General features: G+C 33.1%; 2 protein-coding genes across 4 annotated transcripts; both read left to right on the top strand.

The window, feature by feature from the left end:
• Positions 1-24,493: 24,493 nt before the first annotated feature.
• Positions 24,494-28,543, top strand: LOC108464431 (serine/arginine-rich splicing factor SC35). Of its 2 annotated transcripts, XR_001868290.2 has the most exons (9): positions 24,507-24,773; positions 24,888-24,966; positions 25,348-25,427; positions 25,572-25,638; positions 26,028-26,099; positions 26,607-26,810; positions 26,894-27,077; positions 27,203-27,312; positions 27,600-28,543. XR_001868290.2 is itself a non-coding variant. In XM_017764730.2 (8 exons), the coding sequence occupies exons 1-8, from the start codon at positions 24,698-24,700 to the stop codon at positions 27,206-27,208; spliced, it is 768 nt and encodes a 255-aa protein (XP_017620219.1). In that variant the 5' UTR covers positions 24,494-24,697; the 3' UTR covers positions 27,209-28,543. The 2 variants fall into 2 exon arrangements, 1 of the variants encoding a protein (XP_017620219.1); XM_017764730.2 differs by having other exon boundaries at positions 24,494-24,773; positions 27,203-28,543.
• A 2,715-nt stretch (positions 28,544-31,258) lies between these two features.
• On the top strand, positions 31,259-36,453 carry LOC108464477 (SUPPRESSOR OF ABI3-5-like). Of its 2 annotated transcripts, XR_001868309.2 has the most exons (12): positions 31,274-31,449; positions 31,556-31,634; positions 32,370-32,586; positions 33,098-33,223; positions 33,319-33,480; positions 34,164-34,293; positions 34,751-34,792; positions 34,949-35,260; positions 35,374-35,416; positions 35,532-35,609; positions 35,857-35,969; positions 36,274-36,453. XR_001868309.2 is itself a non-coding variant. In XM_017764796.2 (11 exons), the coding sequence occupies exons 1-11, from the start codon at positions 31,365-31,367 to the stop codon at positions 35,912-35,914; spliced, it is 1,332 nt and encodes a 443-aa protein (XP_017620285.1). In that variant the 5' UTR covers positions 31,259-31,364; the 3' UTR covers positions 35,915-36,453. The 2 variants fall into 2 exon arrangements, 1 of the variants encoding a protein (XP_017620285.1); XM_017764796.2 differs by having other exon boundaries at positions 31,259-31,449; positions 35,857-36,453.
• Positions 36,454-60,948: the final 24,495 nt, after the last annotated feature.

Here is a 60,948-nt window from a genome sequence, read left to right as displayed (position 1 = left end):
TAATCTTTTTTTTTTAAATGGATGACTTTTGACTTTGTAATATTGGCATATGAAGCTATCTCCCCCTCTTAATGTAGTAGTTGATGTCCACAAAGATGAGTCATTGTCAGCTTGAAACTTTTGACGAGCTCGGGCCCATAACATACATGTCCCATAAGTCTTAACTCCTTTAAATTTGGCATTCATTGTACAACTGATGCGATCCCTTTCCATGGTGGACTAATAATGCCCCAAAACTTCATGTTTATCCTGGCAATTGCAAATCGTCCTGCATGCGTCTTTGGACCACATTTTTGAATTCCCATAATAGTCTCAACAAGGTCTTGTTTTGTCTCCTCAGCTAATTCTAATTTCGCAATCTTTCCTTCCTCTAAGGCTATATTTCCTACCACCACTTCATGGGGTAAAAACCATTTTCAACAAATTCATAAATAAGTCACAATTTCTGTCACCTTCAAAGTACTGAGATTCCTCTAAACACATATCGCACTCAAAAGGAACTCTGAATCTATAGTATCGTTGCCTGTGTCATTGATATCTAGGGATCTATGATAGGCACACAAAAGAATATACAAGGAATAAATGAATTCAAGAATGACTCTATACATGAAATGAAAATTTATAAAGAATGTCAAAGGTCAAAAGAATCAGAATGAAAGAATATTTACTCAGATAAATAATAAAAGTATGTTTTATTGAAAATAAAAATGTCTGAACATGAGCCCACTTCTCAAAAGAAATCTCATTACACCTAGGCTTTAAAGCAACAAGAGTGTTCTGAATATTACTCCGTAAAATTCCTAAAGATTACAGGAAGTTCTTCTGCAGTCTAATTATTTAAAGAACTTCCTGATTCGTAAGGGCGAATGCCCTTAAGGTTTCTTTGTTCAGTCCCTTCCTCATGTATGACATTGATGGGATGATTTTCATTTCCAAACACCCCCTTCTCTAGGTAAGCTATCCCTCCTAACACAAAAGTCGGGGATATGTAAGGGAACGTCGTTAAATCCCATTCAACTTCTTTTTCACTCAGTCATGACCCTCTTCTCTCTCTCTCTTTTTCTTTCTCTTTTTAATAACTTTAACTGATTAGGGTCTTTTTATAATTTTGAATGCAAATGATGCAATAAAATGCTATAAGATGCAAATGAATGCAAAAGGTATCGATCTCGATTCAATCTCATTTAGAAAACTTTATTTAGAAAAAGAATATCTTTACATATAAATGGATTACAAATACACTTTCGCCCTAATGCCTAAAGTTTTAACAACAAAACAAACTCTTGGCCACGATCAGATTGTAGCACATATTGGTGCTCAATATGTCAGCCTGTGCCGCCAATGTCTGTAAATAATCAGCTGCCTCCTGAGTTTGAGCTACGACCTCACCTGTGGGGTAATCCGTGCAGCTAAAGGCACCTCCTCCAATACCTATGAAGTTGTTCTGATTATTTTAAGATAGATTAGTGAGCAGGTAGGTATCCCGTTCTGCAGTGTGCTACCTTAAAATAATATCCTATATCCTTAATGTTTCTTGAGAGCTTTCAGATTTCTACCCACGCAGAGCATCCTGCCTCGGTACCTTCGCAGCATAGCTAATCTCTAAAGGTCTTTGTATGGTATGGTCTTTTTTAATCGCTTTCTTTCACGCTTACTTGAGCTATCCAGGCCATCAGGGCTTGCATTTCCATTGTTTTTGATAAGTACAACAGTAAACTCAAGCTTGTTGTTTGGTAGCGGTCCTATAGTAAACGAGCTTTTTACCATCATAGGTAAATTTCTTTCCATCCAACTCATTTTTGTAGGTCTCATGCACTCTATCAATCACTTTCCTTCCAATACCCTTACCATCCACATGGCAATCGTCTTCATATGAAAGAGAAATGCTATAATGGTAGAAGTGTCCATCAATACTCCCACACTCACTTTGAATTGCTCATCTATCCTCCTGTCAAGCAAATACTGCAAGTCCCCTTAGTTATTGTAGAACAACTGCTTGGCTTCATTACTCTATTGATCCCATATTTCCTTTAACTCCTGGAGATTATTTTGCGCCACGCTGATGCGAGTGTAACCCCATAATTCTGATGTGTATCCTTCAGCATTTCCTTTGACCATTTATGGACATTAACGTTGCCCTCTATTCTATCAAGAAGTCCGTTCTCCATAATAAAACTTTTCTAACTTAGAAACTGATCATGAATCGATACCTTTTAAATGCAAAATGACATGCACAAAAGAAAGAAAATAGTCAGTATCATATGATATTAACAAACACAAAGATAACCTAAGTATAATTCTATCTATATTGAGTTCTTACAGTTTTTCTATATGTGGTTTGTTTCTAAAGTTTGAGGCACCCGAACCAACAGATTCCTCGATCCTCACCCATTGTAGGCTCATTTGAATCGAGTTTAGTTCAGGGGAATACAATTCCCTATGGCTACACGGAGATGAAAATCTCACAAAACCATAAGTACGGATGTATCCCGAAAGTGATCCACTATCCTGCACGGAGGCGAAAACCTCACGAAGGCGTAGCTTCTCACTCTCACTTAAGGGTGTGACCACAACGGTCATGCAAATGCAATGCGTATCAGAATATAGCAACACATACAATAATACAAACACATGTAATGCAAAGAGGATTAAATTTTAAAATTTTTAATTTCCGACATTAAGACAAGAGATAATCAATTATACCACTTGACTCTCTTATTAGTCCCCAGCGGAGTCGCCAAGCTGTCGAAACCATTTTTAAATCGAGTTTTGGAAAATGAGAATCGACTTTAAGAAAAATGAAAACGGGAGTCGCCACCAATCTTTTTAGGTGTGATTGGATCACCTTATAAAATGTTTTGTTTTAAAACATTAATTTTGGTCTACGAAAGTCGAGAAAACGGATTCGGGAGTCGGTTACATACGATGAAAGGTTAACGCCCTCGTAACGCCCAAAAATTAGTACCTAATTGATTATCAAGTGTCTTTAATGTCGGAAATTTGAAAGTTTTAAGATGCAAACCTCTTTTAATTAGAATGTCTCACTTTTGAAAATTAAGGCTCGCCTATTTTAAACGAGTCAAAACGTCACATCCAGTAAGTTAGGACGCAACATTTTAAAACCTTCAAAACTAAGCTCGTCTTTCGAAAATTTTTATCTCGAAACAACAAAACGCCATATCCAGTAAGTTAGGACACTATGTTTTGAAATCTCGAAATAATTGTTTAAGTTTTGAAAACTCAAAATCACTTAGAAGGGTGCTTGACTATTCGAATTCAACGAGAAAATTCGCAACCCAATAAGTTAGGGTACTACCTTTCTCGAAGTTTCCAAACATCAAGCATTGCCTTTTATTTTTTTTAAAAAAACCTTGGAATATTATTTTAAATGACGTTTTAGGATGACATATTAATGCATCATGAAGTATAGATGTACAAAATATTCTAACAGTTCCATACAAACATAAATAATATCATTAAGACAAAACTAAATAACATGAACATACGTTTAATGAAAAAAATCATACTAGGGTAAATATAAGATAATAAACAAATAAAAATATGAGTAAACTAAAAGAAAAACATAATACATGCAAAAATTATACAACAATATATATCATAAAATAGCACATAAAAGAAATAATTAAACATAGCATATAAAAAATGAAACTATGCACAAATAAGATAAATGACATACACTAAAAAATGAATAAATAGAACATTTACAAATTATAAAAATATAATGCAATAGCTCAAAATACATGAAATGATAATATAATATATATACATGCATAGAAAATATATATTTGAAAATAAACTATATAAAAGGTTAAATATTATAATATATAAAATACATAATCAAATGTATAAAAGATAGGAATAAATATACATATTTGAAAAATGAAGAAATTAAAATAAAAAGAAGAGGTTGAAAAACTAAGATAGACGAAGAATAAAATAAGAACAAACCACAGAGAGTAAGAACGCAAGAGGGAGAGAAATTTGAGTGAATGCTCTCAAGAATTCTTATTGCTTCCCAAAACTCAAGTGATTTACAATGAAGGAGAGGCCTCTATTTATAGTTGAGCCTCCCCAAATCCAACAATCTGAGATCAATTACATCAACGGTTAAGATTAAAGGATATCTACAAATTAAATCTCCAAGATTACAAGATCATATCTTCAAGATTGCATATCATATCTAAGATTGCATATCATATCTAAGATTGTATCATATCTAAGATTGCATATCCTTAAAGATTATATTTCCATATGAGTCAAGCTTATAGATGGACCTTAAATCTTTTCAAGTAATGGGCCATTCCAATTGGGCCAAATTATATATTTGTAATTTTGTACTGGACTTAGACTTTGTTTTATTTTTATTTTTTGAGGGTTTATTATTTTAAATACTGGAGTGGGCCGAGCAAAAATGGGCTATTACAGCTGCCCCTCTTTGCTCATTTTCGTGTAACGAGAATAGAACAAAAACTATAAAAGGACCCATTTTGCCCGGTCTCATCAGCTTCAGACTTCATGGTCCTCAATCTGCTCCTTGCAAACTCAGGATTGTCATGTTGATATCTTCGATCTGCTCTCCATCGAACACAGAGACGCCAAATCTGCTTCTTCGATTTGTTTTTTGACAATACAGAGATACCAAATCATCTTAGATCTGCTTCAGCGTAAACACGTGAAAGCCAAATCTGCTGTGTCTTCAATTTGCTCCTTGTGAACATAAGGATGCCAAATCATCTTGGATCTGCTTCAGTAAAATCATCTGAAGGTTAGATCTGCTATGTATCTACTCTCCGTCAAAATGGAGATGCCAGATCTGTTATTTTGGATCTGCTTTAGTGTGAGAACATCCAAAAGTCAAATCTGCTATGTCTTCGATTTATTCCTTGTACACACAAGAATGCCAAATCATCTTGGATCTGATTCAGTATAAACATCTGAAGGTTAGATCTGCTATGTGTCTGCTCTTCGTCGAATATAGAGACGCTAGATCTGTTATCTTGGATCTGCTTTGATGTGAAAATATTTGAAAGTCAAATCTGCTATGTCTTCGATTTGCTCCTTGTAAACACAAGAATGCCAAATCATCTTGGATCTGCTTCAGTAAAAACATCTGAAAGTTAGATCTGCTATGTCTTCGATCTACTCTTCGTCGAATATGGAGATGCCAAATCTGTTTCTTTGATTTGTTCTCTGACAATATAGAGACACCAAACCTACTATCTTCGATCTGCTCCCCGTCTAATACAGAGACGCCAAATCTACTATCTTTGACTTATTCCCTATCATTGCAGAGATACCAAATCATCTTGGACCCTACTGCTTAGGGGGTTAAGGTGCATCGTCTTCGATCTGCTCCGCTACCGCTTAAGGATAAAATCTTCAAATTTAACCTGTAACCCTAGTGCTTAGGGGATTAAGGCGGGTCTTCAATCTGCTCCACTACTGCTTAGGGAGATAAGATCTGCAAATTTAACCTGTTACCCTACTGCTTAGGGGATTAAGGCGAGTTGTTGACGATTTGCTCCGCTACTACTTAGGGAGATAAGATTTGCGAACCTGTTACCCTACTGCTTAGGGGATTAAGGCGAGTCTTCGATCTGCTCTACTACTGCTTAGGGAGATAAGATCTGCAAATTTAACCTGTTACCCTACCGCTTAGGGGATTAAGGCGAGTCTTCTATCTTCTCTACTACTGCTTAGGGAGATAAGATCTGCAAATTTAACATGTTACCCTACTGCTTAGGGGATTAAGACGGGCCTTCAATCTGCTCCACTACTGCTTAGGGAGATAAGATCTGCAAATTTAACCTGTTACCCTACTGCTTAGGGGATTAAGGCAAGTCATCATCGATCTGCTCCGCTACAGCTTAGAGAGATAAGATCTGCGAACCTGTTACCCTACTGCTTAGGGGATTAAGGCGAGTCTTCAATCTGCTCCACTACTGCTTAGGGAGATAAGATCTTCAAATTTAACCTGTTACCCTACTGCTTAGGGGATTAAGGCGAGTTGTTGACGATTTGCTCCGCTACTGCTTAGGGAGATAAGATTTGCGAACCTGTTACCCTACTGCTTAGGGGATTAAGGCGAGTCTTTGATCTGCTCTACTACTGCTTAGGGAGATAAGATCTGCAAATTTAACCTGTTACTCTACCGCTTAGGGGATTAAGGCGAGTCTTCTATCTTCTCTACTACTGCTTAGGGAGATAAGATCTGCAAATTTAACCTGTTACCCTACTGCTTAGGGGATTAAGACGGGTCTTCAATCTGCTCCACTACTGCTTAGGGAGATAAGATCTGCAAATTTAACTTGTTACCCTACTGCTTAGGGGATTAAGGCAAGTCATCATCGATCTGCTCCGCTACTGCTTAGAGAGATAAGATCTGCGAACCTATTACCCTACTGCGTAGGGGATTAAGGCGAGTCTTCGATCTGCTCCACTACTGCTTAGGGAGATAAGATCTTCAAATTTAACCTGTTACCCTACTGCTTAGGGGATTAAGGCGAGTCTTCGATCTGCTCTACTACTGCTTAGGGAGATAAGATCTACAAATTTAACCTGTTACCCTACCGCTTAGGGGATTAAGGCGAGTCTTCAATCTGCTCCACTACTGCTTAGGGAGATAAGATCTGCAAATTTAACCTGTTACCCTACTGCTTAGGGGATTAAGGCGGGTCTTCAATCTGCTCCACTACTGCTTAGGGAGATAAGATCTACAAATTTAACTTGTTACCCTACTGCTTAGGGGATTAAAGCGAGTTGTCGTCGATTTGCTCCGCTACTGCTTAGGGAGATAATATCTGGGAACCTGTTACCCTACTGCTTAGGGAATTAATGGGAGTCTTCGATCTGCTCTACTACTGCTTAGGGAGATAATATCTGCAAATTTAACCTGTTACCCTACTGCTTAGGGGATTAAGGCGAGTCGTCGTCGATCTGCTCCGCTAATTCTTAGGGAGATAAGATCTACGAACCTGTTACACTACTGCTTAGGGGATTAAGGCGAGTCTTCGATCTGTTCCACTACTGCTTAGGGAGATAAGATCTTCAAATTTAACCTGTTACCCTACTGCTTAGGGTATTAAGGTGAGTCTTTGATCTGCTCTACTACTGCTTAGGGAGATAAGATCTGTAAATTTAACCTGCTACCCTACTGCTTAGGGGATTAAGGCGAGTCTTCGATCTGCTCCACTACTGCTTAGGGAGATAAGATCTGCAAATTTAACCTGTTACCCTACTGCTTAGGGGATTAAGGTGAGTCTTCGATCTGCTCTACTACTGCTTAGGGAGATAATATCTGCAAATTTAACCTGCTACCCTACTGCTTAGGGGATTAAGGCGAGTCTTCGATCTGCTCCACTACTGCTTAGGGAGATAAGATCTGCAAATTTAACCCGTTACCCTACTGCTTAGGGGATTAAGACGAGTCTTCGATCTGCTCTACTACTACTTAGGGAGATAAGATCTGCAAATTTAACCTATTACCCTACTGCTATGTAACACTCCCTACCCGTATCTATTGACGGAATAGGTACGAGGCATTACCAGAGTTTACTGAACATTTTCAGATAATTCTGAGTCATTTATTATTCATATTTTGAAAATAATCATAACGTTTCTTTATTGGGCTCTCGAAGCCCCAAACATACATTAAAAACCAACCGGAATTAAATCGGGACCATAAAAAAATTTACAAAATTTTATATTTTATTTTCATCTAAATACTTACTATCTCAATGCTTCTTATAATTAAACATGTTACCATTCAATTAATAGCTTGACACTTGTCTAAGCGTCAAGCCACATCATTTTTAGTATTCTTGCACATATTTCATATAAATTCAACATTGATATACTTATTTTCTCGACTAGTCACATTTGAGTTTAATAATTGTCTTTACTTACATAATTTCCTTGTATCAACATATCAAAGATAATCATATATGTACATGTCATGAAACATATCATTCTCTTACCGTTTCTTCATAAGTATATATCAATCATTTCATATATCAATCATTTCATTATATCAATATTTCATGCTCCATCATTTCCATATATTTTATGTATATTTATTCCTAGTAAAGTTTATATCAAACTTAACATAAATTATATTCCATGTACTTATTCTTATTTTGTTTATCTATCTTTATAATTATTTCATACAACTATTTTGTACATATATTTCCATATGACCCGTTCTTGTAAACATTTCACACAACCATTTTATATAACCATTCGTCATCTAATGCATATTACCTGAATATCAATTGTTCAATAGATGTTATCGCGTCTCCCATCCACGGTCTTATTTATCTTTGACATGATGCCATAGTGTCTTTCAACTATGGTCTTACTCATTTTCTGTCATGTTGCCATGGTATCTTTCAACCATGGTCTTATTCATTTCATATCACGTTGCCATGGTATCTTTCAACCATGGTTTTATTCATTTCCCGTCATGTTGCCATGGTATTTTTCAACCATGGTCTTATTCGTTTCATATCACGTTGCGATGGTATCTTTCAACCATGGTCTTACACATTTCATATCAGGTTGCCATGGTATCTTTCAACCATGGTCTTATACATTTCATATCAGGTTGCCATGGTATCTTTCAACCATGGTCTTACACATTTCATATCAGGTTGCCATGGTATCTTTCAACCATGGTCTTACACATTTCATATCAGATTGCCATGGTATCTTTCAACCATGGTCTTACACATTTCATATCAGAGAGCACACTCCCGCGAACCTCATCCTTGTAGCGGGATTACCAGTCCAGGCTAAATCCCCTGCAACGACAAGTAATGGGCCATTCCGATTGGGCCAAATTATATGTTTGTAATTTTGTACTGGACTGGGTTTATTATTTTAAATACTGAATGGGCCGGGAAAAAATGGGCTATTACAAGGTTGAGTCGGATATAGTTGGCATGCCACAAGATTGGAAGAGTTCAAGGAAACTTCAACCACGAGTCGATGAGACACTGGGTGTCAAACTATTACTTTGGATAAATTCGATGAGGAACTTGGTACCAACTTACTTCGGCTTGGCCGTTGAGACACTAGGTGTTAATCTATTACTTCGAATATCCAATGAGGCACTGGGTGGCAAAATTGGTGTGTTTTGATTGGATCCGTGTATCCGTCCAAGTCCAAGTCTTGTTAATAGGGGTAAATGAATAATAAAGTCTTAAAATTGATATTGAAATGAAATGACATGAGAAATGGAAGTGATATAGTGAATTGAAAATAGAATGTGAAATATGTTGACAATACATGGAATATATGAGTTATATACTCATGAATTGAGTACTGCATGACTGATGCCATTGTACGAATAAATATGGTTGATATGTGAATAATCATTTATATAGCAATCGTGTGAATTAGGATATTGTTTAATAAATGAAAAATGATAGTTATGATATGATACTAGACATTAATATGTCTTTATAAATTTAATTGTGCCTATTATTATATTATATTATTTTTTAAAATATTCGGATTATAGAAATACCATTAAGTTTTTACTTAGCGTACGGTTTGTTTTCCGTGCATAGATTAGGTACAATGATTTTGAAGAGTTGTAATCGAGGTTATGAGCATTCAGCTCATCACATCTCTAAGTGTCAAGAGGGTATGTTTCAATATTTTGAATAGAATGGCATGTACTTAGGAAGATCAAGTATGTTCCAAGTAGTAGGGACTAAAATATAAATTATAATTTTTTTTAATGTTCAAATATATTAGTGATTAGCCAAAATCACTTTGGCACCAAATGTAATATTCCTATATCAGGTTCCTTGGGTTGAATTGGGTATAGAGGTATTACACATCCAATCCATTCATATTCATTTCTACCATTTTTCAAACACCTCCGTGAGACTTATACCAAATGGCCAAAACAAATTTACAATAACATATACATACCAAAGACAAAGGAACATACACAAGTAAGTTCAAACAACTTTACACCAAGCTAAGATGTAACATATGAAATAAGTATTTAAACATATACAAACACACCTATTACATATACAAGACATATACAAGATACTCCAATTACATGCCACATATCCCAAAAATAAATGTTTTCAAAATCCACATAAAAAAGTCTGGATAGTGTGATATTTGCGTTGATCTAGTCGCCCAATTCTACAAAATGTTATCTACAATGAAATAGGAAAACAACACGAGTAAACTTCAATAGAGCTTAGTAAGTTCAGAAATTCAAACATTATAACTTACCGATAATCACAGTTTTATAATTAACAAAATCAATGTCTAGCATTAACCTTGTCAATCACAACCATTCAATAAGTGAGTTTCGTAAATATGAGTCATTTATTCACCTTATTTATATAGTATAAACTATTATCAAGTCACGAAATAATATCGGAAACCATGAACACATGTACAAGTCTTTCATAAGAAATTATAATCAAATATAAGTTACATGTCATCATTAAGTCATTTTACTACTAAAATTTCAGCCCGATGAATGGTGTAAATAGATACGAAAACGCAGTTATCCACCTGAAACACGCCAGAAAGGTATCCTAATTGTTTACAACATTCAAACATGCATTTTAACTGAACTCATCACATTAACAAATCAAAGGCACTTCTACAATATCCGTACACATATTATATATCCATTACATCCATTACGAGATTATATAATTCATATTTTACAATCCATTTCTCAACTTCTAAATAAATACACTTTCACTTTATAATTATTTATAAACAATTAATAATTAAGATTGCATTGTCAAATATTCAACCATATTTCAATTTTAATTAAATAAAATTAATGTAATATATATAATCACATATATTTATTTAATAATGCTATGAACTTACCAGGGCTAAACAACAAATATGACAATATCAAGGATTAGTCAGCAATTTTCTCTTTTCTGCAATTATCTACCGATTCTTGATTTATACAGTAATTTTAATTTCAATTATCAGTCCCAATTATATTATAAAAATACATTTAATGCATATGACTACTTAATTAACATTTTTCACAATTTCTCTAAAATTTTACACTTTGTTCAATTTAGTCTTTAATCTCGAAACTTCCACATTTATCACAATTAAATCAAATTCAAGCTAGCCGAATTCTCTCTTATAAACAAACAGCCAATAATTACTGAAATTTCTTAAAAATTTCATGCTAATTTTTCTATTTTATCAATTTAGTCCTTAAAATTTAAAACCTACTAACCATTTTACAAAATAGTCCTATTTAACTATTAAACTTATAAATCGATCATCAAACTTAAAAAACATATAAGATTCATCAATGGCAAGTTCTAAAATCTTTAATAGTTCTAAAATCGAAGATACGTGTTAGCTGGACCTAATTATAATGTTCTCAAAAACATAAAATTTATAAAAAACGGTTCGAAAATCACTTACATGCATGACTGAAAAAACTTGGAAGGTTTAGCCATGGCTTCCTTTTATTCTTTCTTTCTTCAAACGATGGAAATAACAAAAATGGTGAAGATGACAACCATTTTTTTAATGTTTTAACATGATATAATATAAAATTTTAATTTATTTAAACACATGTTAATTAAAACATGCATCCAACCATCCACTATAATTAAATATGGTATAATTGTCATATAAATGCTTTCAATTTTACCATTTGTCTCATTTAATTAATAAAATTCAATATCAATTAATTTTACAGTTTTTATGATTTAGTCCTTTTGTTGGAAAAAAACGGGTTTGGAAAATGCAACAGAAAATAAATTTAGAGAAAAATCAAAGTTTTAAAATTTTTCCAAAATAAAATCTTGGTTGTGATATCTAAAGTAATAAACATTTAATCAAAATTATACAGTTTCTTTTCATCTAGAATGAGCACTTCAACCGATTAGTTTTCTCCACTATCTTCAAACTCACATCTGTCGAATGTGGGCTCGCTTCGAATTAGATAATTTTTCACAAAAATTATCAATGGGGTAATTTTTCTAAACTTTTGGGTCAAGTTGTAAATAAAAAAATATTTTCAAAAATTTTCTGGAATAATCTCTTTAGAGAATTTTCTCTCCTACAACTTTCTCTTGAATTCAAGTGTGTGTAAATAATGACCCATGGCTCTCTTTATATAGAGAGAAATTAAAGAGTTCAATTATGATTAAACTTAATCACTTTAATATTAATATTAAGATAATCACTTTAATATTAAATTAATAAAATACTATTAAGATAAGTACTAAATTAAGTTTAATATTAAATTGTTAAAATAATATTATTTTTTGGAATAATTAATATGAAATAAAATTCTCTAGTAGAGTTCTAGTAGGAGTGTAACTCTTCTATTGCTAAATTACTGACAACCAATCGTTGCAGCCATCGGGGCGCTTGTCAAATCGCATTGCAAACACCGTGTGTCCGGTGATGCAGATACGACACCCTTACGGTACCCTGAGCCAGTTCAGTCGCTGCCAGTTTGATCTGGATTAGTGACGATCCGATCGGTCCAGTCTAGCCACCGGTTGGATCGTCGGTCCAATTTCACATACTGGGCACAATTCAACTAGTTTTTGGGTCTTGGTCTGGGTTTTGGGCTCCGGGCTCAATTTACGATATCAGGTCCAATTTTCAAGTTGAATTACCCATTAAGCCAATTGTCTGACTTGAAAATTAACTTCCAAAAATATCATATTAATTTTAATTGATTTGATTACTTTAATTTTACTCGATCAAAATTAATTTTTCCAAAAATCACTTAGATTTCCTAAATTAAATTTTCAAGAAAATTCTTTAATCAAATTATCTAGTTAAACAATTCTCACGTCCACCTAATTTAATTCCACATCGAATAAATTGACTCAATTAAATTTTTCCCAAAGTCGTAGAAATTTTTTTTTTTGATTCAAATGCAATCTGATCGAGCTTTTGTTGAGCTAGCGAAGGGACCAATCGGACATATACAATTAGGCTTTAATGGTTGCAATTATGTCTAGAAGCATTGTTCCTATAATTCGCAATTACTTAAGCATGGAGTCAGTCCACAAGAAGTACCATAATTGAAAACTCCTTACTGTATACTCTTTACGAAAGCAATTCATCCAACTGCTTTGTCCAATGGCATCGTCATGAATGTGTTACCCTCATATGATATCCTTGATTCCTTTTAGTTAAATTCGTTCACTCAATACAATCATATTTTATCTCATTGTCACAATTGTGTCTTCTTAATGATTAATATAATCACTGTCAACAAATGAATGTGATAAATTGCTTGTTCAAGAACGAGTAACTCGTGACCACGTTCCATATTTATCAATCCACACAATGCTAATGAGAGGATATCATTAACTCTTTAATTGAGCTATGAATTCTACTGTTTCTAGTAAAGCCATACCATACACAACTCATGTACCCAACATACTAGTTATGGGCTCGATCATCTTTAGAGCATGAGCCTCCACTTATATCAAAGCACATGAGTTGCATATGCATGGAGAGCGACTAACTCAGGATTTAGGTAAATCACACCATGAATGTCACCAGTAATTTAATTTACAAACGGATTCAAAATTAATTTATCTTAGGTCCAATCCAATGTATCATTCTACCAATGAATACATATATGTCTCTACTCATGGAGTCAACTGCTCCGATAGCCAAGACTAGTCATCTCCCTAATTGGAATTGTAGACAACATAATAATCTTTCTCAATATTTGAATCAAATGCTCACTTTAATTCTTTTACGGGATTACAGGCTCATTTAGATTATCGACTGAACTAAGTCATCTTTCTTGCATTGTAAACGTTCTTTACAATGCCACTTATATTAAGTTTGAACTTTAGACAATTAATGAGCTAATATTTGTTTGCCACAATTTCGCTATGCATGTAAAATATAAAAGACATAAATACATGATACATAATAGTAAAATTTGAAATTAACTTATCTATTTATTTATTGTTCAAATAAATAGAAAACGGTTACATGTTTATTACAATATGGGCACATTTCTCAACATATTTTTCCTTAATTAATTATCAAATCACTAAAATTTCTAGACTGAACTTCAATGCACCTATTTAGTAACTCCGTAAATAATTAACAAAAACAATTACGATATTAGTTTACATAAACGAGGTCTTGATACCTCATTTTCCAAAGTAACTTGACTTTATGACCAAACCATTTTTACTTAACTAATTATCCATTGAACAAAAATATCAAATTAAAAGTAAATAAAACACTAAAATAAACTTTTAAATATTATTAAATAATATTTATGGACTCATTCATTAAAATTATGGCTCCAAAACAACTATACCTGACACCACTGGAAAAACGGGCTGTTACATTTGGGTTTTAGATTAAATTCTTTACATTTTCTCTAATGAAATTGATTATATAAGAGTTGTATAATTAGAACAAGTATTTACAACAATAGACAAAAAGAAGGCTAAATAGATCAAGTGTTTACATAAAACAAATAAATTGTTTAAACCCCAAGCATACAACAATATGACATCCACAAGAAAATAGGGTAAAAGAGACAAAACAGATGAAAGAAAAGCATAATACATTGGTAGAAATTATACTTCATTCATTAATTAAGACAAAACTATTACACAAAAAGGGCAAACTATTGCCAAATTTGCCTACAATTCAGTACATTTGAACTCATTTGAATTGTAGGTAAATTTACAAAAAAAAATTAGTAACTATTTGCCCATGTTTAGATATCAATAGCAATAATAAACAAATTTACAAAAAATTTTTTTTTTCTAAGTTAAGAAATCAGTAGCAGTAACAGACAAATTTAAACAATAAGCTCAAAAAGTTAACAAAATAAACTTTCAATTCACAATGTCATCAATGGTTTGAGACAAATGACTCTTTAGTATAAGGCATCCATCTAACAGCGATTGGCTTCCTCTTGAATGGAAGCTTTTCTCTTGGGGCAACTTCTTGGTGAGTTGAGGCAGCTTGTTAATAAGTTGGGACAACTTCTTAGTGAGTTGAAGTAGCTTCTTGAAGAGTTGGGGCAACCATTTGGTTATGAACGCCAACTTTGTGTCTTGTGACCTACACGAACAAGTGAAATCCATCAAGCACATTGAATATATAAGTAAACTAATGAAGCCAAAGCAAATGACTTACTAGAATGTTTTGGCCGACTTCCCCTTTGCAACTCCTCTTATTGTGGCCTAATTTCTTACATTTAGTACACTTCATTTCCACCCCTTTCTTAGTCCTTTCCTTCTCACCTTAGTAGGTCTGCTAGGTGCCCTTAATGTAAGAGGCAGTATTGACAGCATGTCTGGCAGAGACTCTCATTGCTTAGGACCCTTATTAGCTTGATAAAGTTGGAGTAAATAGCAAGATGGGTTTGCTTGGTGTATCAGGTTTGTACATAAGTTTTAGGGTATTTATTTTTTAGATAAATGACAGCCATCGTATGCATGCAAGAGATGCCAGTGAGATCCCAAGTCTTACAAGAGCAGGAATTCTCAACTAGGTCTACCACATGCTGACTATTTGGACCTTATTCAACCTAGTATCTGTCCCCACCAGCATGTGATGGAACACAACTAGAAAACAATGACTAAAACATATCATATTCAAGTAAAGGCAGCATATGATGAGCCCCACCAGCATGTGATGGTAGAATAAAGGCATACATATATTAAAATATGATTTATTTACCTTAGTGAATCTTTCATATTGGCATCCAACTTTTTTTTTTATCTTTGGACACAAGTGTCCTTTAATTTTTTCATCATCTTCTTTCTTATTGACAATCAACAACATAATTTTAGACTTAATTGTTTCCATCATGGTCAGAATGGGCTTCCCTCTTGCTTTTAATATCACCTACTAGTAAGTAATGAAAATGAGTATGAAACTTACTCCTTAATGAACTGCATATAGAAAATGAATAGGGGTTTACCTTGTTAAAGCATTCACAAAGATTATTCACCAACATGTCAAACTGGTTCTAAAACGAGAAGTGGGAACTTGACTAGTGAGCAAGGTTCTTTCCCTTCAACCAATCATAAGCATGCTGATTGGTATTCTTCAGTTCAGCCATGGTATCCTCAAAATCTCTTGGAGTGTTTTCTCTAGCTTTCCAAAGCAAATCTTTCAATTCAATTATTTGAAACCAGCTTTCTTAAAATTGGCATGTAGGTGTCTAACACAATGTCTTGTTTCTACAATAGGAAATAACATGGGTATTACTTTTACAGATCCCTGCAAACAGAACAAAAATAATTTAATTGTTTAGCATGCATCCTAAATAGAAAAAAACATAAAACAAATCAAACAAATAGAGTTTTACCTTATGTTTATTAAACATGAAAAATATTTGATTTGAGCTTACAATTTTCATGTCCAATGTGAGTAGGTAGCCACCAAAATAGCCCTTCAAGAAACATCCATCTAAACTTATTATCCACCTACAACCAACCTTAGACCCATCTTTGCATGCCTACAAACAAATATACATCCTTTAAAACAAATTGTTATCTAGATAATAGATTGTTGTTGTTCCAACATTTTAGGTCTTAACCTCCAACAGATACTCATATATCTTCCTATATTGTGCCTTATAACCTCCTTCAAGTAATTCCACCGCCCTCAGTTTTTCCCTTCTACATTTGGTTAGTGAGACAAGGCAAAGGAAATCTCCTTTGACATATTGTTGCAATGATGTCAAAGAATAATCAGGATCAATGATGAACTTGTCTTTATAATGTTAAGCTAGCCAAGTTGAGGTTATATTCTTATTTTTATAAACCTTAGAGCAAGTATGGTTAGAGTTTAAACTCCTAATTTATCAAGTCTGGTCAATAAGTATTCTCCTTATTCACTTAAGATTTACCCGTTGAACACACCGGAATATAATTTGGATACACAGATTGCATGCACATAAGTGTCATACCCGCAGCTAGACAAACTCAATAGCTTGCGGAAATTATGTAGCCAAGCTACCATGTAACATGCCCATAAGCAAACTCAGACTTAACTCAACGAGCTCGGGCGTTTGCATCCATAAGTGAACTCGGACTCAACTCAAAGAGTTCGGATGCCTAGTTACATCTTATGAACTCGGACTATTCCTAAGGTTCAAACGGGATTTTCCTCAATCACACATCTTTGCTGTCTTCCATGGAAGGTCGGAACCGATACTTGATAGCATTTCATATTTATCAAGTAGCTCAAATAATTTGCATATTACTAAATAATAATCCACAAAGCATAATATTTCATGATAATAATCATCATATCATATAAATAATATTAAATTACTTAAAATGACAATTATGTTATTACATTTACACCTGAACTTACCTCGGTACAAAATGTTAGAAATCGAGCCTATTTTTCGTAAACTTTATTTTTCCCTCAATCACGACTCGAATTGTAACACCCCAAACCCGGCCCAGAAGTTATGGCCGGATCCGGCATGCCACATCAAAACGTAAAAAAAAAATTTCCATTCTAAGTCCAGAAAATCGTACTTGATGTTCAAAAGATTAATTCATTAAGGGTTAAAGTGAAAGGAAGTCATGCACCGGTAGGAAACCGGAAAGAGGTGGTGAGTCCATCTGATTGCTAAGTACCAAGCTCCTTCGGATCCAATCCTAGACATGCATACTGCCATTGCCACACCTTAACGTCATGGATATTTCTAGGAAACCGATTTGATTAAGTCATTTTAGGAAAAGTGATTAATTTTGGAAAATACTTTCATTGCGGAAGCTTTGCTTGTTGTCGTGTTATTTTGAAATCAACTGTTGTTTTTGAAAACGCGCCTAAAGCTATCCAATTTCAACAGTTAAAATAAATATTATCTATCTTAATAAAACATATAAAACCATCAAAAATAAATAAGCGGCCTTATTACATTTAAAAGCCCAAAACCTCAAACGTAATTAAAAGGATGTCCAGTTCACGGAAGAAAATCAAACTTTGAGCGGGTGGCCACTCAATTCCCTTACACCTCCAAGCCCACTATGGTTGGGGATTTCTGCGTGGATGAAAATAAAAGGGGTGAGTTTGGGGAAACTCAGTGTGTAAGGAAAACCCATTCAAAGCCCAAGTCACTCAAGCCCATTGGGCCTAAGCCCATTCAGTAATGATAGTCTTGGGCGAGCCCTTTTCAGATTACAATAAACCGGGCCTTAGCCCTTATTCAGATAATGATATGGCCCATAGGCCCATTTCAAAATACATGCAACATCAAGAAACATATGCAAGCCCATTTGGGAGACTACTCAACCCACCAACCACTACACTCCACCGTACCACAGCCATACACTCCATGTGGGAAGAGCTCAACCCACCCAAACACTCCACACTTCTTGTTTCTTTGCTCGATTATCGATAAATTGAGGCAAAGCCTCCAAGACGTGGACAAGCCACTTTCAAGACTTCCTCCGTCAATATCCCAATCCCATGCATCGATAATAACAACATGGCATGCGATAAATAACAACGATCAAACATGCATTTAGGTCAATTTAACCCTAGGGGTATTTTGGTAATTTTGCACCTAGGGTATAACGATAATTTTCCATACATAGGGGTATTATAGTAATTTAGCTACTTTTAGGGTTTTCATGCATATTCCTACTTTTCACGTACTAACGAATCACGTCGAGGGTTCTTACGAATTGGGCCGATTGGCCCATCATTCCAATTTTGGCCCATTAAGCCCAAAAATATCGAGGCACGTAAATCATGCACTTTGCGGTCCAAACATTGCAGCTTACCAAAAACATTAATCGATTTACCTCACGAGCATTCGACACTCGCAAATCTACAAAATCTGGTTTTCGGTATTTTGGCTTTTCGACTTTTGCCGATCTAGACTAAGAAAGAGGTGTTAGTTACACACACTTTGCGACGATATCTTGTGAGATCCACACACGAACCGCCTACAATTGGATTACTAACACGTTAATCTAACTATTCAAATACAAACTACGTATTAACCCCTTACAATATTCGGCCAACCACACCTACAGATCATAGTAAGCTTATAAGAAATCAATAAGCAACTCATTAACAAATTTTGTCAATGTTTACCACATAATCATAATTTCACTGCAAGTTGTCTTCCTGAGCAACAGTCACTAAATTATTTATAACTGGAGCTACGAAACTCTAAATCAAGTGACGTTAATTTTCCTTGAAAATAGACTCATATATCTTTTATCCATAAAATTTTCAGAATTTTTGGTATGGCCAATCAATACCAGATTTTTCTTAAAGTTTCCCATGTTTCACTGTTTGACTAATCTGACCACTCTTCATTACGAATCAAATTTCTCATTGTACAGAATTCAAAATATGTTCTTGTTTATTTCATTAGAAACTAGACTCAATAAGCTTTAATTACATGATTTATTCAGCTTCTAATTCATCTCCCACAATTTATGGTGATTTTCCAAAGTCACATTACTGCTGCTGTCCCAAGCGGTTTATTACCAAATCACTCTTTCACACCTAACTTGCATGCTTGTTATTTAAACATGTATATCACCAATCAATCATCACATATCTATGATTTTACTTAAGTATAATCTTCATTTCATCATTTTAAAGCACAACATGTTAGCCGATTTTTCCTTTAGCATCTAAGGCACATGCATGCTCATTTGTTTGGCTCAACTTCACCTATCTTCCATTTTTCATCAAAAGAACATGAAACAACAACCATTTCCTTCATTTTAATTCATGACTAAATGCTCACAACACAACTAAAAATCAAAATATACTTCAAGAGTTAAGGTAGAATCAAGAAGAACTCATGAACCTCAAAATAAAAGCAAGGTACCAAGAACTTACCTTCAATTTTCCTCCTCCTAATGACCGAATACTCAAGAGCTTTCTCCTCTCCTTTCTCTTCTCTAACTTTCAGCTATGATAAACAAAGATGGACAAAACTTTGTTCTTTTCACCCCTTTTTCTTTTAATAAAACTTCATATTTCATCCATTTAATTCTTTAATACAAAAGACATGATATTCTTATCATGAAACATTTACCTAACCCATTATCATGAAACATTTACCTAACCCATTATCATGGAACATTTACCTAACCTATTATCATGAAACATTTACCTAACCCATTATCATGGAACATTTACCTAACCTATTATCAATTTGTATCAATTTGTACCATAAATTATGGATATCAAGTGTACATTTTGTCTACAACAACATGATGGCTGGCCACTTCATGTAAAATGGGAGGTTTGTCATGCAAATCCTCCTATTTTGCACTCCTATTTATTTGGCCACTTCAATTTAGCCTATAGCATTTTCAAACATTTTCACATAGGTCCTATTTCATAATTTCACCCCCTTTTTCTTATGGAACAAAAATTAACTAAAATTGTCGGGTTCTATCTTAAGTTTGGGCTTTCTAGAGGCCCACTAACATAATTAAACCTATGCCAACAGTCACAGGATTCTCGAAAATTGGGGCGTTACACGAATCTTGTTTCTCTTGACCTAAAATAACAAATTTAGCTTATTTAATACTCACATTTATTAAAACAATCCTTGACTCAAACTTTGGAAAAATTATATTTTTGCCCCTAAACTTTTACATATTTACACTTTTTCCCCAAGGCTCAGAAATTAAACGTCATATTATTTTATTATGTTTTATGAAATTCCGGTCATTTTCCCCTTCTATGGAAACATCAAATTCTCACTCTAACATGTACTTATGAACATTAGGTATTTTTACTGATTATGTTGTTTTACTCATTTTCACATAAAATCGCCTAGCAAAAGTTGTTTAACACAATTTCAAGCTTCATATTCTACCATAAAACATCAAAATAAACACATTTCACCTATGGGTATTTTTCCAAATATAAACCCTAGGTTAAATTATTGCTAGAATAAGCTTAATCAAGTTACCGGGACTCCAAAAACGTAAATAACATTAAAAACGGGGCTAAAATGGACTTACAATCGAGCTTGGAAGCTTGAAAAACCCTAACTATGTCTTCCTCATGTGAAATTCGGCCAAGGGGTTGAGGATGGGAAAAAATTGGCTTTTAATTTTGTTTTTAATTCATTTTAATAACTAAATGACCAAAATGCCCTTAATTAAAAACTATGGTGTTTTATCTTCCTTTAGGTATTTTTGTCCAAACTAGTATAATGGTCTAATTACTATCCAAGGACCTCCACTTTAAAAACCCATTACTCACAAGTACTTAGTACCTTTGTGAACTAGAACACACATTTTATAACTTTTGCAATTTAGTCCTAAATATCAAATTGGACCCTCTATCGATAAAATTTCTAAACGAATTTTTCACACAATCATGAAATCATGCCATAGACCTTAAAATGATAATAAAATAATTATTTCTATCTCGGATCTGTGGTCCCGAAATCACTATTCCGATTAGGCCCTAATTTGGGATATTACAATCACTATCAAACACATCACCATTAGACATATCAAAATCAAACAGTTCTTCTTCACTCTCATTAAATTCATCATTAAATAAACCTAGCAAACAAATTTAATATCAATAAAGGCAGTGGAAGACAATAACCAAATACTTTAATACAACCTAGGCAGTAACAAACAATGACCAATAAAAAAATAATTTAATACAAACAAATTCATTTTTGTCATGCACATGCCATACACTTTAATACAAAGAAATCCATTTCTGCCATGTATAATAACCAAACAAATTCGTTTATGTCATGCACATGCCATACACTTTAATACAAAGAAATCCATTTATGTCATGTACAATAACCAAATAATTTAATACAAACAAATTCATTTTTGTCATGCGCATAGTAGACAATAATCAAAGAAATCTAAACCTATCATACACTTTGATACAAACGCTAATCATATTTGAATCAACATTTAAAAAATGTTCTTGATACTAGGAACTGATTTTTCATATTTGATTCATATTTAAATCATATTTGAATCCAAAGAAGTTTGATACTGTTAGTCATAAAAATAGGAACTGATTTGTCTCTTTCCTAAGGCTATTTGTATGCACATGGTAGACAATAACTTTAGAAAAATCCAAATCAGCCATTCACTTTGATTCAAACAATAATCATATTTGAATCAATATTTAAACAGTGTTCTTGATAACTAGGAATTGATTTGTCATATTTGAATAAAATGTAACATAAATAAAAACTTTCGAATAATTCAATGACATACACAATTTTGAATCATATTTGAATCATATGAAACCTAAACTTTTGAACTGATTTGTCTCTTTCCTAAGGTTATCTGTATGCATATGGCAGACCATAACTTTAGAAAAATCCAAAACATGTTATACATTTTAATAACCAAATAAATCAAAATTTGGCATACACTTTAATACGAACAATAAACATACACAGTGCATAAACCCTATTCGAATGCAAATTTTTCAACCAAAAAATCCAAAAAACCCTAAACCCAAATCCCCCTCAATCTAACAAATCATAAACCAAATATAGATACTTACCCATTACAGTGGATGCAACAACATTGACTACTTCTCTTCTATTAACCATTGTGGTCCTAAACCTTAACCACTAATATCTTTTGTTGTCTTCTTTTCTCCCTAAACCCAAAACCCAAAATATCAATCCTTTAGCCTTTAATCGTTCAATCTTACCCTTACCTTAAAAGTTTTAATCCTTTAATCGTCCAACACTAAACCCTAAAATGTTAGTTACAATCGATTTTATTTTATTCTCCTTAATCCCAATTGATCCTTTCTTTCTTTTTCCTTAATCCCAATCCATCTTTTCTTTTCTTTTCCCAAAACCCGTCCAAACCTTAGACCCTTTAACTCCTCGTCCAACATAGCAAGTTAATTGGCCACGTCAGCTAGTTAACTGGCCACATCACCTATCCCATTAGGCCTGTAATGGAAAATGTTAATGGGTGACTCATTTGTCACTTTTTGATAATGTTAGTGATTGATTTGTTGTTTTTTGAAAGTTGAGTAACTTAATTGAAAGCTAAGTGACTGTTTTGTCATTGAAATCAAAGTTGAATGACTGTTGGTGTACTTTACCCAAAAAATTATCTATGTTGAATTCTAACTAGTCCATGTAATTTGAGATTCAGGCTTAAGGCCAGTTTAGTCTTGTTTTTGAGAAGTGCTTTAAAAAAGTGTTGTGGAAAAGCGATTTTGAGAAATACTTTTTAAATGTTTGGTTTAAGATTTAAATGTTTAGTATAATTGTCAAAAGTGCTTATAAAAATTAAAATATCCATTTTAAACATGGTGTTACAAAAAACAAATATACATTTAAATAATTTTCAAATTAGTTAGTATTAAGATATTTTAGTAAGAATATAAAAAACAATTTATTATAATTTGTTATTAATATTTTAATATCTGAAATATAAATTTTAAATATTTTTAAGCAATTAGTATTAATTATTTATAAAATTTAATTCAAATATATAAACTCTATTTTAAATATTAAACTAATATTATATATTTAAAATATATTTCAATAGGAATGTAATTATATATCAATATAAATATTATATAAAATACTTTATAATGGTTAAAATTATCTTTTGTTATTAAAAAGCTTTTGCCAAACGCGAAACAAGAAAAAAGCGCTTTAGCTTTTAGGTTTAAAAGCGCTTTTCAAAAGTATTTCATTGACAACCATATTTAGTATTTTTGTTTTAACTTGTTTTAACATAACCCATGATTAAAAAACAAACATGTTAAATTGATAATTTTGATGAAAAATAATATAAATTAATATTTAATTTATGGTTCAAAATAATAAAAGAATTATATTAAAAACAATAAAAATATTTTTAACATACTTAAAAAAATTAGATTTCAATTTTACAAAAGCACATGGCTAATGGGAAGATAATTATATAATACTTAACCTTTAATATTTATATATAATATTAATTTAGTATTGATTCTAAAATATTAACCCTCAATAAGATTTCAAAAGATTTGCCTTTGAATAAATCAACGACCCAAAATTTGGAAAATAACAATTTCAATTTCTTGAAAATAAAAAAGTACCCATTTCATTAATTCAACCCAAATTCAATTCCAACAACTTCAAAAATAATAAATTAAAATTTGATTTGCTTCATCAATGATAGCCAACTCAAGCTAACAAAAAACGAGTTAATTGTTATTAAAAGATTTCAAGTTTTAACCATTTGAAGTCTAATGAAAGAAATATATTCAAGCGATTATCTAGTTTAAATATAAACATATATTTTTTTAAAAATATTTTTATTTATAATTTATACATTATGTGTTGAATTATATTTTCATGTAAAAATAAGATAAAATCAGATAATTATAAACATTGATGACTAATTTTAAAAAAATAAAATAAAATAAATATAATATATAAAACCTAAATTTGATATTATACTAATTTTAAAACTTGCTAGGTTATCTTCTCATTAGCTTGATGATAAAAAATGAAAATTGAATGGTATTGATAATTGGGTCACTACAAGGTAATTTATTTATTTATTTATTTTATTATTGTTCATCACTTGATGTACAGAACAAAGCCAAACCCTAGCCCATTATCTTAATTTCTCCCTTTAGAAAAAGAAAAAATCTCTCCACCCTTCCATTGCTCTTCTTCTCCACCGCCATGTCTCACTTCGGAAGGTCAGGGCCGCCCGACATTAGCGATACTTACTCTCTTCTCATCCTCAACATCACCTTTCGTAAGCTTTTTTCCCCTCTTTGGCATCCGCTCTTAACTTCTCTTTGGCTACGATATATATGTGTATATTATATTACTGTAACTAAAACATTTGATTTGTTTTTATTTTGTTTAGGCACCACTGCTGATGATTTGTTTCCGCTTTTCGACAAGTACGGCAAGGTGGTCGACATCTTCATTCCCAAAGATCGAAGGTTCTTTTTCTCCCTATTTTATTTTGTTATGTTTTTTCAAAAAAAGTTCTTCCAGTCCCTGTGCTTTGGTAAAATTTGAGATCTAGTCATTGGATTTAAAAAAAATATTTCCAGTTTTTATTTAAAAATCCCAGTTGACACTGTTAGGATTTTTCCTTAAAATTTGCCAATCAATACACCGCGAATCACTATAAACTCGGTAATCATATCTTATAGTAAGTTAATGTCGACAGAAAATACTAATTGTGCTAGTGATTGGACTAGAATTTTTAAATTAATAACTTTTAAAAAAAAAAAAAATCAGAATTGTCCGAAGTACACGCTGACTGTATATATATATTATAAAATTTATGAGATTATGATTTTAATTTATGATTTCAGGACCGGTGATTCTCGAGGTTTTGCATTTGTTCGCTACAAGTATGCGGATGAGGCACAAAAAGCTGTGGATAGGCTCGATGGTATCAATCCTTAATCTCTTTTACTCTTTTATCCTTTTTATTTTGCCCATTATGTGAGCACTTTTGTATGTATGATTTCAATGTTGTATTAAATTTGTAGAGAACTGATTAAGTTATGCAATGACATTTTCCTTTTTCTTGCAGGGAGAGTCGTTGATGGTCGGGAAATAACAGTTCAGTTTGCAAAATACGGGCCTAATGCAGAGAGGATGTAAGTTGTGTGTGCTATTTATCATTTGATTATTATTTGATTACTTTTCCACTTGAACAGGTTCTGAGCCCTATGGAGATGTATTGCTTGTAATAAATTACTTTTTGACAATGTGAACTCAGTTCTTGTTTAACCAAATATTACAAAGGAAAATACCTTCTTGTTTGAGTCTCTATAAAATTTCCACTTGCTAAGTAATAACTAGCAATGATTAACTAGTTGGCGTTTCCTGTATAAGTCTTTTTGGCTTGTTTTGCTTGCTCACCAAAAACTGGAAGTGCCATCCAGTTTTTCTATCATGTGTATATCTCCTTGTGTCATATTTCTAGTGCATGTATATTCTTTAATCTGTTACTGAGTTTCCTGTACTTTGTTAACGTCTGTTACAGTCACAAAGGAAGGATAGTTGAATCAGCACCAAGATCAGGGCACAGGTCAAGAAGCCGCAGTCCTCGCAGAAGGTAAGTTATTATACCGTCCTCTTTTCTTTTTGGGCAACTTTTGTTTTATTTCGCTCTTGCACTATATGTTGCAGTTTCTTTCTTTCTCTTCTGCCCACTTTTTCTTGATGAATTTTGAGGGATATTGATGAAGGGATAACCTTGGGATTTTTCATATTTATTATGCTTGTTCCTAACCAACTGAAGCACTCTAGATTCATGATAGTATGAACATGATGGTGTAATGTGTTGTTATTATTAAGCCAATTGACTCAATGTTTAACTGCTCGTTCCTGCATTGAATGCGTGCATGCATTGGTTGTGTTTTGTTACCAGTTTATATCTTGACAATTCCAAATTAGGTTTCTTTTATCTGATTTTATTTCCAGAGGAAATCAAATACTTCCATGTTTGGACATACAATGCTTCTTAAGCTTGGTTGAATACTCAAAACTTATATGGATTAGTTGTGTTTATTTATGCTCTTATTTGTGGATATCTGATGTGTATTGTGTTTAATATCTTCAGGCACCGTGATGACCATTACAGAGATAGGGATTATAGAAGAAGTCGTAGTAGAAGTCACGACAGGTATGAACGTGATCGCTATCGTGGGAAAGACAGAGATTCTCGGCGCCGTAGCAGGAGTCGCAGTGCTAGTCCTGACTATTCTAAAGGCCGAGGAAGAGGCCGCTATGATGATGATAGGCGGAGTGTTAGTCGATCGATAAGGTTTGTACTTCGGGATTTGTGTTGTCCAGGTTTTTTTTTCCTCATTTTCTTAAGTTAATTGTGATACATTATTTATCTTTCAGTGCTTCTCCTGCTCGCCGCAGCCCTAGTCCTCGGAAGAGTACTTCCCCTCGTAAGTCTCCCCCTAGGGGTGAAAGTCCTGATAGACGTAGCCGTGATGGACGATCTCCAAGTCGTCGAAGTGTTTCAACACGAGGCCGTCTAGCTGATTCTCGGAGTCCATCTCCTCAAAACTCAGATGTTGATGTGAGTTTTCTTTGACATCTTGTTTACTATCCTCCCCTTGTTAGACTTTGTTTTTTGTGTAAGTTTACCCTTACAAGCATTGTTTTCAAAATTTGACCGTTTACATTTTTATTTGTATTTTGTAGGAATGATCTTGCTCATGGCATCGGAATTATGGAGACTTTGAGTAGCATGTTTCTCATTGATATGTTGCTAGTGTTGAGGACATCCAAGTATCATGCATTTTCTAGTATTGGTAGGACTGGGGTTTTGGTGTTTTAATTGACTTCAGCTTTGTTATGGCATCTGAACTTATGTAGTTTTTAGCTTGATGTTTCATTACTCATCAAAGGTTTTGTGATGTAAGTTTGTTATTGTAGTTTGTCGCCATCCTCTCTTCAGATCTCATATTTGGCTCTGATTTTGCTTTATATTTGTCTTTCTAATTATGCAAGGGGCAGTGTGCATGCGTGTGTGTGTGTGTTTTATGGTTTATTTTCTAAGAAGGCTGATTCATCTTAAACCATCTGTTGGGTTTTATAGCAATGTTCGGGAAAGAATGACTTGGGCAAATGGACATGGTGTTGATGTTGATGTTGATGTTGTGGCTGTCGGTGCTGTTTGTATCTTTAGATGATTGTTCGTGATTATGATGCTGGTTATAGCAGTATGCTGATTGTGCAGGACTGTCTGTTTACTATTTTTAACTGAAAGATACGGTGATGGGTAAGATCTGTTGTTGCGTCTTAGTTTCCAGAAAGCCTTGTACCATTTTGGTTTCTGATGTTTCAATCTTATTATCCTCCGGTCTTCTGATTCTAAATATTGACACTGAGGATGAGTTGCTGTGATGGTAAGAAAGGACCTGAGATGATTTTTTGACCTGGGGAATGCTGTCTTTGATGGATCTGTGATGCGTTATATCTTACGAGGTTACTAAAATTAAAAAAAGTAATGTATGGTCTGAACCTTGCGATTGCATTAAAGAATTAACATGTTCCTTTTTAATTGCTTGTTTGGTGCATTCCGCTAATCTCGTTTAACCATGATCTTGTTGCTTTAATGTTTTGAGTTGTAGCAAATTTGACCGTGACCGTGTAGCTGTGAAGCGGTTGTAAGATATACACGGCTTGTGGGAAACCATTTGAGTAGCCGACAAATAAGATGTAGCAGGCTGTTGCTGCCTTGTTGTATCACATTGAAAATGGTTTTAGCATAGTTGCTTAGCTCTGTTGCTAGTCTGCTTGTAGCGGCCTGTTGCTGCCCTTCCTGTGGGGGATGTGCCGGTTATGGCACTAGCAGCATGTGATATCCCACATACGGTCACATGGCAGGGTTTAGCCTTCAATGTCGCTCCTTTAATTGATATGTTCTACGATATTGCGTGACTATATGATCTAATAGTATATTACAATCCGGAGACCCCTATTCTATATTGCTTTAGAGATGGTAATTAAGGAATGCAGTGAGTGGTTTTCTGTGCTGAATCCTCAAGAAGCTGTGTGTTAACTTAAAATGGTGGGGGCATTCATTGATCTCTGTTGCATTTTTTAACCTAATAATGGTAATAGTGATGGTAATAATTTGGGTTTTTCCTTTCATGTTATATGAAACGAAAAAGCTTGGGAAAAAAATTCACCTTGTTTTCTTCTTATTTAGACATGTCATCAATATCAATAACTTTCAAACTTAGGTAATTCAAGTCGATGCTTTTAAAATTGGACAGAAGGTTGAATTGATTAAATTACCGACTGGTTTTGGTTCAAGAAAAAAGAAGAGGAAAATATAGGACAAAATAGGGGAGATTATAGAAATTTTGGAAAATTTGAGGAAAATGGAAAAGAGAAAATAAAAATTTCTTTTGTTTATTGATAAAATTACATTGGAATAGATGGAAATAGCTGTTATAAATAAAGTAGCTGAACTTCAGCTATTAATGAAGGTGAAAGAAATTTAATATTTTTTCTTTCCTTATCTGCTTCCAAAAAGAGTCGAAGCTTTTATATTCTTCTCTCCAAAATCATCTTAAAAGGCTTAGAGATAAATCATTTTAGTGAGCGGTTGCCTTTTTCTTATGTCCTTTTGATTTATTTTTATTTCTTTTATTATTTTTAGAAGAGAAAACTAATTTTGGCCATTTTAAAATGGAGTCGGGCTGTAAATATATATTTTTTCAATTTCGGCTACAAAATATGTTTAATTAGAGAATAATTGGTTGAATCGATTTTTTATTGGTTCATCTAGTTGGTGGTCGCGGTTGATCCGATTTTTAGGTCAATCCCTTTTTTTCATATTATTTCGGATTGGTGTATCGATCAGTTCTCGATTCAATTGGTTCGATTTTAATAATATTAGTTTAAATAAATCAATTAAACGATCAAAATCCCAAGAAATCTAGTCCAAGTATGAGTTGCATTGAACTAATGGAGATAACTTTGTTAATTCTATGTCCTATGGGAATGTTTAATTTTATCTCTTTCTAATACTTATCAATCTATTTTGTGTTCATTTATTTTTAAATCATTTGATATAATTTTCTTTTTGTATTTTTTATTTTATTTGTTTTGGGTTTTTCTATGCTTTTTAGATTTTTTAAAATCATTTTTATCCAAATTTGGACTTTTTAAAATATTTTTCCTTTTCTTTAAACTTTTAGAATTAGAAATAAATTGATAAATTTTGTAAATGTTAAGGGTTAAATTTATTGAATTTTTAGAATTAAAACTAAAAGACAAATATTGTAAACATTGAGGGCTAGATTTGTTGAATTTTTAGATTTAGGATTAAATTGATAAAATGTGTAAATATTAGAAAGCTAAATTTATTATTATGCAAATAAAAAAGGTTATGTCAATTTTCTGTTAAGTATTCAATGGTCTTAGTAAAAAAATTGTATTTAACGGTGGGTGATTAAAATTTTAAATTTTGAAGAATTGATGATGAAATTGAAAGTTTTTGAAGTTGGGTAGATTACCTTTATTTTATCTAGTAAAAATGAGCAAATTAGTCATTGTATGTTATATCAAATAGCAAATTAATTTTTATTAAAAATTTCATTAATTTCTAATGTTGAGGGTTGATGTAACTAGTGAAACAACTAAATAGTAATATATAACATATCATATATACCTCTTGTTGACATGGGGTGATTAATTCACGCAAAATGGATGAATTTTTTAATAAAAGAAAAAGATAAACATTTTTACAGGTAAATAAATGAATGAAATCTTTTACATGGATGTAATTCAACCAATCAGATAACGACACATCCTCACTTAGCAATAAAAATGGATGAATAGAATGACCAGTTTACTATTTGGCCTAATATACATAGATAAACTAATTTATCTGAACCTCCAAACTACTTTTTTCCATACTTTTTGAAGTATATTAGGAAGCAGACTATCTCATAATTAAATATGTATCTAGTTCAAATTTAAATTTTATCAAGGATAACATAACTATTGAATACTAAGATTAACTTTATTTATTATTTGACCTTTAAATTATATTTACCTTTTATTTTAATATTTAATATTTTGTTCTATTTTAGTACTTGAAATATTATTTTTATCTTGATTAATCCTCATAATTACTAGCATCTAGAACGAGTATGCCACATGTTTCATGATTGTTTGTAATAATTATTTGGTAAACTGGGAAGAAAGTGATTGTTAGGTATCATAGATAAACTACCAAACTAGAAAAATTCTTATTATAATGGTGAAATAATAAAAAAGGAAAAAAAATTATTATTTATATTTAAATAAATTTATATATTTAAATAAATTAGATTATATTTACTAAAAAACTATGACTTTTTCCCTTTGCATTTGTTATATTGTTTTTTTCTTTCTTTCTTCCTTTCATTTTTCTTTTCATTCCTTCTCCATTTTCTTCCTAGTTGTTCCAACCGCCATTGATTCTCACTGGCAGGCATATCATTGGAGCATCTCCAACTTGATTTTACCGAACTGAACCTCTCCCCTTGTTTTCATTTTTTGATTTTCTTGGGTCGCTATTGATGTTTGTTCTGCTTCTTTCTCTGTGATAAGTAGATTTGTCCGATAATTTGATGATTCGTTCAGCTCAACTCAAATTAGGTTAGATTTAGATAATACCAACTTTTGTTTAATTTAATTATGAAAATATATAAATTTTAATATAAATATCTAATTTTATTAACTTTTTACATCCATAGACATCTCTGGTGCCGAGTAACCACAATGTGAGTTATAGATAACGTTACTGACCAAATAGTAATTCTTTAAAGTTAGATGACCAAAACTTAAACTTATATAAACATAAATGACCAATTTTGAAATTTACCCAAAACATCAGTTGAGTCGAGTTCCCGATAATTCATGTGGGCTCAGCTGCATTGACAAGCTAGGTGAGTCGGCAAATGCTTATTGTCCCTTCCACCATTTTATTTTATTTTGCTCTCAAAGTCTCTGTATCATTTGAAATTTTGGAGCTCAGCTGAGAAATATTTGCAGCCATGGAAGAAAACCCACAACAGCGTTCTCATCTCAAGCGCCAATTCTTCGAAGACCAACACTCCAACAAGCCTCCAGCGTAATTATTTCCTTTGAATCCTCTTATTTATTTATTTAATTTTTTAATTTCATATCTCAGTATATCGTTGCAATTGTTTTTAGCTCGTAGTTCGTTTTCGCCGGTCTATATGTTTTAGGCCGTGCTTATTTAGTTTATTGATTTTTTAGGGTTTAAATGATTTTTTCTAAGTCTTTGATAGTCAATTCCTTTAGGCTTTGCTTGGTTTGAAGAATATAAAGAAATGATGATTGAAAATTTGTTAATCTTAATGGTCAAGCTAGAAGGTAGCGAAGTGGTTATGGCTCGGTGTAATCGGTACTGAGAAACGAAAATTAGAACCCGAATCGCTACTTATTTGAAACCTAATTAGATAGGGGCAATCTTCTCTCGTTTGTTTAGTAGGAACAAAGTACGATTTATTGGAATGTTAAAGAGATGTTTTGGAACTTGTATATATATAGTTTCTGTGTTTGTATAAATAAAATTTGAGGTTTGTGAAATCATTATTTTACTCTCTAATTTTATAATAAACTATAGGTTAATGCGATCGCTAGTCTTACTGAATTAGGTTGCTACTGTTCTCTTATTGGGATTGCGCAAACCAATTCAAGATCGCTAGGGAAATAACGATTTCTGGTGACAGAGATCTTAACCATTTGATAAACTAATTTTCCATTCTCACTCCTTTTTATTTTTTAAGAATCATTTGTATTGTTTGAATTTTAGAATTGATATCAATATGTTGATTTACAGGCAAAAGAGGGTTAGGTTTCCCAAGGGAAAGAAGGTAAAGCCTGGAGAAGAAGCACCGAACAGAGTTGATATTGAAAACGGTTCAGGTGACTTGAAGGATCCTCGTCTCGCTGCTAAGGAGCGGGCCAAACGCCGCAGTCAAATTACTACGGAGCTATTTGCTGAAGATGGGAGAGGAATGCTTAATGATGTATCAGCTGCTGAAATTTCATATGAGGTAAGTTTATTGCACTCTTAGTCTATCTGATGTTAGATTCTATGCGTGACTTGATAGAATGAAGAGGCAATAAGATGTTAATATGCAGTCCATGTTTTTTGAATAAATGCCAATTTATCCTAACTGTTTTAAAAGTAGAAGATTATGCACAATCTTTGTACTCTCATCTAGTTTGTGGTGGTCCTGCCAGTTATGTACTGTAGCTTTCTCCAAGTTAAGTCTTTTGAATCTAATAAATGGTAAAGGGCCTTCTTTTTTCTCCATTTTATTCCTAAAAAGAAAGTATCTTTATCATTGATATGCCAGTTTAGGTTTTGGCTCTTACAATGTTTAGTGCTGCTGTGAGCTATCAAACACTTGGCAAGTAATTCTGTTATCGAGTTAATTTATAACTTAAGGATGCTTCTTTGCTGAATTGGCTGGATTTCTTGCAGTCAAGATGATTGCCAGAGTCCTCATATATTGGTTAAGGGGACAGGATTAGCCAATGATGAAGAATTTCTTTTTGCAGGATAATGAGAACTTCGTTGATGATGGAGTTCAAATAGAACCTTTCAATCTTAGCAAAGAAAGAGAAGAAGGATACTTTGATGCAGATGGAAACTTTGTTGAATATGTCGCTGACAAGGAAATCAAGGTAAAGCATTGTATTGACCACATGGAAACTTTGATGCAGAAGCTGCTAAATATAATTATCAGAATTTTTATTGACTCCACATGGAATTATTGTAGGATGCCTGGCTTGATAGTGTTGAAGTTGATATAAAATATACAGGAAAAACATCTGTAACCACAAAAGCTGAAGATAATGAAGTTGCAGCACAGGATCTTTCCACCCAAGACGTTGGGATAATAAAGAGACGGATTGCCAATGTGCTTGAACCTGGAGAAACGGTAATTACATCATGATAAATATTTTGCCTGAAAAAGTAAATTGAAATGGTAGTCTTCAATTGTTACATGTTTGTTCTAAAATTTGCATTTTGCTTTATTATTAATTTTCTTTTTGTACATAAGAGGTTGTAACCTAGGATAGGAAATGAATTGCAGATGCTGAGATTCGAATCTCTGATCTGCTAGATGTCACCTTTCAAGAATTGGATGTACCAAGTGGACTAAACCCCAGAGTTCCATTTTTCTTTCATTTTCATGAAGTCAATACACTATATATAAAGTGAATACTGGATACTGTACCCGGTATTTTTATTTGATTATGATTTTATGCTGGGACATGGACCTTACTGCATTTAGTGTTATGCTTATTTTAGTTGTTAGTTTTCATCCCATTGAGGGAGTTGTCTATTTTGAGGCTAATCTGGGTTCATAACAATGCTCACATGTGGCATAAGTTTGATTAAGGTTGTCAGATAGTTCCTTCTAGATTTATATTTTTTGGTTAAAGTCACGTATGCTTTTGAATGGCAGATACAGAGTATTTATTTTCCCCTATTAACACTTTTCTTTTTAGGTTCGAAGCTCTGTCCCCTATGTACCAGATATTAAACATGTTTTATCCATCGGGTAATTAAATAGACTACAAGGGACGGTATAAAGCTAATTTTAATTTATATGGACAGGTTTTGCAAGCTCTGAGAAGGTTGAAAGGAGCTTCAAATAAGAGAAAGGAGAAAATGTCAGCTGAGACTCAGCTTGTATTTGATCAGCTAACGGAAGATGCCATTAAGTTAATGGAGAATGGTGACTACAGTTAAGTCTGTTACTTTCTTGTGCTTCTAGGTATCTAGAATTTAGAAGTTAACCTTAAATATTATTAAGCTTTAATGCCACTACCTTCAGGAAAAAAGGGTGTGATTAATGTTTTCAATGGTGCTTGAATCTTTTGAGACAAAGTTGGATTGAACTCAGGTCCATAAATGTTACCTTCACCATTTTAAACACCGGTGCTTGTTAATGGATATGGCAACTTATCTTGGAAAAGAATTAGTAAGCGGATTTCTACTTGTTTAAGATTGAATCATAGATTGAGACTTAATGTTTTTATTGACCACCAATAGCCCTGCCCTTTATGTCCATCTAAGCAAATCTCCTTTTGTTTAACTTTCCATATTCATGTGATAACTTCAAAAGCCGGTGTAGGCATAGCTCTGGGTACATGTATCTTTGGCCACAGTTTATGTTTATGGGCTTAAATTTTGTTCTGCAGATGTGTACCATGAGAAGCAAGAGGTTTTCCAGCGCGAGGCAGGTTGGTGCAATGTTTCTGTAGTTATTTTAACATGTTCTTTTTTATATTAATTGTTTCTAAAATTTTCGTTGGATAATAATTCTGTGTAATTTTGTGAAGGCAAATGTATATTCTAATAGCTTTTATTAACCATGCTCTTGATTTATATTTTCTCAGAGGGATATGAGAGGTTAGCTCTGGCCAGGGATAAAAGCTTATCTGCTAATGCTGGGCTGGACAATTCTTATCCCAACTTGGGAAATGACATACTCACAGATGCAAATAATCATGGAGCAACGTCCTCTGTACTTACTGACTTGGCTGTGGGTACTTCAAATTCAGATCTAACTGCTGCAGAAGCTTCAAACAATGCTGCCGAAAGTTATGATATGTTTGTAGATGATGAAGATGATGAAAAACCATCATCTGAGCCTAATTCTACTGCAGCCGTTCAATCATCATCAGAAGCTGTAAACACTTCCTCAGAGAGTATGTATTGTCAATGATAATTTAATCACGAATATGATAGAGCATTTTGGATTAAATTAAGAGTAAACGTTGCTTGACCTTTGGTCTAACTTTTGCACTTGCTTCATTTGCAGTTGAAGATGTCCAAAATGATTACGTCTATGACGAGTCTTCAGGGTAACTCCTTTATAATCTTTGCTGCCCCCCCAAATACTATATTTGAACACAGAATCGCTTATGAATAAATATGTCAGCATTAGGTAATATCTGATCTTGGTAATTTTTTGTTCAGGTACTACTACAGTAGCACTTTGGGATATTATTATGACCCATCTACTGGATTATTTTGCTCAGCAGCAACAGGCCAATGGTAATGTTTAGATTTTGCACAGTATCCTTATTTAGTGATTCAGACTATAGATGCTTTTCGTTACGGTTTTTCTTTTTTCTTTTTCCTCTTGTTTGGAAAAACTAAAGAAAATGTGAAAGTCTTGGGAATTGCATATTTATTAATTCAATTCAATGATGCATAAGCATCCTATGCTGGTTTTATAGTGGTTCAATTTCACATATGCTGTTTAGAATCTAATCTGCCTTTATCTCTTCTGCGGATGTAGGTATTCTTTTAATGAGTCAACTGGAACATATGATGAAGTTAAGGAAGTTGCATCTTAGTATAAATTTGATCCTGAGTTGCTCTTGCGGTGGAAGATGTTGTACAGGCAATCGAGTAAGTCCACTGTGTGAAACTCTCATCTTTTAAGTATGTTTCATACAATAGGCTCCTTACCTTTTATTGCCTTTTGATGTCTCTTAACGTTAATAGTTACAATGCTGTTATAGTTATTATGAGTTCGAACTTGAGGCCTAGTCTAGCTAGTTTTCGAGGTCATTCTTAGAGGTTGCAGCTTGTCGTGTACCCGAAAACAATCATATTTTATCATTTAGGAACTCCTAAGAATTAGTTTTTGAGTTCTTAGACTTGTGGGAAATTTATCTCTGTGTTTTGACAATTTTCCTTTTTTCTCTTGTAGTCTTCTACGAGTTTGTAAGTTGTATTCTCTAATGTTCAGCCATTCAGAAAGAAGCTTTTGCAATTGCAGATGCTTATGTGGTTACACTGCAATTCTAGACGTAATTATGCTTCTAGTCCCTGTACTTTTTGCACACTTAGAAATTTAGTCTCTATATTCAACTTTTTTCTTTTTTAATAACATCCTCAAAAACTTCCATTGAATTTGATTATGTGCTATCTCTAAACTAATAATAATAAAAAAGAAATTTACTCATGTGGCTAATGTTAGATGGCCGAGAGGCCAAATAAGCAAACAAAAATATTGAATTTGGAGTTGTAAAGTTCACGATTTTTAATCTAAGTTATAAAGGTTTTTTGAAGGAAATATATTTTCTTTTTGGTACAAAAGTAGTAATAAGACAGATAAATCAGACAAGGCGAATCTCCTCCAACTTAATCATCGTGCAATTACTGAAGCACGTTTTCCGGTGGCTGCATGTAGATATGATTTCTCAAAGGTCACTACGGGGTAGAATGAAGGATTAGGCGCTTGCCAAAGAAAAAACTCCAGATTTTGAAGGTCCCCAGAGATAAAGTCCATGCTCGAGACGTGAGACAAAACAGAAGTACTTAAAAAGGGCATTAATTACATCTTGGGGAAGTTGGATAGATAGAAGCTGAGATCACCTATTTGTCCAACAATTACAAATTTGAGCAATGGACCAAGATTCCTTAAGAGATGATAGGGGGCCATGACTTAAATGTCGAATGGGACCTCTCCCCATCCAATTATCACTCCAAAAGTTAATAGAATTACCATCTCCAACAACCATCTAATTCTGGACTTGATAAACTGGCTAATCTTTATTAGAGAGGACCATACTGGGGACACATGCGGCAGAAGGTGAAGGTTACGAGGGTCAATAAGATACTTTTGAAGAAAGGATTCTTGCCCATAATGCGTCTTTCTCTTGGATTAGACACCCACCAAGTTTAACCAATAAGGCTTGCTTTTTAACCTTAGCTCACAGAATACTCGGCCCACTAGAGGCTTTAGGTTGCGGCACCAACTTCCATTTAACAAGATGACCATGGTTAGAAAACTCATCACCCCCAAAGGAAATTCCGATCTAGTTGAGAGTGGATTCTAGAAGAGAGCATATAACACTGCATGTAGTAATTAGGAACGGAAGCCATCGTCGAGTGAATGAGTATCAGCCACTAACTTTTATATCATTAACATTTTAACAATTCAATTGTGACTTTTTTGTTTTATTTCTCTTTAAATGTTGAATAAAACTAAAATATTGCACTACTTGTTTTATGTAAAAACTTTCAACTTTTAAATATATTTATATAGTATATAAAGCTCTTGATTGAATTTGTATAACCGAACACCAATTTAATTAAGAAAATGTAAATTACCATTTTAATAAACAACAAATATTACTATAAAAGTTTTTTTGTCTTTTAATAGTTTGTATAAAATCTTTTAACATAATTTACTTAAAAATACAATATTGAAGTTTGAACTTAGATCTTAAGGTAGAAAATCCTCAACCATTACTCAAAGAATTTTTTCTTTTTAAGTTTAAAGAATAAAATTATAAATATATATATTGTTAAAAAATTCTTTCACCTACATAATAGGTATCGTATAATTTAGTATTAACAAATTTAATATTCTAGATCTATTTTATAGATATATTTGACTATTTAAAATAATATATACTTGACAAATACAGTTGTATAAAAAATTTTAACATTTGAATTGTTAAAATATTAATTATACAAGAAATTATAGAAACATGGTAAAAATTAAATATTTGGACAACACTAGTACAATCCTTTCCTTATATTAATATATTTTTATATTATAATTATATTTAAAATGTTATATAATTATATGATTTTCAATATGATTTAATAAATTGTATATTTATTGTATAAAAATAAATTTTATATTTATTCATAAAAAATATTTATTTATATTTGCATAATTGGAGAAGGTTTTTTTTTGGGGGTTACAAATTTATAGATATAGGATGCCTCCATTTTAAAACTTGAAAGCTTTGGTTAAGAAGCTTAAGGATCAATTTGATAGAATTTTTAAATGTAAAGGGTTATATTTATTGAATTATTTAAATTTAGAATCAAATTGATAGAATATGTAAGTATTAATGACTAAATGTATTATTATACTGGTTAAAAAAGACCACGTCATTATTTTTGTTAACAATTTAACGACGGTGATCAAAACATGAACAAATACAAAGTTTAGTTGCTAAATTAATTATTTTTAAAATTAAGTGACTAAAATAAGAATATAAGAATAATTGAATGACTTTTTATACAAATTTACCCTAATAATAATAATAATACAAACTCCTATACATTTTATTTATTTTCTTAATCTTCTTGAAATACCATAATTGCCCTCTTAAAATCTTTATCCACATTGCTAATTTTGCTAAAATTTAGCCTCTCTCGTTGACGAATTGCTTGGGATAACTTTTATGTATGGTTATAAATAATTAGTTTTTCTTCTGTTGGATGCACGGGTTTATCGTGTGTGATGTAGGAGTTTATTGTGTGTATAAAATTACTTAAAATATAATATATTTATAATATTTTAAATATATTACACGCATAAAAATTATGAAAGATAAATATTAATATTAGATAGAAATTATAAACTTAAAATTGAATTATAAACATGTGTAAACCTTGTTTTAGTGTACAAATGTGATATAAGTTAGTATACGTATGCATTTGTATACCAGTTATATTTAATAAGAAAAATAAATTAAATCCTTTTGTATTAGTATTTATTTATTTTTATAGATTATATATATAATCCAAAGAAAATATAATTTAAAAACAATAAACTTTAAATACAATTTAAATTGTGGGTTAGTGACTATTATTTGCAATTAGAAGGAAAATAAAAAGCTTTATTATATTTAAATTTATTTTATACAAATTAAGAGCATAATTGTAATCTCCTTAATCCAGTCTAGACATTAGGCCCAAATTGAAAGATTACATTAGCCACCAAAGCAACCTAGTAAGCTATCGGAGTTTTGAAAGCAATTATTTTAAAATATTTATTAATTTTGATAGAGAATTTAGTTAAATACCAATTTGTTATCCCTTAAAATTTAGTTATAATTCAACAGCGAGAAAAGATGGTAATTACTTATATTTTTAATAAAAATTGGGGTTCAATTATAAATAGTTAATAATATTGACTTGATATCCTAGGTAAAAATTAAAATAAAGTGTCATGCAAAAATAGGCAAGCCTAAGTCCTAAGTCCCATGCCATAGTTCAATATAAAACATTACGGTCCTTGAAAAATAATATAAATCATAGGACTAAGCCTTAATAAATTAGAAATAAAATAGATTGTGCCGAAGCCTTCTGAATGTGTTAGAATTAAGTGACCCAAATTCTTATTTAAATAAAATACGATGGAAAATAAAATAAAAGTAAAATCCATATAGAACTAGACTTCTTTTATTTTATTTTAGAATAAGGTTTTTAAACCTTATTAAACTCCATCTATTTTATATTGATTAGGATAAGGTGTTTCAATCCTACTAGAATATGGCTTTGCAAGCCTATAAATAGACATAGTCTATTCCTCTTGTATTAGAGTACCAATCTCCACCTTGACACAAATTCTCAATGAACAAGTTCTTCATCGCGAACTTTCAATAAACAAGTTCTTCACCTCTTCCAAAAAACCCCTTAAGGGTTTAACTTCAACAATGAACACCAACCAAGTCTAAGCAATGCTCAAACTTGGTTATAGGAAGTGACTTAGTCATCATATCTGCAGGATTTTCATGAGTGCTAATTTTGCTCACAACAATATCACCACGAGCAATAATATCACGAACAAAATGATACCGAATATCAATGTGTTTTGTTCTCTCATGAAACATTTGATCTTTTGTAAGAAAGATGGCACTGATTGTCACAAAATCTTGTCTTGATTTGAAGGTCTTCATTGAGTTCACTAAATAGTCCTTCAACCAAATAGCTTCTTTACAAGCCTCGATAATCGCCATGTACTCGACTTGGTAGACAAAGCGATCGTAGTTTGCAAAGTGGCTTTCCAACTAATTGCACAACCTCCGATTGTAAAGACGTAACTGTGAGAGATCTTCTTCTATCAAGGTCTCCAGCAAAATCAGCATCAACATACCCTATAACTCCATCTTTAGTTCTTCCAAACGTAAGCAAACATTAGTAGTGCCTCGTAAGTATCTTAAAATCCATCGAATCGCTTTCTAGTGTTCTTTACCGAGATTCGCCATGTATCGCTAACCGCACCGATGCATATGATAAATCGGGCGTGAACAAACCATAGCATACATGAGAGATCCTCATCGCACTAGAGTATGGAACATGTGACATGTACTCAATCTCATTATCGATTGAGGAGATAAGGCCGATGAAAGTCTGAAATGGGTCGCTAAAGGAGTACTAACAGCTTAGCACTCTGCATATTGAACCCGCAAAGAACTTTCTCAATATACCCTTCCGACTTAGGTACAATTTACTTGCTTTTCTATCTCGAGAATCTCCATACCAAGTATCTTCTTTGCTGGTCCTAAATCTTTCATCTCAAATTCTTCACTTAGTTGGGCTTTAACCTTTCTTATCTCTCTTTATCTTTTCTTGCTATCAACATGTCATCAACATAAAGAAGTAGATACACAAAAGAACCATCAACTTTTTTTCTTAAAGTAGACACAACTGTCAAAACTACTTCTTTTGAAATCATGAGAAGTCATAAAGGAATCAAACCTCTTGTACCCTTGTCTTGGTGATTGTTTCAAACCGTAAAGGGACTTTTTCAAGAAGCAAATATAGTCCTCTTTTTCGAGACTATAAAACCCTCCGGTTGTTGCATGTAAATATCTTCCTCAAGTTCTCCATGCAAAATGCGCTTTTACATCTAACCGCTCAAGCTCCAAATCATGCATGGCAACAATACCAAGCAAAGCTCGAATCGAACTATGCTTAACAACCTGGAGAGAACACATCTCAGAAGTCCACTCCGAATTTGATCAGTAACCCTTTGCAACAAGCCTTGCTTTATATCCGGGTTCTTCAACTCCTGGAGTCCTTCTTTCTTTTAAACACCCATTTACAACGAATGACCTTTTTACCTTTAGGAAGTTTTACAAGATCCCATGTTCATTTTTTGTGGAGTGATTCCATCTCCTCTTGCATAGCAAACATCCACTTTTCGAGTCTTCACACTAATCGCCTCGAATAATTAAATGGCTCTTGATTCGCATCTATATCTTCAACCACATTTAAAGCATAAGCAACTAGATCAACCTCGGCATACTTCTTTGGAGGTTTAATTTCTCTTCTTGTCCTGTTTTGGCGATAGAGTATTGCGGTGAAGAAGCAACTCTATTCTCAATTTTGTATTGGCTTGAGGAGTTGATTCGTATTAATCGATGCTCCACCGCTTTTGGTTTTCTTTATTGGAAGAGTCTTTAAGAGATAAGTTAGGTAGCATAGCGTTTCATCAAAACAACATCTCTGCTAATCACAACTTTTCTATTTTCGGACACCATAACTTATAGCCTTTTACACCACTTTATAACCAAGAAAACGCATTTAATGGATCTCGGTTCCAATTTTCCATTATCAACATGAGCATACGCAGACACCCAAAATCTTTAAATCGTAATAATTAGCGGATTACCGGACCATACCTCTTGTGGAGTCTTTTTCTCAATGGCAACGGATGGAGATCGGTTGATCAAAAACATGCAATGATGAGTCGCTTCGCCCAAAATGACTTGTAAGTTGGCATTTGACAACATACATCGAACCTTCTCCATGATCGTTCGTTCATTCGTTCGCAACGCCGCTTTTGCTGTGGAGTATGACGAATCGTCAAGTGTCTCATGATCCTTCGACTTGCACAATCTATTAAACTCATCGAGCAGAACTCTAAGCCATTGTGCATGCGGAGGTATTTTATCTGCTTTTCCGTCTGCTTTTCAATCATAATTTTCAAGACTTAAATGTGGAAAACACATCGCTTTTCGCTTCGGAAGAACGCCCAAACTTTTCGGAAAAATCATCAATAAAGGTTAGCATATAATTAGCTCCACCTCTCGAAGGCACTCTAGACGGCCCCACAGATCGAATGGATATACTCCAACGTTTCCTTCGTGTTATGGATTCCTCTAGTGAATCGAACTCTCTTTGCTTCCCAAAACACAAGGTGCTCACGAAATTCGGTTTGCAAATTCCTTGCCCATTAAGAAGTCCTCTTTGCTTAATTCGCCATGCCATTCTCACTCATATGCCCTAGGCGCATATGCCAAAGTTTAGTAATATCATCATCGACAAGGAAGAGGAAGCGGCAATTGCATCACCGATAATGATAGAACCACAGAAAACATATAACTTGGCAATCTTTCTTTGCCCTTTCATCACAACAAGGGACCCTTTGAAATCTTTAAAACCCCACTTTCAATTGTGTATCATGCCTTTTGAATCAAGAGTACTCAACGAAATTAAATTTCTTTTCAATTCGGAACATGCCGCACGTCACTAAGTGTTCGACAACTCCATCAAACATCTTAACTTTAATTGTTCCAACACTGCGATTTTACATGAAGCATTATTTCCCATCAAAACAACACCTTGAATCTTTTTTCATAAGTTGTAAACCAATCCCGATTGGGACTCATGTGGAAGGTGCAAATGAATCAAGTATCCACTCCTCGCTTACTTTAGAATCATTGATGAAGCAACTAGAAGTTCACCATCGCTGTAGTCTTCTACAACATCGCCTTCACCTAATTTTCCGTTGTTTTCCCTTTTGATTCGCAGCCTCCCTTTTAATCTTATTTTGTAGCTTATAGCACTCAGATTTAATGTGCCCTTTCTTCTTGCAGAAGTTGCAAGTTTTACCTCTGTTTGAAGATTTCGATCTACCCTTAGATTTACCACGAGGATTCCGTTCTGTGTTCTACCACGATCATCATCAACATTCGGTCTTGTCTCCCACGAACAATGAGACCCTCTCCCTGAGAGTTGGGTTTAACCACAAGATGCTTCATCTTATCATACGAGGTTAAAGAATCATAAACCTCATCAACTGTGAGAGACTCGCGGCTATATAAAATCGTGTCTCTAAAGGTTGAATAAGGCGGGCAACGAACAAAGTAGAATCAACCCTAGATCTTCCTTATCATCTCGAACCTCCATGGCCTCCAAGTTTGAGAGAATTTCTTTAAACACCATTAAGTGTTCGTGTACGACGCACCTTCCTCCAAACGATGAGCATAAAGACGCCGCTTCATATGCAACTTGCTTGTTAGAGTTTTCGACATACATATTTGTTCTAGCCTCTTCCATAATGCAATGGCGCTTTTCTCTTTCATCACATCCCGCAAAATTTCGTTGGACAAATGCAGATGTAATTGTGTTAATGCCTTTCGATCCTTACGCTTCTTCTCTTCATCTGTTAATGTCGAAGGCATCTTATCTATCCTAGCGGGGCATCCTCTAGATCCATCTGCAAGAAGCGCTTGCATCTTAATTTGCCACAACGCAAATCGGTGTTGCGATCCAACAGCGGAATTTCATACTTCAAAGACGCCATTACCGTGATCGAGATGAATAACCCGGAAGCTCTGATACCAATTTGTTCTATTTTATTTTTCACAGAATGTCATGCCCGTATCCTAACTTGGTGGGTTATCTGTAAGGATGAAAATTCAAGGGGGAGTGAGCTATGCAAAATAAGTGCAAATAGTTGGTAAGAAATATTAAATAATATTGCGTAAAATAATCATAATCAGATAACAGTTCAAAATATTGGTTTTTCAGTTGAACCAACATTCATATCACAGAACTCGTAATATAGGTTTCAGAATAACTGATTCTCAGATTTGCCCACAATATTCACATATATTTACATATTTTCACCTATGCATATATCATAACATGATTTCCAGATTTGTATGCACATGGTTTAAAAGATGCCATACAGTTTCGGGTTTTTAATAGAAAAGATCCTACCCCACCGCTACACACCATAATAGGAGTTCTTTAAAACTCCAACCACCACCACACCAGATTGTGGATTAATCAATAATAGTTTGCAGATTTACTACCAATGGCTCTGGGCACACAACAAAACGCTACAGATGGAATTTGCATATGGCTATGGGTACACAAAAAAATACTGCAGATGAAATCTGCAAGTGGCCATGGAAGCACAACATGCTTGCAAATGATAACTTTCAAAGGATTGTGAATGCACACAAAATGTCACCAGTGGAATCTGCTATGGTTATGGTTACACATCAAGACCATCGCAGATGAAATCTACCTATGGTTGTGGTACACAACAAAAATAAATGTAGATATACTGCCAGTGCTTCCTCCAGTCATATCGTCCCAACCCATGCAATGCAATGTAGAAAATTTTATACAAATCACATATGGTAGCATTTAATGTACTAACACATGATAAATCAATAGCAAAACATACTTTTCGTGTATTCAGATTAATAGTAATATAAGGCATGCCATTCATACGATTGCAAATATACAGATGCAATAGTAATATATACTATTCATAACTTACGCAAATATATATATACATAAGCAAATTATTACCACATTAATTCGATCAATCATGGAATCTAACTTCTTTCATTTTATCAATGATCTAATTGCATAATTTAATTTACTAAAACTAGTTCGGAACTTATTCAGGGACTAATTTGATCAAAACATTAAATTTTGGGTCCAAACTATAAATTCTTGGTTCTAGGGGACATATAGCCGTGTGACTGGACCTTGTGGGAAGCCTGGGGCTGTGTGGAGGGGGTACATGACCGTGTGAGAGGCTGTGGTTGTTTGACCTTTAAAATTTCAACCTATAGGGGAAACATGACCATGTGGAGGATCCTAGGCTGTGTGAGAAGTGAAAAACCTAGGGTTTCAAGGGGACATGGCCATGTGAAGGGGCTGTGTGGTCCATATGGGTGGCCTATATGCTCGTGTGGTCTAACCTAAGCTTGGTTTTGCATCAATTTTCTCATAAAAGAACACATACCTAACTTTTAGGGTCTTGAACGACGATCCTCACGTCCAAATCTGATCTGGGATACCTACAACGAGTCTTTCAACTGAAAAATACGCAAGAATTAATATCGATTTTCAAGATTTTTAAATATTTTGAAAGCAATCAACAATATTTGTAGAAGATCGTTTAATTGATCTTGAAATTAACAAGAGCAGAATGCTACAGGTATTTTTGAGATCTAAACGTCAAAATTGAAATATTCTTATCGATTCTTAGCAATGTTTAAGACGAGATTTGACGACGTTATGCTAAATCGATTAAATGAATAGTTGAATGGTGCTCGGTTTCAAATTCGAGATCAAAATAAAATTTTAGCAATGAGATAAAAATGTTTGCAAAGGAAAAATGAAAAAGAAAAAGGGGAAGAAATAGGAAAAAGAAAGTAAAATTGTGGTTCAATTAGAAAAGGGATTAGAGTTCTATTTTGATTTGGAGACGAAATTAAATACTTAGGATTTCAAAATTTGAGGGGCTGATTGGGAAATAGCCCTTTTTGGGGAGGGAGAGTGGCATAACTTGAACCTAAGAATCAATGGAAGGAATGCTAAAGCCTTGTTATTTGAGCTGTTACCCACAATTTTCACCATAACTAATATATATCTTAGTTCAATTTAATTTTTAGTTGGCTTCAACCTAAAATTTTTAAGAATTATTCTAATTACATAATCATTAAGATTAAATTATTTGTTGTCGAATAAATAATTTTAAACTTATATATTTTGGGGTGTTACAATAATTTTTATATTATATTTATATAAATTTATTTTTATCCAAGAAAAGAACTTTATTTATTGAGCAAAATTTTGAGATTATATTTTAAAAAATATTATATCTTGTTATAATTTTTTGGAAAGATAATTTATTGTTATCATTGATTCATATTGATATAAATTATTTTGAAAAAAATATAGACATACTGGATATGGTGGCATATTAAAGATGAACTTTAATAAAATTTTTTGGTTTTAGCATAATGATAGGCAAACTTAGTACAAAATAACAGGAACAATGCTTGGGCTGAAACTATAGAAGAGTCTAGCAAAATGAAACAAGCATTTATAGTGACATTTCCAATTATCCACTAAATAACACACTCCAAAACGCTCCATTTCATAAGTTTGTACAAATATGTTATGATTAAAATGAAAAGTTTGTTCTAACATCAAATATATATATATTTAATTTGTTTTTAATCAAAGTATAAAAAAAAAATCAAAATATACTATATATTTGTTAAAAATCAATCCGATGAGTTTAAATTAAAAATATAAAATTTATAATTTATATATCACAACTAAAAATCAAAATAGTAAAACTCATGCAAAATAGTAAACATATAAAAATCGTGGGTAAGATCTTTACAAAATTAATACTAATTATTTTGGATTTTAATTAAGCTATGGTCACTTTTGTTTATCTCAAATTACATTTTAGTCATTCATATTATCGTGTTATAATATTTTAGTCACTGAGCCATTAATTACCGTTAACAATGTAATGGTAAGCTGAAGTGGCATGTTAAATTATCATTTTAGGTTAAATTATACAATTGGTCCTTATATTTTTTTCGTTTTGAGCACTTTTTTTGTTTTATGTTCTTTAAACTTTCTTTTTTTTTTTTCTTTATTTTCCATTCTCTTATGCTTTTTATGTTTTTCTACTTTTCCATTTATTTTAACATATCAGGAAGTTGAATTGACAATGAAGAAAAAAGAAGGAAGCTGAAAGCTATCAAAACCCATAAACCCATGCCATCTATTAACTATCAAAACCCTCCACCACCACCCATCATCTTCATTTCATCCACTAATTCCTTCACCACTACCATGGCCTCATTCATAACAAAACCAACAATATCATCCCCTCACAAAATAAACCTACATTCAAATCAATCAAGAATCTAAGTAAACAACAATTAATAAGCCGCAAAAAATCACAAAGAGCCAAAGATTAGACAATGACTAGTGATAGAGGAGCACATATAAAAAAAAAATTGAGCCGATTTAATGGTCTATGACGGAGATTCAATCTTAGGTAGTCCAAAAGTTGGGGATTTTTTAGATGCTTTCGAAAGGAAGTTATGGTAGTGATGAAGGTGTTAGTGGATGAAATGAAGATGATGGGTGCTGGTGGAGAGTTTTGATGGTTAGCAGATTATATGAGTTTATTGGTTTTGGTTATAGGCAATGATGGCTTTCAACTTCTTGCTTTTTTTTTCACTGTCAATTCGACTTCCTAATATGTTAAAAGAAATGGAGAAGTATGAAAATAGAGGGAGAAACAAAAGAGAATGGAAAAAAAAGAGAGAAAAATTTAAAGAACATAAAAGAAAAAATAAATTGATCAAAACGAAAAAATATGAGGACCAATTGTAGAATTTAACCTAAATTTTTTGTTTGAAATGGTGATTTAACGTGTCACATCAATTTACCGTTACACTATTAATGACAATTAACAACTCAAAGGACTAAAATGATACAACATGATAACATAAATGATTAAAATATAACATTCAAATATAAATAACTAAAATATAACCTAAAATAAACAAAAATAACTATAAATTTAGTTTACCCTTTAATTAAAGGACCTAGTAAAATTGCTTCCATAACTTTGCTTCTTGTTATAAGTGATATGCATGTTTATTTTGTTTTATTTTTTATATGATACAAGTGATAATATTAAGGAGTGATTTATGGGTCAAAATATTGGTCTTTTGGGGTTTAACTTTCAAAATTTTAAGATATATTTAATAATATAAAAGATAATACTTGTAATTTTTCCATTAACATAATGAATTCTGAATAATTTAGTAAAATCTTGTAAATTACTCCATCGATTACAAATTTTGGGCTATAAAGTGAATTTAATTACCTTAAAATTTGAATATACTTTTTAAATTAAATATAACATTATTATAACCTATTCAATTAGTTTCCGATTGTGAATTTAAATGTAATTATGTGGCTTTTTCACATTTATGTGGAAGATTTAGTTGAATTGGAAAGATATAATTTTGCTAACAAAATTTATACAATAATTTTGATAAATTTTAGTTTGTTATATATTAAACGTTAATGTATCGTAATACTATCGTATTTGACATATTAAGGGTTTATTCGAAAAGTAAAGGATAATTGAACGAAAGTGTAATTATTAGGATGGTAATTACACTTTTTGTAATTATAAAGAATTATAATTCTCTAAACATATTTGGCTCGTAGAGTGTAATCACAATTATAATTCTTTATATCACAAAGTGTAATTATACAATCTGATTGCATAATTTATATTTTTAAAATAATAGTAATTACTATAAAGAATTATTAACATAGTAAAAATTTACTAAGCAAGTAATAAAATTAAAATCAAATCATTATATTTATTATATAAGTCCAAAAAAGAGTTGATAATTTGATTGATTACTAGTAAAATAATAAGAAAAATAAATATCATATGCAATTTATCTAATTGTTCTAGTATTTCATATTTGTTGGGTTATTTCCTCTTTAATATTTAACATGAACTCTTTTATCGAATGTTGGTCATTGACTAAGTCATCATTATCTGATTTTGAATCTGTATCATTAAGATTATCAAGACCTATTTCTTTCATATACTTTTCAAAATATGAATCATCCCAAATCCACATATGAATGAAGCTATGAAGTATGCGACATGCTAGTATGCTCCAACTGTTTTCTTTTTATGCTATACTAAGGTGATGTTGCTAGTATAGGAAATATTTTTTAGGACAAAAAATATCCTCTCAACTACATTTCGAAGCTTTGAATGTTTCAAATTAAAGAGTTCATTAACCATCTCTAATCCTTGTGTCTAGCTCCATTCTCTCAAATGTTATCATATCTAACGATATGGTGCAATGAAACTTTTGTATTTACATAATTAACATTTGTCATATAATATTTGGGCTTAGAGTGCAAATAATCTATAACTTTATATAAACTTAAATTGATGAAAAATTATGCTAAGTTATAATATTTTTTTATAATATGTAAGCGAAGTACATTAAAATTTTTTGCCGTACCTTAAAAAGAATTAAGATTTAAATAATATATTTTTATTATAACTTTATAAAAACACATAAATTATATTACAAATATAAATTTTTAATATTTATAATACAATAAATCTTTAGTTATAACCCTTTAAAATACTCACACGCATTAATGTTTAATAAATTTATAATTAATGAAAATAAGAGTAAATAATACTTTTAAAAGATAAAAGCACATCTGATTGTGATGAATGGCTATATGTGCTAACATTCTTTCATTTTAACATTTAAATAAGCTTAAATTTTCTTAAATAGAGAGCAGTCCTGCAACTTTATCTTTCCGAATTTTCAACTCTGCATATATCTTGACTGTTCAATTTTGCAATCTTCAGCTTCCTACTTTTCAGTTCAATAGTCAATTTTTTCTTAATTGCCTCTTGTTCCATATTATCTGCGTCTGTTTATGGGTAGGATTCATATAAAATTTAAGTCTGCTTTGTAATTTCGGGTAAAATTTTACCCAAGTTTAATTTAGATTTTTTTTGAAACGTAAATTCATTAATTCATTTAATGAATGGAACCGATGAAAAAAACAAAAACAAAAATACTCGTTGTAAATGGTGAAGAATAAACTCTATCAACACAACAAAGGCTTTAGCCTCGACATCAATAGAACATCATGACATATTGACAATTGACTTTCCCACAACTCAAGTACGACATATCTATAGTGATTGCAAGCACTTAATACAATAAGGAAATCAGCCTCGGATGGTTCAAACCGGTGAGCAAAAATCGACAAAAGAATCGAGTATTCACTGAACTAGAGAAGACAACAACAAAACTATCCCTAAAATCATTTGTAAAACTAAGATTACATGCATAAGTAAGACCAAAAAACGTGTTACAAGAGTAGAAAAAACTTCTAAAACTAAAAATTTATTAAACAATAGAAAAAAAATATAAAGCTTAGACAACATGGGTCTAAATAGACACGTGAAATCATTTATTATTCTAAAATACTCTTAAAACAAAAACAGATTAAGAAGTAGACGAAGAGCCACCAACTTTTTAAGAAAAACTACTTGTGGCTGGTGGAGTTTTAGCCAATGACAGACACCGTCATCTGTCCATTAAAACTTGTGAAAACAACAAAGATACCCACAAAATAGATCTGCAAACTGGAAAGAGTGAAAATATGTATAGTGAATGAGAAGAAGAAAGGAAAAATGAAAGAAATGATTGACGGGAGAGAAAAAAGGCAGGTGATAACTAATCTAGACGCTGGCACTGCCGCTGAGCAAAACAAAAAATAAGTTCAATCTATATTAAAAATGTTAAACTTGAACCCAACTTGGTTATACTGTAAATTTTTTTTTTATATTTTATTTTGTATAAAAATATTTTAAGAAATATAGTACATCATCACTAAAAATATTAAAATATATATTTCCCAACAAATTAAAAAAAAATAGGTATGTGATTTGGGCCGGGTCCGGACAAAAAAATCTACCCCATTTAAAAACGAGATTTATTTTTTATTTAAACTCATTTTTTAAATCTATACTTTACTTAAATCCTCCTAATTTTCAAACCAACCTTCTGCCCCGACCGGGTCTAATTTCATCCATTCAACCATCTTCACATCATTGTCTTCGGTAATTACTGCATTTTTGTCAAATCCTTCACTGTTAGCATGACAGAAATTAATTGTTAAACGTATATTAGCTTGGAGATTAGTAGATGTTTCACCCAAGATTTTTAGAATAAGATTGATGATTAAATTAGTTAAACCACTAATTTTCGATTTGATTAATTTGTCTAATTCAATTAAATAAATTATTTAAATAATATATATATTAAAATAAAGAAAAAAATTATAAATTTAACTTGTCTGATTAATCAATTCAAACTATATAGAGTTAATCAAATTAGCATTTTTTTTAGACTGATATCTTAATTAATTCTTGATCCAATTGATCTTATGACCAATCCAATTCGATTCCAAAAACTATAATTATAACAAGTGCACAAAATATAGGTTTAAGGAGTTTAATTTCATAATAATCACGTTTCGAGATTGCAATCCTTGCATGTGAAATTCAAATACTTCTGCAACCAAACAATCCATCTGTATGCATATCCAAATGTGCCTTAGTTGCATAAAACTAAAAATATCATCTAGTTTTGATAATTTATTTTGCTTTAGTGTGGGTTTGGGTTTGGATGGGCGTTTATTTTCAGTATAATGCATTTAGTTTATATTTTGTCTTACGTTGTAGTATATAATCTCACCGTCACTGATATTTTTACACTAATCGCAGGTAAATCCACCATCCATCCAAACCTATCCTTAGGTATTCTATTTTTCTTTTTTTTTTTTTTACATATTTTGAAATTTGGCGGTTATTTTTTATTTGGTTTTTTAATTTGGATTTCATTAAGGTATAATAATGACACCAAAAGATTTTGTCATGTCATCACTTGATTTTTTTTTTAAATAATTTTTAATATTTTGGATTTTCTTTTAATTTTTAAGTGATGACATGGCACAATCTCAAAATATATGCAATTACACATTAATGAAATTCAAGTCTTGCGGTGTTTCCAAGCTCTTTTATGATCTCTAGAGCATGCAATTCGGCCGCTTTTTAAGATGAGTTTGAATAGACGATGCGTTTACATGCGGTTAGTATAAAAATAACGGTAACGGTGAGATTAGATACTGTAGCGATATCATAGCGTGAGACAAAAAATAAGTTAAATACATTGCACTGAAAGTAAGTACCCATCCAAACCAAACGCCTAGGCAGCCTCCACCAGTCGTTCCTCCAAATGGGTATGCTTAGTTGCTGAGACCGTAACATGAATCAACTTAAATATTATTTATTTGAATTCGAATTTATTAATTCCACACTAGTAACTATAAAACTTTTGTAGATTGTTTTGTTTTTGGATATAATAAATTCGAACTCAAATATTATTTATTTAAAAGTCAATGATGTATATCTATCCAACTTGAATCTCAAAAACAACTTAACCCTAACTAATTTAAATTCAAAATAATTTTAATTCAAAATAACATTAACATAAAAGTAACCAAAATTGAGATAATTAAAATTTATATTTGATGCTATTGAGAAAATATAAATTTAAAATCCAAATGACCCAAAATCGAATCTATAGTGATCTAAACTAAAATGACCTCATTCAAAACTTGACTGAAATGACCTTAAAAAGTATAAACAGATCCAAACCTAAACCTAAACCTAAACCAATTTTAAAATAGGAACGGAAGTCACCTTATCCAAAATCAACTTAAATCTTTACAATTGAATCCCCAGTTACTCCAAAGATATTGTTAAATTGTTACCAAAATATCTGATTTTAGGTCAAATCAACCAAAACCTAGATCAGGAATTGAATAATAAAGAACAACAACAAAAAGAAACCTTGGGTTTGATTTTCTTATTGTTTTTATTTACTTATTTATTTTCATGCGTTCTATTTAGATATGTTTAAGTTTAGAAATTCAAACTTTCCTTATTAACTTTTTTTTTCAAAAAAAATTTCCTTATTTACATATAACAGCCACCAATTTTTCATCTTTGTAACACCGAACCCGTAACCGTCGCCGGAAGGGTTACAAGGTATTACCGAACAGTTCACAACTTAAAAGCCACCATAAGAACTCATTTTGTAACACCCCAAACCCGGCCCAGACGTTATGACCGGATCCGACATGCCACATCGAAGCGTTCAAAACATTTTATATTGTTGATCCAAAAAAAACTTACTTAGTGTTTTAAAAGATAATTTCATTATAGGTTAAAGTGAATGGAAGCTGTGCACCAGGTAGGAAACCGGAAAAGAGGTGGTGAGTCCATCGGACTGCTTAAGTACCAAGCTCCCTTCGGATCCAATCCTAGACATGCATACCGCCATTGCCACACCTTAACGTCATGGATATTTCTAGGAAACCGATTTTGATTAAGTCATTTTTAGGAAAAGTGATTAATTTTGGAAAATACTTTCATTGCGGAAGCTTTGCTTGTTGTCGTATTATTTTGAAATCAATTGTTGTTTTTGAAAACGCGCCCTAAAGCTTTCCAACTTCAACAGTTAAAATAAGTAATATGTAACGGCCCAATTTTCGGGAATCCTGTGAATGTTGGCATAGGTTTAATTATGTTAGTGGGCCTCTAGAAAGCCCAAACTTAAGATAGAACCCGACAATTTTAGTTAATTTTTGTTCTATAAGAAAAAGGGGGTGAAATTATGAAATAGGACCTATGTGAAAATGTTTGAAAATGCTATAGATTAAATTGAAGTGGCCAAATAAATAGGAGTGCAAAATAGGAGGATTTGCATAACAAACCTCCCATTTTACATGAAGTGGCCAGCCATCATGTTGTTGTAGACAAAATGTACACTTGATATCCATAATTTATGGTACAAATTGATACAAATTGATAAAAGGTTAGGTAAATGTTCCATGATAATAGGTTAGGTAAATGTTCCATGATAATGGGTTTGGTAAATGTTTCATGATAATAGGTTAGGTAAATGTTTCATGATAAGAATTTCATGTCTTTTGTATTAAAGAATTAAATGGATGAAATATGAAGTTTTATTAAAAGAAAAAGGGGTGAAAAGAACAAATTTTTGTCCATCTTTGTTCATCATAGCTGAAAGTTAGAGAAGAGAAAGGAGAGGAGAAAGCTCTTGAGTATTCGGTTATTAGGAGGAGGAAAATTGAAGGTAAGTTCTTGGTACCTTGCTTCTATTTTGAGGTTCATGAGTTCTTCTTGATTCTACCTTAACTCTTGAAGTATATTTTGATTTTTGGTTATGTTGTGAGCATTTGGTCATGAATTAAAATGAAGGAAATGGTTGTTGTTTCATGTTCTTTTGATGAAAAATGGAAGATATGTGAAGTTGAGCCAAACAAATGAGCATGCATGTGCCTTAGATGCTAAAGGGAAAAATCGGCTAACATGTTGTGCTTTAAAATGATGAAATGCAGATTATACTTAAGTAAAATCATAGATATATGATGATTGATTGGTGATATACATGTTTAAATAACAAGCATGCAAGTTAGGTGTGAAAGAGTGATTTGGTAATAAATCTGCTTGGGACAGCAGCAGTAACGTGACTTTGGAAAATCACCATAAATTGTGGGAGATGAGTTAGAAGCTGCATGAATTATGTAATTAAAGCTTAATGAGTCTAGTTTCAAATGGAATAAACGAGAACATATTTTGAATTCTGTACAATGAGAAATTTGATTCGTAATGAAGAGTGGTCAGATTAGTCAAACAGTGAAACATGGGAAACTTTAAGAAAAATCTGGTATTGATTGGCCATACCAAAAATTCTGAAAATTTTATGTATAGAAGATATATGAGTCTATTTTCAGGAAAAACTAATGGTACTTGATTTGGAGTTTCGTAGCTCTAGTTATAAATGATTTAGTGACTGTTGCTCAGGAAGACAGCTTGCAGTGAAATTATGATTATGTGGTAAACATTGACAAAAATTTCTTAATGAGCTGCTTATTGATTTCTTATAAGCTTACTATGATCTGTAGGTGTGGTTGGCTGAATATTGTAAGGGGTTAATACGTAGTTCGTATTTGAATAGTTAGATTAATGTGTTAGTAATCCAATTGTTGGCAGTTCGTGTGTGGATCTCGTCAGCATATCATCGCAAACAGGTGTGTAACTAACACCCTCTTTCGTAGTCTGGATCGGTAAAAGTCGAAAAGTCGAAATGCCAAAAATCGGTATTTTGTAGATTTGCGAGTGTGCGAATGCTCGTGAGGTAAATCGATTAATGTTTTTGGTAAGCTGCAAAATTTGGACTGCAAAGTGCATGATTTCTGTGCCCTCCATTTTTGGGCTTAATGGGCCAAAATTGGAATGATGGGCCAACGAGCCCAATTCGGTAAGAACCCTCGGTAGTGATTCTGTTAGTACGTGAAAGGTAGGAATATGCAATAAAAACCCTAAAATAGATAAATTACTGAAATACCTTTAAAAGTGAAAAATTTACAGTTTTACCCCTCGGAGATAAATTACCGAAATACCCATAGGGTTAAATTGACCTAAATGCATGTTTGACTGTTGTTATTTATCTGCATGCCATGTTGTTATTATCGATGCATGGGACTGGGATATTGACGGAGGAAGTATGAAAGTGGCTTGTCCACGTCTTGGAGGCTTTGCCTCAATTCTATGATAATCGAGCGACAAAGGTTTTAGCTCGTGAGTGTTAAATTTGGGTGGGTTGAGCTATTCCCACATGGAGTGTATGGCTGGTACGGGTGGAGTGTAGTGGTTGGTGGATTGAGTAGTCTCCCAAATGGGCTTGCATATGTTTACTTGATGTTGCATGTATTTTGAAATGGGCCTATGGGCCATCTTTATTATCTGAATAAGGGCTAAGGCCCGGTTTATTATAATCTGAAAGGGCTCGGCCAGATACCATCATTACTGAATGGGCTTAGGCCCAATAGGCTTGAGTGACTTGGGCTTTGAATGGGTTTTCCTTACACACGAGTTTCCCAAACTCACCCTTTTATTTTCATCCACGCAGAAATCCCCAACCATAGTGGGCTTGGAGCTGTGAGGGAATTCGGAGTGGCCACCCGTTCTAAAAGTTGATTTTCTTCTGGTGAACTGGACATCCTTTTATTTACGTTTGAAGTTTTTGGGCTTTTAAATGTAATAAGGCCGCTTAATTATTTTTGATGGTTTTAATATGTATTACTAAGATAGGTAATACTTATTTTAACTGTTGAAATTGGATAGCTTTAGGGCGCGTTTTCAAAAACAACAGTTGATTTCAAAATAACACGACAACAAGCAAAGCTTCCGCAATGAAAGTATTTTTCCAAAATTAATCACTTTTCCTAAAAATGACTTAATCAAATCGGTTTCCCAGAAATATCCATGACGTTAAGGTGTGGCAATGGCGGTATGCATGTCTAGGATTGGATCCGAAGGGAGCTTGGTATTAGCGGTCCGATGGACTCACCACCTCTTTTTCGGTTTCCTACCGGTGCATGACTTCCATTCACTTTAACCCTTAATGAATTAATCTTTTGAACATCAAGTACGATTTTTTGGACTTAGAATGGAATTTTTTTTTTTAACATTTTTGATGTGGCATGTCGGATCCGACCATAATTTCTGGGCCGGGTTTGGGGTGCTACATAATACTTATCTTAGTAACACATATTAACACCATCAAAAATAATTAAGCGGCCTTATTACATTTAAAAACCTAAAAATTCAAACGTAAAAAAAAGGATGTCCATTCACGGAAGAAAATCAAACTTTCGAGCGGGTGGCCACTCCAATTCCCTCACGACTCCAAGCCCACTATGGTTGCGGATTTCTGCGTGGATGAAAATAAAAGGGTGAGTTTAGAGAACTCAGTGTGTAAGGAAAACCCATTCAAAGCCCAAGTCACTCAAGCCCATTGGGCCTAAGCCCATTCAGTAATAATGGTCTGGGCGAGCCCTTTTAGATTACAATAAACCGGGCCTTAGCCCTTATTCAGATAATGATGGCCCATAGGCCAATTTCAAAATACATGCAACATCAAGAAACATATGCAAGCCCATTTGGGTAACAGATGGTCTTGGGCGAGCCCTTTTCAGATTATAATAAACCGGGCCTTAGCCCTTATTCAGATAATAGTATGGCCCATAGGCCCATTTCAAAATACATGCAACATCAAGAAACATATGCAAGCCCATTTGGGAGACTACTCAACCCACCAACCACTACACTCCACCCGTATCAGCATACACTCCATGTGGGGAATAGCTCAACCCACCCAAATTTCAACACTCCACGATTCTTGACCTTGTTGCTCGATTATCGATAAATTGAGGCAAAGCCTCCAAGACGTGGACAAGCCACTTTTAGTACTTCCTCCGTCAATATCCCAATCCCATACATCGATAATAACAACATGGCATGCAAGAAATAACAACAATCAAACATGCATTTAAGTCAATTTAACCTAGGGGTATTTGGTAATTTATCTCCTAGGGTAAAATCGTAAATTTTCCACTTTTAAAGGTATTTCAGAATTTATCTATTTTAGGGTTTTTCATGCATATTCCTACCTTTCACGTACTACGAAATTACGTGTCGAGGGTTCTTACGAATTGGGCCCGTTGGCCCATCATTCCAATTTTGGCCCATTCATTTAAAAATATCGAGGCACGTAAATCATGCACTTTGCGGTCCAAATTTTGCAGCTTACCAAAAACATTAATCGATTTACCTCACGAGCATTCGCACACTTGCAAATCTACAAAATACCGGTTTTCGGCATTTCGCTTTTCAACTTTTGCCGATCCGGACTAAGAAAGAGGGTGTTAGTTACACACACGCTTGCGACGATATATTGATTTAGATCCACACACTAACGCCTACAATTGGATTACTAGCACGTTAATCTAACTATTCAAATACGAACTAAGTATTAACCCCTTACAATATTCGGCCAACCACACCTACAGATCATAGTAAGCTTATAAGAAATCAATAAGCAACTCATTAACAAATTTTTGTCAATGTTTACCACATAATCATAATTTCACTGCAAGCTGTCTTCCTGAGCAACAGTTACTAAATCATTTATAACTGAGCTACGAAACTCCAAATCAAGTGCCGTTAATTTTCCTGAAAATAGACTCATATATCTTATATCCATAAAATTTTCAGAATTTTTGGTATGGCCAATCAATACCAGATTTTTCTTAAAGTTTCCCATGTTTCACTGTTTGACTAATCTGACCACTCTTCATTACAAATCAAATTTCTCATTGTACAGAATTCAAAATATGTTCTCGTTTATTCCATTTGAAACTAGACTCATTAAGCTTTAATTACATAATTTATGCAGCTTCTAACTCATCTCCCACAATTTATGGTGATTTTCCAAAGTCACATTACTGCTGCTGTCCCAAGCAGATTTATTACCAAATCACTCTTTCACACCTAACTTGCATGCTTGTTATTTAAACATGTATATCACCAATCAATCATCACATATCTATGATTTTACTTAAGTATAGTCTCCATTTCATCATTTTAAAGCACAACATGTTAGCCGATTTTTCCCTTTAGCATCTAAGGCACATGCATGCTCATTTGTTTGGCTCAACTTCACCTATCTTCCATTTTTCATCAAAAGAACATGAAACAACAACCATTTCCTTCATTTCAATTCATGACTAAATGCTCACAACACAACTAAAAACCAAAATATGCTTTAAGAGTTAAGGTAGAATCAAGAAGAACTCATGAACATCAAGATAGAAGCAAACTACCATGAACTTACCTTCAATTTTCTTCCCCAAGTGACTGAACATTCAAGAGCTTTCTCCTCTCCTTTCTCTTCTCTAACTTTAGGCTATGATGAACAAAGATGGACAAAACTTTGTTCTTTTCACCCCTTTTTCTTTTAATAAAATTTCATATTTCATCCATTTAATTCTTTAATACAAAAGACATGAAATGTCCATCATAGAACATTTACCTAAACCATTATCATGGAACATTTACCTAACCCATTATCATGGAATATTTACCTAATCCATTATCATAGAGCATTTACCTAACCCATTATCACGGAATATTTACCTAATCCATTATTATGGAGCATTTACCTAACCCATTATCAATTTGTACCATGAATTATAGATATCAAGTGCTTATATTGTCTACAACAACATGATGGCTGGCCACTTCATGTAAAATGGGATGTTTGTCATGCAAATCCTCCTATTTTGCACTCCTATTTATTTGGCCACTTCAATTTAGCCTATAACATTTTCAAACATTTTCATATAGGTCCTATTTCATAATTTCACTCACAAATGACAAAATTAAAGCATGAAATTTTGCCAACATTCACAGAATTCCCGAAAATTGGGGCGTTACAACTCTACCCTCCTTAAAGAAATTTCGTCCTCGAAATTTACCTGATCTAACTAGTTGAGGGTATTGTTGACGCATAGTCTCTTCTGATTCCCAAGTAGCTTCTTCCTTCCATGATTACGCCTAAAGTACTTTCACTAACGGATGATTTCCTTCGAGAACCTTAACATCTCGAGCCAATATTTGCACAGGCTCCTCCTCAAAGGTCAAATCAGTCTGAACTTCAATTTCTGCAACTGACAGGACATGAGCAGGGTCAGAATGATAACGCCTTAACATGGAGACGTGAAAAACATCGTGAATCCTATCTAACTCTGGAGGCAATTCCAATTGATAAGCCACTGGGCCTACTCGCTTCAAAACCCGATAAGGCCCAATAAATCGCGGACTCAACTTGTCCTTCTTACCGAACCTTAATATCTTCTTCCAAGGAGAAACCTTTAAGAATACCATATCACCTACTGAATACTCAATCTCCTTACGCTTCAAATCTGCATACGACTTTTGCCTATCAGATGCTTCTTTTAACCGGTCCCTAATTATTCTGACCTTATCCTCAGTATCAGCTACCAACTCTGGTCCAAGAAATTGTTGCTCTCCTAGTTCGGTCCAACAACTAGGTGTACGACACCTTCGTCCATACAGTGCTTCATACGGTGGTAATTGTTATTGTACGCAAATTTTGCCAACGGCAAGTAATCCTCCCAACTACCTCGAAAGTCAATCATGCATCCCCTCAACATGTCCTCCAGAATCTGAATAACCCTTTCCGATTGACCATCAGTCTGGGGATGGAAAGCCGTACTAAAATTCAATCGCGTCCCTAACGCCTCATGCAACCTTTGCCAAAATCGAGATGTAAATCTGGGATCCCGATCAGAAATAATTGAAACTGGGACTCCATAAAGTCGTACAATCTTCGCTCCATACAGCTTGGCTAACTTTTGAAGTGAAAAGTCAGTACGAACAGGTATGAAATGGGCCGATTTGGTCAACCTATCCACAATTACCCACACCGAGTCTTTCTTTGATGGTGTCAAGGGCAGCCCACTCACAAAGTCCATGGTTACCCTCTCCCACTTCCAAAGTGGTATCTTCACTGACTGTAATAGTTCAGAGGGTAATTGATGCTCAGCTTTCACTTACTGGCATGTCAGACATTTCCCTACAAACTCCGTTACTTCTCGTTTAAGTCCAGGCCACCAGTACAATTCTCGCAAGTCGTGATACAACTTATTCCCTCCAGGATGCATGGCACATAGTCCCCCATGAGCTTCTTTCAATATTGTCTGCCTTAAATTAGAGTCCTTCGGAACACAAATTCTTCCTCGGAAACACAGAACTCCATCACCATTTAAACCGAACTCATAAGTTTCCCCTTCCTTAACTTGTTGAAAACGAGCAACCAAAGACTCATCTTCCAATTGCTTTTCCTTAATATAGTCCACCCAGGTTGGCCTTACTTGTAATTCAGCCAACAAACTGCCATCATCATACAGACTCAAACGAGCAAACATTGCTCTCAGATCAGATACGGTTCTACGACTTAAAGCATCGGCTACCACA

This window comes from Gossypium arboreum, chromosome 13 (assembly GCF_025698485.1).
Source record: "Gossypium arboreum isolate Shixiya-1 chromosome 13, ASM2569848v2, whole genome shotgun sequence".
Lineage (NCBI taxonomy): Eukaryota > Viridiplantae > Streptophyta > Magnoliopsida > Malvales > Malvaceae > Gossypium > Gossypium arboreum.
This window is presented reverse-complemented; position numbering and strand designations above follow the sequence as displayed.

Excerpts from the sequence above, each read along its gene's own strand:
- LOC108464431 (XM_017764730.2), top strand. The coding sequence starts at position 24,698 with ATGTCTCACTTCGGAAGGTCAGGGCCGCCCGACATTAGCGATACTTAC. Across the intron at positions 25,639-26,027 it reads GGGCCTAATGCAGAGAGGAT|TCACAAAGGAAGGATAGTTG; the intron begins GTAAGTTGTGTG and ends CGTCTGTTACAG. Across the intron at positions 26,811-26,893 it reads AGTGTTAGTCGATCGATAAG|TGCTTCTCCTGCTCGCCGCA; the intron begins GTTTGTACTTCG and ends TTTATCTTTCAG.
- LOC108464477 (XM_017764796.2), top strand. The coding sequence starts at position 31,365 with ATGACCAATTTTGAAATTTACCCAAAACATCAGTTGAGTCGAGTTCCC. Across the intron at positions 31,450-31,555 it reads CAGCTGCATTGACAAGCTAG|CCATGGAAGAAAACCCACAA; the intron begins GTGAGTCGGCAA and ends AAATATTTGCAG. Across the intron at positions 35,417-35,531 it reads GTCTATGACGAGTCTTCAGG|GTACTACTACAGTAGCACTT; the intron begins GTAACTCCTTTA and ends TTTTTTGTTCAG.